This window comes from Mesoplodon bidens (genome assembly GCF_964165515.1).
Source record: "Mesoplodon bidens genome assembly, chromosome: 20".
Taxonomy (NCBI): Eukaryota; Metazoa; Chordata; class Mammalia; order Artiodactyla; family Ziphiidae; genus Mesoplodon; species Mesoplodon bidens.
Window position 1 is genome coordinate 20,351,967 of NC_138181.1, and position 71,458 is coordinate 20,423,424.

General features: G+C 47.5%; 1 protein-coding gene across 1 annotated transcript; it reads left to right on the forward strand.

Annotated features, from left to right (window-relative positions):
• The first annotated feature begins 7,216 nt into the window (after positions 1–7,216).
• PRAG1 (PEAK1 related, kinase-activating pseudokinase 1) lies at positions 7,217–55,669 on the forward strand. The gene is made up of 6 exons (XM_081221174.1): positions 7,217–7,334; positions 11,592–12,011; positions 14,507–16,338; positions 35,388–35,545; positions 46,726–47,465; positions 54,407–55,669. Exons 2-6 carry the CDS (start codon positions 11,682–11,684, stop codon positions 55,571–55,573), a joined length of 4,227 nt encoding a protein of 1,408 aa, XP_081077300.1. The 5' UTR covers positions 7,217–7,334; positions 11,592–11,681; the 3' UTR covers positions 55,574–55,669.
• Positions 55,670–71,458: the final 15,789 nt, after the last annotated feature.

The window sequence follows — 71,458 nt, forward strand, 5'->3', positions numbered from 1 at the left end:
AAGTTGTTCAATCATCATCACAATCTGGTTTTAGAACATTTTCATCATCTCAATAAGATCTCCCCATGTCCATTTACAGTTCATCCTCACTCCCCAACCCCTTTCCCACCTCCAGCCCTAGGCAACAACAGATCTACTTTCTGTCTCTGAAAAGTTGCCTTTTTTGGATATTTCTTTTTTTTTCTTTTTTTCTTTTAGGCTGCATTGGGTCTTTGTTGCTGCACACGGGCTTTCTCTAGTTGCGGCGGGCAGGGGCCACTCCTCGTTATGGTGCGTGGGCTTCTCATTGCAGTGGCTTCTCTTGTTGAGGAGCATGGGCTCTAGGCGTGCAGGCTTCAGTAGCTGTGACACGTGGGCTCAGTAGTTGTGGCTCGCAGGCTCTACGGCGCAGGCTCAGTAGTTGCGGCACACGGGCTTAGTTGCTCCACGGCATGTGGGATCTTCCCAGACTAGGGCTCAAACCCGTGTCCCCTGCATTGGCAGGTGGATTCTTAACCACTGTGCCACCAAGGAAGCCCCTGGATATTTCACAGAACTGGAATCATACATTAAGTTGTCTTTTGAGTCTGGCTTCTTTCACTTCGTACTTAGCATGATGTTTCTGAGGTCCATCTGTGTTGCCATGTGCATCACTATTTCATTCTTTTTTTATTATTGAACAGTATTATGTTATATGGATATATCACATATTGTTTATCCATTGACCAGTTGATGGACATTTGGGTTGTTTCCCTCTTTAACTATTATGAATAATGTTGTATGAACATTGGTATGCAAGTTGTTGTGTGGACATATTTTCATTTCTCTTGGGTAGATATCTGAGGGTGTAATTACTGGGCCATATGACAAGTTTACAGTTAACTTTTTAAGAAACTGTCAAACTGTCTTCCAAAGTGGCTGTGCCATCAGGAGGTTTGCCTGAGGGTAAGTAAACACATCTTTCAAATGGGTTTGTTTTTCCTTTGTGACCTTCCCAATGTAAAACATTCTGCTGCTTTTCAACTCTGACCCCAGCTCAGTCAGAAAGCCAAGCAGTGGGCGTGATGAATTAATTCGTCAAATAGTTCTCATTTTCACATCCTTAACTCACAGCTGAGTTCACATTAAAATCAAACAACCTTGAAAACTCAGAAGAAGTATTATGAAATGTTCTATGAGACCTTGGGCAAGTCACATTGGTCATCTAGGGCCTCAGGGCCCCCATCTGTCAGTGAAGGATTAGGCCAAGATGACTTCTAATGTCCATTAAGGGCATCTCTGGATGTGTCTGTGGACCCAGAACAATCCCTTGATGGGCTTTGAGATGCTTAATGCACACTGCCTGGGTGTGGAGGTAAAGAGTTTCTCAACCATGCAAATACAAACTCAGTTAAGGAACTGGGACTTTCCCCTAACCATGGACCTTAAAACTGGAGAAAGAGAGAGCTACAGATGAAAGAATGACCTTTTTCTTCCTCGGGCAGATTGAATGAAGGGACACTCTGACTTTCTTATTCCAGTGAACTGTCTGGCATTACATTCATGGTGGGCATTAATTAACATGCCTCTGGAGGTCATGTTCTCTTGAGTTGACTTTTGAAAAATATTGATCACCTGTCTAGAAGCAGTAGTGTATATCACTCATTGGAACATTTTTATTTTAGGACCTATATTAGTTTCCTAGGGCTGCTCTAACAAAGTACAGTCGTCCCTAGGTATCCGCAGGGGATTGGTTCCAGGAGTGCCCCGCATACCCAAATCCACAGATGCTCAAGTCCCTTATATAAAATGACGTAGTTCAATGAATACAGTCAGCCTCCTGTATCCTTGGGTTTCACATCCTTGGAGTCAACCAACTGTGGATCTAAAGCCTTAGAAACAGAGGGCTGGCTATACCAAAAACTGGGTGGCTCAAAACAACAGAAATTTATTGTCTCACAGTGCTGGAGGCTAGAGGTCCCAAATCAAGGTGTCACAGGGGCCAAGCTCTCTTTGACAGCTTCAGGGAAGAGTCCATCCTTGTGTCTTTCAGCTCCTGGTGTGCACTGGCAATCCTCGGCCTTCCTTGGCTAGTATATGCATCACTTTACCCACATGGCCTTTCTCTCATTGCGTCTTTACACTGTCCTCCCTCTGTGTGTCTGTCTCTGGGTCAAAATTTCCCCCTTTTATAAGGACACCAGTCATATTGGGTTAGGACCCACCCTAATGACCTTAGACTTGGTTACATCTGTAAAGACCCTACTTCCAAATAAGGTCACATCTGACCTTATTGGGGGTACTGGGGGTTAAGACTTCAGTATATCTTTTGGGGGATGGTGGTAGGGGAACACAAGTCAATCCATAACAGTAACATTTTGGAAAAAAATGAGGTTTGCAATAAGGTATCTGTCACTGAATACACATCTCACTGTAATTATATTATAAAAGGGGAGAAAAGTGTTTTCCTTCTTCAACACCTGACATCTGAGTTCTATGGCACTTGGGCACAAAGAAACGTCATAACAATCCTGAACCCTCGGCTTTCAGTCCCATGTGGGTTGAGATTCTGACATCTGCAGTTATTTAAATAATAGCTTTCAGTTTGGAGCGGGGAATCTGTTCAGTGCTTGGGATAAAATACTGTAAATTACTTAAATGGCTTATCCTGGGTAGCACTGCCTGGGACTAAAGACAGGGAAGAACGGGATGTTGGGAATGGTTTAAAAAAAAAAAAGTTGGGTCACAAGGATGTGATGCCATAACCACAGGACCAGGATTAACTGATCAGATTAAGTTTCCACACCTTTGAGAAGGAAGAGAGAATTGAGGGTTGGCAACTTAAAGAGCTGATTATCACTTGGAAGGAAAAAGAAAGAGGAGTGGGGCCGTGTATGCCTAGGAACCTTCACTGGCTGGCTGAGAATACCATCTTCTCACAGGACAGAGGGAACCCAGAAGGGCTCCTCACAGCAAATTTTCAGAAGACCTTTTTCCTTCTCTCCTTACCCTGGCAATCCCCTCCATGATGGCTCTGGGACTCCAGATGCCACCAAGGCAGGCCGGCACACACCCACGGCTTCCAGGAGTTTCATCCTCTCTCACCTGCCATCACCCTCCTCCCCTTGCTAAATCCGCCTTTTCCCGACTTGCATCCCTATCAAGCCTGCCTTTCCCATCCCATCTGTGCTCCCATTTGATCTACTTCTTCCATGGGGTCTGCTGGAGACACCTGCTGATATAAGCAAAGGAACTAAGAGTTTAAGCTGGTCTTGAGCACACCCCACCTCATGCAATTAGCAGAAACCTGGAATTCCCTTGACAATGCTTCCTCCATCCTCTCCAAGAGACCTCTCTTCACACTGCTCCGGATTACACAAGGTCTGGAAGAGAGCGCCTCTGTTTCATGGCCTTCTAGATCACCATGTCTCTCTTCGCCTCATCTCTGCTCCTTCCTCACCTACCCCTCCAAGCTCTTTCATTTTTCCTCTGGCTCCAGACACCACTCTGGCAGGAGAACTTCATTCACCAGATGGCTCCATACACTTCAGACTCCAGAGACCACAAACGAAATCCTCTGACTTCCTTATTTGTACTAATGACATCATCTTTCTACCAGTCTCTTGAAGCAGAAGTTCTGTTGGTTATCTTTGATGCCCTCCTCTCCCTCAGCAACAGCACTGACCTCAGAGTTCCTGTGCAGTTTAAGTGAGAGAAAGTACGTAAACCATGTAGCGCACAGGGCCTGACACAGAGGAAGCACCCCACCCTGTAAGCCAGGAGTATAGGTAAGATTTTACTGCTCACAGTGACCAGGAAGCATCCAGTTCCCATATCTCCCTCTTGATGTCTTTCAAAGCCATCCCTCCAACATCCATCCTTTCCATTCCCCCTGCTGTGTCCCTTATCAAGCCCTGACCCCCCATCTGGATCAGGATTAGAAACTCTAAGCCAGTCTCCTTGTCTCCAATTTCTTCTCCCAATTCCTAATCCACCTGAGATATAAGATCCAGATAGAGCAAATGAAAAACTAACTTGGAGAGCATCGTTCAGCTGATCAGAAATGTCAATCCTCTCCCGTTGGCTCACTTAGAAAGCAAGCCTTTCCTGTCCAGTGTCCCACGCCATTTCCAGGCTTGTCTCCAATAATCATGCTCCAGCCAGACTGGATAAGAAATCTCTCAAAAAGTCTTCTGCCTCGCCCACGTCCGTTCCTTTGAGGATACCACTCTCTCCTTCTGGAAAGTCCCCACTGTCCACCAATTATAATCCTTCTCATCCTACAAAGCCCCTTCCTCCCTGAAACCACTTGTGTTTTTGTCTCTTCCTCCTTTGAATCCTCACTGCTCCTAGCTTTTCTTCCTCTCATAGAGCTTTTATTCAGTCTTTTTTTCATCTTTCTTTTCCCCCCTATATTCCCTCATCCTGTGCTTCATAAGGAGAAGGCACTCGATAAATGTTTGTTGACTAAAATTGAACACCTCTCTATCATTTGAGGTCTCTTCTCCAGCTAGGGAGATACAGGCTTGGATTACTTTGGTCCAATCTTCATGCTAACTCCTCAAGTACCCCAGCTAGCATTAGTTTCTCTGTATAATTTAATCCTACCTTTTTGCCTTTCTAATTCCAAATTACTTTACCCTATTTACCTCAAAGCACCACCTGCCCCAGGCTTTGTCTTAATTTCCCCCAATTTAACTGCTCTCTTGTACAGAATGGTGCTCTAGGACTAAAACCCTGAAGGGAATCACTCTTCTTCGAGGTCTGATCTGTATCTGGGAAGCCAAGCCCTGCAGTTAAAAATGTCGTGAAAATGAACTGATAAGTGGATAGACGCAGAATGCTGTGTATACACAAATTGCACTGCATTGCAGGGTGAATTTTGGAAGTTCAAGCAAGAATTGTTTATTAAAATGCATGAGCTTACTGTAGCTTCACCGAGGAGATAACATACTTAACAGTCACTGGTGGAGCACTGCATAAGATAATGGGTATTTTGTGTGGATCTAAGCAACTCTTTTGAAGTATTTTTTTATTCCTTTCATTAGGCAAGATGAAGCCAGTTTTAAGGCCATGTCGCTGGCATTAAAAGATGCACTTTATATGTCAGCAACTACAGTATAATGCATTTACTTTGTGTGAGCGCAGCAAAACGCTTGAAAACCCAGTTATTTTGCAGAAGGACTGAATTAACCATTCAGTTGCTGTACCATGCCACAGAACCGCCAATCTTATACTATAACCTTTGCTTCTTATAATTACGTTCTTTAGCCTGTTAATATATTAAAGACAAATTAAGTAAAGAGAAGGAAAAATGTGGGAACGTGAGTGCCTCCTGTATGCTCCATTCTGCGGGGTGGGTGTCCCCACCAGGCTTTACAGAGGAAGAACGGAAATATCCCACCTGAATCATGGGAACTAGGAACTTGTCAAACATCCGGGTTTGCCCTCTTCCATTGTAACTGAATTGCATGCACCTCCTGATGTCATTTTTGTATTTCTCCAGCGACAACCACTTTGTCCCTACCTGCTTATCAACACCTTCCCCTCCTGGTCTCTCTGTAAATGAGTGGGATTGACCCTTCAGTTTTGTTGGATGATGATGGAGCCTAAACAGAGTTTTCCTTCCATGTTTGTTCAATTGGTTTCCCTTCACTTCGAGAAGAAAGATAAATAGAGCTGGACAACCAGTCCTATCGGAGGGCAGAGTGGCAGAGTGGAACTGCCCATCAGAAGGGTCAGACAGCTCTTGGTTCCAACTCCAGGACCACGACTTTTCAGCTGATGGGCCCTGGAAAATTATGTGGCCCTGTGCGCCCTGGTCTTCTTCTCTGTGAAATGGGGATGATGTCCCTCTCATGGGGTTGTTTGGCACAGGGTAGGTATTTAACCTACCTTCCTCCCTCTAAACCTTCTCCCCAGTTCTATTCATACTCAGGAGAAATCAGTGACACTGGAGCACAGGAAGTTTTTTTTTTCATATCCTTTCTAACTTTCTCTTTTTCTCACACAAAAACCAAACCTCAAATACATGTCTTCTCCCCACCCTCATCCCACCCCCCACTCCTGCTGTGTCACCGCCGGATCACTAAGAGAACGCAGGAACCTCAAGGAGAACCAGCCTTCCTGCTCTGAGCTGGGCGGAGGCTCACAGGTGCAGCGTGGGCTGCCTGGCGGAGGACTCCCGCTGGAGTTACTACACACTGCCTCTCTGGGGAGGAGGAAGGAGCAGAGAGAAGGCCACAGGTGTTTTTCTGGGGTCTTCGCGAATTCCCCCCAACCAGGCCGGCGTCAGGTAGGTGACCTTGGTGCGGGCTCCTTGAGGAAACACCCAGGTCAAGGTGCAAGCCCGTTGCAGGCAGCAGGAGAAAGGGAGGGGACTGACTGGGTCGTAGGCTGTCATACTCTCGGTTAAAAGATTTTTAGCCCGAGGACTATCTCGAACTCATTCTATCTCAGTGAATGAGTCACTTACTGGAAAAGGTGTAAATACAGGTGTAATACTGGCCTGCGGAACCCCTCACTGTCCCAGCGTGGAGGAAGACCAGCTCTTCCCACTCCAAATGTTGTATTCCTCTTTCAGAAAACTAAAGTTCAAGGGGGTTAAGCCATTTGCCTGAGGCCTCAGTCGAGGGACTGAGCAGGACCCAGAACCCGCTGTCAGGACTCCCAGTCCGGCTGGGTTGTGCGTCAGCCTCCTCCTACCTGCAAAAGACATGACTATCTCGGTGCCCACGCAGCTTTCGGAACGCGTCTCGGTCCTGACCTCATCATTCCCCTCCGGACCCCTCGCTTTCCTTCCCCCCACCCCGCCCCTCCAGCTCTGGGGCTGTACCCTCCACGCCTCTCTGGTCCTCTCAGGGTCTCGCAGAGCAGGTAGGATAAAGGGACGCAAGACAACTACATACCTAGGAGCACATCATGGGAAAAGGAAGGCTTTAGACACCGAAACTCGCCCCTGCAGAACCCCGCGGGCCCTCCTTGGAGAGGGGTGGAAAAGGGCGCTCGCTCGGGGGTCGGACGCCTCCAAGTCTCGGGCTGGGGGCGGAGCCTCCGTCGGGAGCGTGAGGGAGGGGCGGGGCGTGGATCTCCGGGAGGAATCAGGGGCCAGGGAGCGCGCCCGCCGGCGGGGGGCGCGGGGCGGCGGCAGGGACTCCGGAGGTGAGGCTGAGGCTGGGCGGGCGGCGCCACCGGAGGCGGAGGGGGCGGAGCTGCGCTCGCAGCTGCCACCCGGCCGCCGGGCCCAGGCAGACGACACCGCCCGCGGCCGGGCACGGACCGCGCGCTCGCACTCTCCAAACAATGCTCCGAGGCGCCCGGCGGGGCGGCTGGCGGCTCAGAGACCAGCGGCGAGGCCGGGGGAGCGCGGCCCCGAGGTGAGCCCGCGGCGCCTTCTCCAAAGCCTGCCTCTTTTTGTTTGGCAAACGTGGCCGCAGAGGGAAGCTCCGGGGGAGCGCGGCGGTTACCGAGCGGGCGACCCCAGTCGGCGTCCCCCGGGGTGACAGGCGGCCGCTGGGGGAGGGTGGGGCGTCCGGACCGCGTGCGCCCCTGGTTGCGCCCGAGGTGGAGGCGCCGGTCCCGGAGGACCGGGGAGCCGGAGGGGTGTTTTCGATTCATTCGAGAACCGCGCTCTTTCGAACGGGGAAACTTTCCTCCGAGTTCCGGCAAGGGAACCGACTGTTCTGCTGGTCTCGCTGGTCTGGCTGCTGGGTTTGGGGCAGGAGACCGGAGCGCTTTGGGGATTGCTATTGTGGAGACTGCCTTTCCGCGGCCGCAGGATTGTCAAAGTAGCAGAGAGGGAGAGATCGCCCGCGCGCCTCGGACCAGGCCCCCGGGGGTGATGCTTTGGGGCCCCAAGTTAGTAGTTGCCTCTTAGGCAGCCCCGAGTTGGATGCCAGCCTGGGGGTCTCCAAGGGGAACGAGACGATGCCTTCTTCTTGAGCCGTGGCAGAGCCCTCTGAAAGGCTACTGTGGGCACGTTGTCAACCTTTGCTTGTGCTACCGCTTCCCCAGCCGCACACACGCACACACACACACACTCTCACACACACTCACACACACTTAGAAAATAGAACCTCTTCACTGAGAATGGAGGCAGGGCCGACTCTGTATATTTCTCTCAGGTGAAGCTCAGCCAGCAAGCACATGGCTTTGCAGAGCCGATAGCAAAGCCCAAAGGTCTAGGAGGGAGGAGTTTTGCAAGGCGTCCAGCCCAGAGTCAGGTTGGGAAGGCCCTATAGATAGATCATTGGCCTGAACTGTCCTTAACAACCCCTTCCCCTTTTGAGCCGGAAAGTTGACAGGAAGCACTGGGAAATTGTGCGGTTATTTCGCTATCATGGGGTCTTGTGGAACGCGGGTATCTTCCTTACTGGTTTAGACTAATGGGTCTAACCCACAGAAACCACATTCCTACTGCTAAGATTAGATTACATTGCACTGGAGAAGGAAAAAAGAAAATGAAAAGTTGAGTGAATATCATGACTTACCCTCTGTGTGTGCGGGGGGAGGGGGAGGGGGGAGGTAAGGCTGTCACTTTCTCCTTTCTGCCGGGGCAACCTCTGTCAGTGGAGTGTTGAAATCTAGACAAACACTTTCATAAATAGTTCTCTTTTCTGGTGTTGCATTCATTTAATTGTAATATAGATAATTTTTTAGATGAATATTTTCTGGAATTCTGTCACTTCAGGGTAAGGTGTGAGCAACTTTCGATGCAAGTATGAGGGGCATTTTGAGCCCAAAGATTTCATTTTATGGATCTGGTCACCATTCTTCGGATTCTTTTTCCAGTGGGGTGGGTGTGTGTCTGACAGCTTCGATCTTGCACATTTTAGCCACAAATCTGGTGCAGAAGTTTGCAGAGGCAAAGATATTTTATCATGACTTGGATCAGAAAGAATGCTGAGATCTTTTTCTAATCTTACACCGCTGCCTCCCACTGAAATGGAGGAATTTGCATAATTCTGGGGGCTACCTCCCCTCGGAGGCAAGGAATGTGGGCTGGAAAGGTGCCATTCCCAGGCTGTGGAGAGCTGGCACCGGCAGGCAGGCAGGGCTCCTGCTTTGTGAGTGCCACTTGAGTTTTCCACCATCTTTTACTTAAAACAAATTGGATATAATTCCAAGCACAGAACCTCTCTAGACAGAGAGGATCCTTTCTGGCTTGATGTAGTGATAGATTCTGTTTGCTGTGACTGAGAAACCAGTTTTAACAGGATGTGTAGTGAGTCAGCGATGGAGAGAAGCTCAGGGCTTTATTCTGTTCTCGTCTTCATTCTTTTTTCCTGAAAAACCTCTCCAGTGTCTGAGCAGTTGTGTGGTAGAAGTTGTACTCACCGTCAGAGAATTTCAGAGCTGAGGATGGGAGCAAGGAGAGTGCTCATGAACTGCTGAGGGGTTCTGGAAGCTTCCCGAACGTTGGTAATCCAGAGCCTACCAAAAGTCCCAGGGCTGGAGTGGGCCATCTGCGGCACAGGAGGGGAACCTCCGGCACCAAGCAACCATGACAAGTGTGGGTCAGTTGCCTGTTGAGCAGGAGATGAGGCGTGGCTACCCCAAGTGGCTGCTTTGTGAATCTGTAGGATGCCCCCCCCCCGCCGCCCAGTCCTCAGATAGCCCAGCCCTGTGAGGAGCTGCAGGAAGGAGCCGAGCGCACACAGAACCAATTCCCAAGCTCTCTCCTTCCATCCCACCTGGGGTGTAGGAGCCTCTGCCTGCAGTAGAAGAGGGGGGCCAGGAACCCCGGGAAAGGACCTTCTCCTCACCTCGGGGCAGTGGTATGGAGATTTGCCTTACTGAACACCAGAGCACCTCCTCCACTTTTTCCTCTCCCCACAATCTAGCAGCAGAGCCTAGAGCTCTCCGTGGCCTGGGATCGTAGGAGAAAGAAAAATCCTTGTTCTCCTCTGCTTGTTGAAGCTTAGTGACCTCTTCTGGGAACTTGGCAGGGAATGAACCTGCTACTCGGGTGTAGCAGGAGGAGGAGAACCCAACTTGCAATCATCTTGATACATGAATCCTAACAATGGTCACAAACTAAAAGACAAATACTTGTCTTTTATTTCAGAGAGTTCATTTAGCTTAAAGATGATGTGGTGGGCTTCCTGGTTAACTTTGGAGGGAAAAGAGGCCAGTATAGCTTCAGCACTTGTTGAATAAGCACCCCTCTCTGTGAGTGTGGGAGACCAGAAAGAGAGCTCTTCCCACAGAGATTCTGGAATGATCTTTGGGGCTTCTGGCTCATTCCACCTGGTTAGTCCTGTTGACGGTATGGAGAGCATCAACCTCAGAGCCAGCTCTCATGGGAGGAAAGTGGAAAGCAGATCCCAGGGCCAAACCCTCCCTGTTTAATGAGAGTGTGTTCACTGTAGATTCTTCAGGACGATTTTCTCCTGAACACTCTCCTTCTGAGGAAGTCAGTTCATTTAAATGAGGAAAGAAGAGCCAAAGCAGCAAACAGATAATGGCGAGCAACTCAGTATAAAGAGTGAGGTGATGAGTGAGTTGATAATGAGGAGCTGGCAGCAAAGTTGGCTTCTTTTTCTAGAACCCCCGAACTCTCTGTGTCTGTGGCCAAGTCTTAGTTGATGTCGCTGCCTTTCTTTTCCCATCTGTAAAATGGGGATGACAGCTACCTGACGGATGTTATTCAGGTTAACTGGTTAAAATCTGCAACCCTTCGAGTTCCCCCTCGATGGTGAATTTACTGAGTGAATTCTGTGGTGTCAACTCTCAGCCTTCAGTTTTTACTGTCAGAGGCAACAAACTCTTTCAGCAAGCTCACTGCCTCCCCTTCAGGGACCTCGTAGGGAAAATAACTGTGATCATCTCTTCCTTCTGTTGTAGCCTAACCAGCCCTAGACCACAGGGCTGTTGTGACCATGAATCTCTCTTTCGGTTTCCCCCTGGCCCTGCAGCTCTGGCTGTATTGATCTCACTGAGCCCTGGATCGAATGAGGCATACTTCTAAGAAAGGGGGGCCGGGGAGGGCAAATTCCCAAGATGCCAGACCTCCCGACAAAGGTCCCTGGGGGGCAGGCCGGCACCCCACCTCCCCCCTCGCTCACCACTTCTGTCTCCATATCCTCCCAAGTAAGGGTTACAGTGCTGATTTCAGAGCCCAGGCCTGCCCCCCCGCCACACATGGTTCTTGGTTAAAACTTGTGGCTTATCTTCCAGAAGCCACGATTTTTATCTGCTGTCCTACTTGGTAGTTCTTGTTTCTCTGGGGCAGAGTCCCAGGCTCGAGACCCCTAGCAGCAGGGGAGGCATGGGTCAGCCACAAGCTTCTCATCGCCAGCCCTGTGTGGTTTCTTCCCGTTAACTGCCCCCAAACCTCCAAGAGCTCAGGAGTTTAGGGGACTGAAGTATCTTTTACACTCTCTACTCATGCAACAGAGCCGTGTTTAGCTTTTACAGCTTTTCTAAGGCCACACCGCTAGAAAGGGATTAAGAGCCTCGTGACAAATGGGTGAGGGCCTCAGAATAAATAGAATATTCCTCTTTACCTCTTTCTCCTCCTTCCCCCCTGCTCCCCACTCTGCTCCCCAGTCACGTCGCCAGACTCGAATTGATCATGCCCCCGTCCTCTGGCAGGGGAGATCTCTGATGAGGCAAGTGTTCTGCCTTTCCAGGAAGCCACCCTGTGAGCCCCATCCGCCTCCCCTGAGCCCACGCCAGGGAGCCAGGCGCAAGATGAACCAGCACCCCGCCCACTGCTCAAGATGCACCAGACCATCCCAGTGAACCCCGAGAGCCCGAAAATGTCTGCGTGCAGCGACTTTGTGGAGCACATCTGGAAGCCCGGGTCCTGCAAAAACTGCTTCTGCCTGCGCACCGACCACCAGCCGGCACCTGGCCGCCCCCAGCCCCGAGCCGGCAGCCTGCCCCCTCCGCCTCGCCTGCCCCCCAGGCCCGAGAGCGGCCATCCGGAAGATGAAGGCCTGAGCAGCTCGCCCTACTCCAAGCCCACCATTGCCGTGAAGCCCACCATGATGAGCTCCGACGCCTCCGATGGGTGGACAGAGGCTGGCGTGAGTGCCGACGTTGCGCAGGTGAGGCTGACTCAGCCCCGTGGTATTTTTGTGGTATTTTTACGAGGCTGCTCCTGTTGTAACACCGGTGACTGGCGGGAAGCCAAGGAGGGCTGTCCCAGCAGGACTCCTGCAGGGTGGCTTCCTGTTGGCTCACCCCAAAACTGCTCCTTCCCGACTACCGCCCCCTCTTTTCTCTCTGCCCTCCTTTCTCTCTGTCCCTTTAGGCTGAGAACCATCAATGCAGTCCCCCCAAGTTCATTTGAAGACTGTATCAGGGCACACCAGAATGAAGCTTTTTCTAAAAAGTTTAAAAAATTTTTTTAATTTAATGGATCATTTTAAATATATACAAAAGTAGCAAGAATTGCTTAACGAATCCCATGCATCCACCACCCTGCCGCATGAGCTTGAACAATCATCAACTCATGACCAGTCTTGTTCCGTCTCTACCCCTGCCCCGACATTCCCTTCCCCACCTAGGGTTTTAAAGCAAACCCCACATACTGCATCATGTCAGTACCTCTTTAAAAAATAAAGTCTTTATACAAAATATCATTATCACAGTGAAAAATGTCAGCAGTAATTCCGTAATGTCATCCAATTCCCAGACAGTGTTCATATTTCCAATTTGGAAGCTTGGGTTTTTCCAGCTTTGATCTAGGATTACTAAAGACAGTTACATCCTTAGAGATTAGACCATTCTGCTCACCCCCAGGTGACCCTGACCAAGGTGTGATTATTTAAAGGGCACATGGAGCCCGCTGCCTCTAGACATGTCTTCTGGGAATCTGCATTTCTGGGGCATATTCTAAAAACTTAACTAGTTTTCCTTAAAATATCATAGTGAGTGGGTCAGGAAGGGTGTGTGAGCGTGTGTGAAATCAGAGGTCAGTTTTAAATCAAGGGAGGCTTGACTAAGGTGAGCCATCTCCTGGGGCTGCATTCAGCTTCCTGTCCCCTTCAAAGCCGCTCCATTTTGCAGAAGCTGGTTACACCCATTCCCCAGGCCTTTCTCGATACCTTTGACCTTCACAGATGAAAACCAGGGACTCTTTCTGTTCTGAATCACCTTGGAAAGGAGCCAGAGGCCGACCCTGCCTTGAGGCTGCTTTAAAAGTGGGGACTAAAAAAAAAAAAAAAAAAAAAAAACCTCTCTTTGGGCTTCCCTGGTGGCGCACTGGTTGGGAGTCCGCCTGCCGATGCAGGGGACACGGGTTCGTGCCCCGGTCCGGGAGGATCCCACGTGCCGTGGAATGGCTGGGCCCGTGAGCCATGGCCGCTGGGCCTGTGCATCCGGAGCCTGTACTCTGCAACGGGAGAGGCCACAACAGTGAGAGGCCTGCGTACCGCAAAAAAAAAAAAAAAAAAAGTGGGGATAGGGGAGACTAGAGGGGAAGGAGGAGGGGACAGTGATTTCAGTGATGGGAATGACCACCCCACATCGCTGTCTCTAGCTCGACTAGTCCAGCCACTTATGCAACCTCGGCTGAGGTCACTGCCTGTAACTGGGAGAAAGAGCACGGCTCAGAGCGAAGCAAGGGAGCTGGGACCCAGCTCGGAAACCGGCCCTCACCCTGCTGCCCTCTGACCCCACCACCCACCCAAAGTGGTTTTTTTTTTCTTTTTTTTTTTTTTTTTTTTTTTGCAGTACGCGGCCTCTCACTGTTGTGGCCTCTCCCGTTGCGGAGCACAGACTCCGGACGCACAGTCTCAGCGGCCATGGCTCACGGGCCCAGCAGCTCCGCGGCACGCGGGATCCTCCCGGACCGGGGCACGAACCCGTGTCCCCTGCATCGGCAGGCGGACTCTTTTTTTGTTGTTGTTGTTGTTGTTGTTGTACGCGGGCCTCTCACTGTTGTGGCCTCTCCCGTTGCGGAGCACAGGCTCCGGACGCGCAGGCTCAGCGGCCATGGCTCACAGGCCCAGCCGCTCCACGGCATGTGGGATCTTCCCGGACCGGGGCACGAACCGGTGTCCCCTGCATCAGCAGGCGGACTCCCAACCACTGCGCCACCAGGGAAGCCCGGTAGGCGGACTCTTAACCACTGCGCCACCAGGGAAGCCCCCCAAAGTGTTTTTAAAATCTTTATGACTTTGTTTTCTTTGTGCTGTGACACTGTTATCAAAACACTAATGAACACAAAGCAAAAATTAAACAAAACCCCAAACTCTATTTCGAAGCCCTTGGGAGAACTTATCTCGTCCAGCAGTTTCGAGGGAGAAGGCAAAACGTTCTTCTTTGACGTTTTTTCCCCTCTACCTCTCAGACCTAAGCCAAAAGAATTACAGACGGGGGTGAGGAGTGCAGTGTACGGGAAGCCCCGTGGCTCCACGGGGCCCCAGCGATGACAAGAAGGCTGTGGGGAGGTCAGAGGGTAGGCGCGCTAGCCGCCTGCTTCACGGTGGCTTGGAAGACAGTTTACAGTGTCACGGCCCCGCCCTCTCACTTTCTCTCTCTTGCTTTTTTCTCTGACGAGGTCTAATGTAACTCTTTTAACCTTGGGGCTGTGTAGGTCATCTGGAGACGAGCCCCCGGCAAGCTCCCCCTCCCGAAGCAGGAAGATGTACCAGTGGTTTACCTGGGCAGCTTCCGAGGCGTCCAGAAGCCTGCTGGGCCCTTGGCCCCGGCAGACGGGGGGCACCCTCGCTGCCCCCCTGCCTATGCCATGGTCGGCCTGCACAGCCTAGAGCCCCGGGGGGAACGGAGTGTCGCCTTCCACCCAGTGAGCTTCCCCGATGAGAAGCTTGGACGAGAAGATAAACCCACGATTCCCTACCAAGAGCTGACCTCCCCTCAGGAGAGCTTCCGCCAGAAACTGGCTGCCTTTGCTGAGATGACCTCTGGCTGCCACAAGGGCCCCAGGCCCTACCCCTCTGCACAGCCCCTGCGGGAATCCCTGCCCTCGGAGGATGACAGCGACCAAAGGTGCTCTCCCTCAGGGGACAGCGAAGGGGGAGAATACTGCTCCATCCTGGACTGCTGCCCTGGGAGCCCAGGTGGTCAGGACGCCTCACAGGCCGAGGACTCCGGGCGCAGACAGGGCTGCAGGGACTGCTCGCCGGCCTGCTGGGAGCAGGGGATGTGCGCGAAGCCAACCGAGGAGGAGAGGCGGGCTTTGAGCTTCCCCAGGGAGTGCCGCAGCCAGGGCCCGACAGAGAACCCACCCCGCCTGGGCCCCAAGAAGCAGTCCCTCACCTCAGAGGCCGCCAGCTCCTCGGATGGCCTCTCCTGCGGGAGTGCCAGTAGCCGCGCCAGCAGCCCCTTGGTCCCCCAGCACGAGAGCGATTCCTGCTCCCTTATGAAGGCACCTGGGCCGGGGAAGCAGCAGGACTCTGGCTGCCACGGGGTGGCCTCCAGCAGGTGCCTGGGGCTGACTGGGGAGCCCCAGGCCCCAGCCCACCCCGGGGAGACTGCACAGCCTGAACCCATCTATGCTGAGAGCACCAAGAGGAAGAAGGCTATTCCAGTGCCTTCCAGGCCACAGGCCAAGGCAGAACAGGCGGCAGCTGCCCAGGGCCAGGGCCAGGTGAGGATGGCTAACACCTGGGCTCAGAAAACAGCGTCTGGCTGGAGCCAGGACAGGGAAGGCCCAGAGGTGGCCCCCCAGGTGGCGGCCACCATCACAGTCATGGCGGCCCACCCAGAAGAAGACCACCGGACAATCTACCTGAGCAGCCCCGACTCCTCGGTGGGGGTGCAGTGGCCTCGCGGGCCCCTGAGCCAGGCCCCTGAGGCAGGCGAAGGAGAGCCTTCGGCTGGGCAGGGGCTCAGCTCTAGGGAGAGCCGCCATCATGGTGCCAGTGAGAGCACACCCAAGGGGAGGCCTGCCATCCCTCCCAAGCTGTCCAAGAGTAGCCCCGGAGGGTCCCCGGTGTCCCCATCGGCCTCCCCCCAGTCCAACCTCAGCGAAGGCAACTCAGGTGTCACTGGGCCCCAGCCTCCATCCAGGGGCCCCGCTGACCCTGCTTCCTCCTGCCGGGCCAACGGTGTCCCTGCCAGCGACTCTGCCAGGGGCCCTCCGCCCGCCACTGCCACGTCAGCCTTGGACCAGAGGCGGCCCCGGTACCAGACCGGTGCCTGGAGCCGCCAGTGCCGGATAGAGGAAGAGGAGGAGGTGGAGCAGGACTTTCTGAGCCAAAGCTGGGGGAGAGAGGGGGACAGTGGCCCCACGGACCCATGCAATTCCTCCACCTGGCACCGCCCCCGCCCCACAGACGGCTCCTCTGGGCAGAAGAGCAAAGCCGGGACCGGGATGAGCAAATCAGCCTCGTTTGCCTTTGAGTTCCCCAAGGACAAAAGTGGAATCGAGGCATTCTCGCCTCCCCCGCCGCCTCCGAAGTCACGGTGAGTACAGTTGTGTGTGTGCGCGCGACTCCGGGGCTCATCTGGCAGGACCGAGGCCTCTTCCAGAAACCTTGGTCTTTGCCACCTGTACCGAAGCCACGAGGCCCAGGCTCAGAGTCCTAACTCCAGGCACCAGTGTCGGCCCAAAGGCCCTTGTGCCTTTGTGTAAATTTCTGTGACTTGGTGCTCAGCACACAAACCTACAAGCAGTGCCCTGCTTGGGATTGGCTATTCGGAAGGCATCTTTCCAAGAAGCACTGCCAAGCTGTCGCTCTCTCCTGGTGCCCGTCCTCTTATAATCTGGTACTCTTTTTTTCTCTCCATCCCTCTGAAGTGTCTTCAGCAGGCTTTTCCCCCCAAATCCTGAAATTCCCCGTTTATTTAAACATGGAAAAGAAGGCTCCAGGAGGCTATGCTACAGAATCTCAAGAGGCAAAGAGATGGGGAGGCCAAGGAGCAAGGGCTCCTAAATTGTGACCCTGATGGCCATTAGGCTTTGGAGCCAAAAGCAGAATAGTAGGAGGTGCTGCACATGGTTTGGAACCCTCAGATGTGGGTTTTTAAAGAAAAAAATATATATATAGTTTCATGGTAGCATGCTGAAACTCAAAGCTTTCTCCACTGCTTCACTGCTCTCAAAGGCCCGAGTTTAAAGTCCAGTCTAAAGTCCCTCTCAAAGGCCCGAGAAAAATAAATGCCTTTTTTAAGGTATTGAGTTGTGCATGGAATTCAAATTCTGGGGGGGTGAAAATGACTCTCTATTAGAGCAGAACTGATTCCCATCAGAGAAAGGAACAACCTGCTGCTTTTCAAAAGCTGACAGCCTTTCCGAACAGACTTTTCTTCAGTCGGGTCATCTCTGCTGGTTTTGTTTTAGCTCAAGTGCCTCCAGGTTGATGTCAGAAGCGGGGAGCTGACCTCAGGGGGAAGCGGCTGTGACACTTGACTTTGAACATCAAAGCATCACGGGCTGTGATGCGTCCTAGCATGGGCTTTTTCTGGGACCACTACTTTGTTCTGGTATTGAGTTGGGCACCTGCTGTGCGGAGTAGACAGCCATCCTCCAGATCCTCGGGTGACCGCAGACTCTTGGGCTACAGTTTTCACTCCCTAAATGAATGAGGCAGCTCAGAAGAGCTCCCATTTATATGGCACTTACTATGGGCCAGGCAGGGAGCTAAGAGACTTAGACATATTAACTCATCTGATGCTCAGAACAGCTCTAGGAAGTAGGAATTACCATCTACAGATGACGAAACAGAGATAGGAAGAGCTGAGTAACCTGCCAAGGTCACACGGCCATACTTGGCAGTCTGCTTCTAAAGTCTGTGCTTCTAAACACCTAGGGCACATCAGCCGGCTTAGGGAGCAGGCAGGGCATGCGGGTAAAACGTGGGCATTGTATCTGTCTGCCTCAGGCCTGGGAAGGTTGGTGGAAAGCACTGGCTTTGGAGTCAGAAAATCGAGTTCATGCTGTGCCTGTCTCACCTACAGGTTAAGTGATCTTACGCAAGCCACTCGCTGTGAACGAGCCTCCAAGTTATTGTCCAAAATGGGCTAATAATAACAATACATTTGTAGCACCTGTTGTTGAAAGGCTCAAGTGAGATGAGCAGAATCCAATGCAGAGATTAGTTATGTAGGCAAAAGCCGCCCCAAGCTGTCGACAGTGGCAGGGGCACACACACCCTGTAGGAATGGGCCTGGCCCGATCCCAGGAACACCACCTGGGCCTTGGGGAAGGAACTAAAACTTTCTCGGGTGAGAATCATAATGTTTGGAGAAACCCCGGTCACCCATTGTAACAATGTGACTCAGGTAGAATGTTCGTTAGCATCTGGGTTGATTGAGATCAAGTTTGGGGGCCAGTTTGTTATGACAAAACCACTGGATTATATACAACTTAAACCAGGTGGGAATCTCAGAGGTTCTAGGTGCCACCTCTTAAAAAAAAGTTTTTATTTTCAGAACTTTGGGGAGAAAAATCTAGGAAATAAAATTAGCGTAAGGGAACACAGAAAAAAGAAAAGAGCATCTGGTACCATTTAAAATAAATCAAACTAGTATATATATATTCATTTGAGGAAGATTTTTCAAGCATTACCAACATTCTCTTTTGAATCATCACATCTCTCCCATGAGGAGATAAGAGGGCAGGCTCAGGACCATAAATTGACTTTTATTTCGGGAACTCGGTACTGCACTTACTGAATTCCTTTGAGGGGAGTGTCAGGAACCCACAGCCTTCAAACCTAGCCGCATGATGGCACATCAGAGTATTGATGAGAATGAAGCCCACAGTTGATCCAGTACCGATACCAGCACCACATTGGTGACTATTGCAGGCTGATGTCAGTTTTCCAAGATGGAAAAATGCTGGAAGGTCTTTGAGTGACATCCCAGGTTAACTTAATTTCTTCACATGGGTCATCTGTTCAGTGGGTCCTGTTTCTAAGGATCAAGCTCACCTGTGAACAAAGATAACAGCTGTCACAATGTGTACTGTGTGCACTCACAGCTCTAGGGAAGGGGGCTGCTGCATGCAAGGCGGTGTTATCTTTACTAATGCTTACTTAAGCAGATCCACCTGCTTTCTTGGGCCATTATGGAAGAACAAAGAATCATTTGCTGACTTTCCTACGGTCCTGTTTTACAAAACTGACTCACTTGGAGGGAAAAAAAAATGGATGTTGAGAGTGGCTTGGCTTTCTTGTGGTCTTGTTTTGAATGGTTGGCAGTAGCTTATCTGTCTGTTTTGAGATATCATCCTCTGTAAACTCCATTAGGGTTCCTGAGGAAACCCTTGCTGCAATGCCATGTAGGACGAAGGCTCTCAATACTCATTTAGTGCCTGAAAGCCATTTAGAGGTGTTTAAGTATATGCCCAGCCCTCCTCCCGGGCAGATAAGGGTCCTGGGTCCTTCTTTACCTGCTGCTGCCAAGGCAACCTCCTACCTGTACAAGCTCACACCTACTCAGACTGACTGACCCCACTGAGTCTGGGTCACCCCTGCTCCAATGTAGAGCAGAGTTGGAAGGTGAGGGTCAACAAATACTGCTGGTTAGAAAATGAAAACCTGCAGGAAGGAAGTGTGGACTTCTTAGTTTAAATGTCACGTTCAAGACTTAAGGCAGTTTAATGAGAGCAGCCAGTGCCTGGGGGAGTAATTAAGATGCGAAAAAATCAAATTTATTTCTGCCTTTTATTTCCTTGTGGATGCAAACTGCGTTTTAAATGACTTATGGCTTTTGAGTGACAAGGTCAGTTGAGGGAAAATCATCTGATTAGTGCAGAACAGGCATTTCACAAAGAAACCCCAAATTAGGCTGGTAGACCTGAACTCAGAGGTGGAATTAGAGGACAACAGGTGACTGAGAAATAAGACAGGTTTATAGGGTTTTAGTTTCCAAATGGTCTGGCCCCAGGTGAGACTAATCAAAAGAAAGAAATGGGGCTTCCCTGGTGGCGCAGTGGTTGAGAGTCCGCCTGCCGATGCAGGGGACGCGGGTTCGTGCCCCGGTCCGGGAAGATCCCACATGCCGCGGAGCGGCTGGGCCCGTGAGCCATGGCCGCTGAGCCTGCGCGTCCGGAGCCTGTGCTCCACAACGGGAGAGGCCACAACAGTGAGAGGCCCGCATACCGCAAAAAAAAAAAAAAAAAAAAAGAAACTTTTCCCCAAGAAAGCCAGGGATGACTTTGTTTTAAAGTTATCACTCATGCTTATTGTAATTTTAACCCAATAGTACTAAGTTCTCCTCCTCCTCTGCAGGGATTCTGGGGGCAGAGACTGAGTCTGTCCTGGACTTCCGTTCATTCCTAATTCCCCTCCCTCCCTCCCTCCCACATGGCTTCTCAGCAGACAGGTGGTGATGGTGTCAAAGATGGAGGTCTTTTCTGCACACAGAAGTGGCCACGTTGCTATCCAGAGGAACCAAAACAACTTCATTGTGTGGTCTCTCAATCACACGATCTCTTAGCATGACCTTGAGGATGGGAGTCAGATGAGTGAGATGGGTCATTGTCTCTAGACCCCATATCCAATCTGATGAAACCTCCAAATGCTTTATTCTTGAAGCACTTTCTACTGTAGTGGATTACAATGGGATGGCAACAATTTACTAAGAAATCCCACAGTCTTCATGTACAACAGGTTTTTCTGGGTGGCATTCTGAAGATGACAGTTTGTATTAGAAAGCACTGTATGTGCTTCAAGAATCTTCTCTATGTTTGGCCTTTTTGACAAAACTGAAATAAGTCAGCTGGAGGTCGAGTCGGTCCAGGGGAGACTGAATACTGGGCATACTTCAGGGAGAGAAATTGCCCTCCACACGCCCCCCGCAACACACACACAGAGTTTGGCAAACAGAACAAAGCACATGTATCAACAATACAAGTTTATATCCTGCTCCATGCCAGAGGGAAATTACTAGCTGGCCTCTTCCCATGAGTTTGTGGGTAGAACCTGACATGGGACATCTAGTGATGCTGAAGCAGGGAGAAATCAAATTGATTCCCATCTTCCTATTCTGTAATTTTTTTTAAAAATCACTGATTTTCATATATATGAAATATTTACAATATTCTCTCCATTTTTGAGCAGGCATCCATGGTGAAGGTTAGGGATTAAAGATTCTTTATTTTATTCATCAGATATCTACTAATTGCCTACTTTCTGTTACACTTTGTGCAAGGTGCTAAAAAGCCAGTGACTGGGGTTCTGCCCCTTAAGGCCCCTGAGGGTTGAGTTGGTATGAATTAAATCAGCAGATGTGCAAAATGACCATGAAAGGTTCACTCCTGCTTTGATTGCTTTTGATGAGACTGTTTACCAGAGCATCTGGATTCTCACCAGATTCCTTGTTCTATTCAGTAAGGCCAAGGTAAGCTCAGCTTGGTGTCCAGGAGTAATGAAAAAATAGTCCTTCCTTTAAGGTCTTTTGACCTGATACAAGATCACACATAGTATAGCATATACATAACCATTTATTTAAAAAAAAAAATCCAGATGCTCCTTGAAGGTGAAAAGCATGCTTAACCATCTGTAATTCCAAAATATCCTGTTTGATGCCTGGCACGTGTAGATGCTCAAGAAATTTTTATTCAATAAACAGTAGTAGGCAGAGGCCATACCCTGTTTATTTCATTATGGCCAAAAGCACCTAACTTTATGTTTTGCACATGAAGAAATATTGAAAAAGGAACAAGTAGCATCATTAAATACTTGTATCAAAGTATCTTTCTGATACCCAGGTTTCGGATTGCCCCAGCGCTCTTTTCTTGCCTCTGTTTTGGCAGTTAACGCAGTGTCTTGAACGAAACTGGATTCATATTCATATCTCTCTGAAAGCTTGTAAACTCTTGGGAGTACAGGAACCATGTTTTATACATTTTTCTTTGACTTTCCCATAGGATACCTTGGGACATAGTAGGTATTCAATAAAGGATTATTGAATTAGGGGGAAAAAAGGCCACAGGGAACTACAGATCTTGGCCTTATTTTTCACTGGACACCCCATTATAATTCTGTGGCCAGCCTTGCTCAATAGAACATTGTCACCCTGAGTTAAAGAAACTGAAGTTAATAATTATTAATGCTTCAAGGTGGGCAAACACCATGAGGGCACAAAGCATCCTTTCATGGATTAATTACTCTCCAATGATTGTACATTTGCTCTTTTTTTTGTTTCTTTTTTTTTAAGCTGAGCAGGTGTGTGGAGCCCAGCCCTCTCTTGCCACAAGAATGTTCCTTTCAAGCAGTAATCACCTAAGGACTTTTTTTCCCCACCCATGAATTGCAAGGAATTCTAGGGTGTGGTTTAATTTCTCTGAGAATAGATTTTCCATGCTTTCCGAGCTGGGTTGGGAAACAAAAGCATGGGCCATATGATCAAGCCCCCTCTGCCCATCAAGTGATCAAAGGCACTTTGTTCCTAGAATAGCCAGCCTGCCTTTGAGGTGTGGAACTCACCAACTGGTGAGAAATTTTCTCTATTCGTAGTGCAAGAAATTTGTTGTTTGGCGATCATGAAAAGACTTGGGTTTCCCTCTATCAGGGTAGATAGACCAACTACAAAGAATCCTCAGCAGCCATTTCTGCAGCTAACACTTTTCAGAGTTTAAGACCAGAGTCTTCATCCTCTGTGCTAAAATCGCTCATTATTTCTTTCTATTGGCTTTTGGGCAGATCCCTAAAAATGCTAGGTAATAAGGGTGTTCGTGCAGTTCCCATACAGCTCTGTAAAATCCCCTGCTTCCACTAGCTTTTGTCTGATGCCCTGGACAGTTTATTCTCTGTACTTTTTTAACAGGCAGACTTATATAAACAAGTGTTCTCCGCTTCGGGCAAAGGGGAAGTTTCAGATTAAAGACTACTTTAAAAAAATCCTTCCCTTTTTACTCAGATATTTCACTCTCCAGTTAATTTTAGTACCTGTCACTATCAAATGATCCCCCTGACTTCCTGTCAGTTTGGTTTTTAGCCATTTCGTGCCCATTTATGCACGTGCTATAAAAACTTTTCCTAGAGTTTAAAACTTGTGTTTTAGGCCTATAATTGGCGGTGTGTGCACCGTATGTCCCTGAGTTGTAGAAACCCTCCAGAATGGCTCCTGACTTCAGGAGCTCTGTAGACAGTCAAAATGAGTGAAAATCCAGCCACCTTGGATAAAAACAAGAGTAGTTGAGATAAATTGATACATTAATTAGTAACAAGACCTTGACGATCAGGAAGAAAGGGAAGAAGAGTCCTTGGAATTTTAAAATCAGTCGTAGTGAGGAGGTCACTTAAAATAATCCTTATGGGCTTCCCTGGTGGCGCAGTGGTTGAGAGTCCGCCTGCTGATGTAGGGGACACGGGTTTGTGCCCCGGTCCGGGAAGATCCCACATGCCGCGGAGCGGCTGGACCCGTGAGCCATGGCCACTGAGCCTGCGCGTCCGGAGCCTGTGCTGCACAACGGGAGAGGCCACAACAGTGAGAGGCCCGCGTACCGCAAAAAATAATAATAATAATAATAATAATAATCCTTATGAATGTGTGCAGATCAAAAGGAGGGTTTTGTGACTGCATATTCTTGCACCACAAGTTAGGTTGCATCCTCCACACCAGCTGCAATCAGTTGGAGTACCAGTCTGGAGCTCCTCATGGAAAACAGTGAGGCCACGTGCCCACCCTGCAGGAGAGCTTGCCATCGTCCATCAGTACTGTCTGCAGGTTATACGAGGGGGGAGTGCAGACATGTGTGCCAGCTGCTTGCCAATCCAGCTTCAGAATCTAAAGTTTACCATTGGTGATGCAAAGTCATTGGTGGTCAATAACTGTTTCGTATACTAAATTTAAAAGTTCATACCTGGGAAGGGTGTGTGGTCTGTCCAGCCCACATGGCCCAAAGCAAAGAGTTTGCAGAAGATGGTTTTCCTCTCTGATTACAGCCTCAATTTCAGACTATTGTGCCAAAATGTTTGGTTTTCTCTTAATCAGTGACTGTGAATATTCTGTGAAGTTTAATGAGTGATTATGAATATTCCATGCATTTTGGGAAGTCTGTATTTTAGTAAACAACGGTTACCGTTAAGTCTAGTATCCAATATTTAAAGTATTATTTCTCCTTATAGACCTTAAATTTACATTTTCGGTCCTTAAATCTCGTTAAACAATGATTTTTCACTTAGCCTCACCCTCTTTGACTCATAGCACTGACTTTCTGTGTCCCAGATTGAGGGGTAAGGGGGTCGGGTTAGGAGGTATGTCAGAATCTTTTGGAGGAATAGTTTGAAATTGGAAATTAAATATTATAATATAAATTTAAATTTTTGAAATTGAAAACAAATTATTGTTTTCATAATTAATGTTACATATAATTTTTCCAAGTCTTTTTGACTGGTGGTAAGTTAGGCCATCTTTTTTTTAAATATAAATTTCTTTCTTTTATTTATTTCTTTTTGGCTGCGTTGGGTCTTCGTTGCTGTGCATGGGCTTCTCCCTAGTTGCAGTGAGCGGGGACTACTCTTCATTGCGGTGGCTTCTCTTGTTGCAGAGCACGGGCTCTAGGCGCGTGGGCTTCAGTAGTTGTGGCATGCGGGCTCAGTAGCTGTGGCTCGCGGGCTCTAGAATGCAGGCTCAGTAGTTGTGGTGCACGGGCTTAGCTGCTCCGTGGCATGTGGGGTCTTCCCGGACCAGGGCTCGAACCCGTGTCCCTGCATTAGCAGGTGGATTCTTAACCACTGCGCCACCAAGGAAGCCCAAGGCCATCTTTTTAATAAAAATATTCAACGTGAGGACAAAACGCATCTCCCTAGGTAAGAAAATAGAAGAAAACCGGGACAGGAATATTCGCTGATCTGTTATGTTTACTTGGTGACCTCCCTTCAAATCTCTCAAAATGCCTTCTCTATATTTGTGTTCTCTTGAAACAGGGAATTGTCTGTGCAGTAAATCCTAAATCCAGCCCCTTGATCCAGCTTCTTGGCCTACCTTAAATACTGGTCTGCGCTTCCTGTGAAAGCAGGGAAAGCTAATGAAAGACTCTTCCAACAGTGCAGAGTCTGAGACTTTCTTGATGTTGATAGTCATTTAATCACCAAGTATTGAGGACTTGGTGTAAGTGGAGCTAAAACGAATTACCCCGGACAATTAAGTATGAGAACACACTGTGTCCCCACGGTCTTCATTCCTGAGCCATGCCTTAGGGTAACACACACAGACCAATTAGGGGCATATACAGTGAAGATCTTTACAACATTGCTTATAGTAGCAGGGAGTTGGAGCAAACCCAGGTATTCATCTCTAGAGAAACAGAAAAGTAAAACGTGTGTGCGATGAAATACTTAATAGCAGCCTTGCTTTGGAGAATGGGAGGTCCAGTGAAAGGATGGCCAGGGAGCCGCAAGAGCATGCGTTAATTGTGGTCCCAGTCTGCACGGTTTTGTGCTTTCCTAGAGAAGCACTGGGCTGCCTAGTGAAGAGTGAGGATGTTTGGAGTCACCTAGTGTGATATTTTGATTTATAATAAGAAATCTACATTTGGTCTTCCTCCCCATTGCTGGCACAGAGCTCCTAAAACCCTTGGAATTTCCTAAGTGCTGAAAGCCATAAAGGTGTCTTTTATTATGTTAATGAGCTGACTTTTGGACCCCACCTAAGGATGAAGCCGGTTGCCAGGGGAACCGACCACGTGATTAGGGCCGTTATTTCAGTCTCACCCCCCACCACCACCTCCAGGGAGGGGAGAGGGACTGGTGGTTGAATCTGTCTCCAGTGGCTGATGATTTAAATAATTTAATCAGTCATGCATACGTAATGTAATGAAGCCTCCATAAAAACCCAAAAGGACAGGCTTCAGAGAGCTTCCAGGTTGGTGAAGCAAGTGGCACATGTTGGCCTGTGGGGCACTGGGAGAGGGCATGGCAGCTCCCCGCCCTTTCCCTATACCTTGGCCGAGGCATCTCTTCCATCTGGCTCTTCCTGAGTGATGTCCTTTTAAGTAAAATGTTTCTCTGTGTTCTGTGAGCTTCTGCAGCCAATTTGGAACCTCCAACCTGTCTAACCCTAGCCGGTCGTCTGCAACAGAGGGCGGTCTTGTGGGACTGAGCCCTTAACCCGTGGAACCCGATGCTATCTCTGGGTAGATAGTGTCAGAATTGAGTTGAATGGTAGAACACCCAGCTGGTGTCCGGGAATTGATGGTGTGGGGAGCACACCATCCCATGTTGGAATTGGGTGACCAGAACCCTTACCTGGGGTGGGGAGGGTTCATCTAAGTCTGTGGACAGGAGATGAAGCTGTTGGGGAGTAGGTAAGAGGGTGCTGATGAACTGACTCTCGGGAGTAGGAGAGGAACCTTGTCCTTATTAGGCAACAGGCTGGACCAGAGTGGAGAGTAGAGAAGTAGATCATCCTAGGAGCTTAGTTACAAATAGCCTGAATCTCCCAAGTCAGGAGGGTTGGAATGAAATCTAACATAAATACACACAGATTTCTTAAGCCCAATAGCTGGGCTCAGAAGCTGGGTCAACAAAGTGGACTTGAAGCATTTGCTGAGTCAAGAGAACGAGGGAAAGATCATTCTGAAAGCAGGGTTGCCAAAATCAGTAGTCTAGAAACAAAAAGATTCTGGCCAGGCAGAGATCATTGTGGATGGATTCCATCAGGAATAGGTCAGGACTAGAACAGCAGTGGTTCCCAGGTTGGTGAGCCACAGCTCAGTACTGTTTTAGTTCAGTCCATCACTGGAGTCTTCTGTGTGCTAGAGGGTGGGGAGGTGGTGTGAAGGGGGAAGGAATCATGGGAGGTTCTTTTTTTTACAGTGGGGGGCAGGCTAATATAATAAAAGAGGTTCTTCTGTTTCTAAATTTTTGTGTAATGGAGCTAAGCTACCTGGTCATCTGAAGACTATGTCAGCCCCTGAACCTGGGGCTACACTACAGTTTATCAAGCTCTTGAATATATAGATTGAAACTGAGGTCTGGTTGACAGACAAGTCAACTCTTCCCGGTTATTTCAGAATAATGCATGTCCTCCAAGAATCACCCTGATGAACTTTCTTTTTTGGGTCTCTTCAAAGTACCAAGAGAGTGAAATCTCTAGCCCATCCATTTTCTGCTTCTATCCAGGTAGCAGAAAGAATTACTGGGTTTGCTGGAGGCTGCTGAAGTCTTCTCTCTGTCTCTCTCCCCATCCATCCATCCATCCACCCACCCATCCACCCATCTTTCTGTATAACCAGTACCTTCTATGTACCTGGTGCTGTTTTTAGCGCTTTTTAAATATTAACTCATTGAATCTTCCTAACCACTCTCCTCCCCCACAATGAGGTAAGTAGTATTGTTATCTCCATTTTATGGACGGGAAGCTATAGCACAGAGAGATTAAGCGTCTTTTCCAAGGCACCCAGCCAGTAAGCAGTGGAGCAGGGACCCCAAACCCAGGCAGCGGAGCCCCAGTGTTCATGCTCTTAACTACATCAGTGGCCTTCCTGGGTGACTCTGAAATCCGTCTGGGAAGCTATTCAAATGCTTGCATTGCTGTTGTTCCCAAAGGCTCCAGAGGGTCCTTCCATGCTATGCTGGCCTGTGGGCAGGGCAGCTGGTGGGAGGGGCCCCTCTGTGGATTGCAGTTGTTCAGTCTTTACTTCCAGTGGTTATTCATCGTCTTCTTTCCCATCTGCCCCTGTGTGAACAGATGTAAGAGCTTCCACCTTGGCTTAACAGGCCAGGAGTTGAAGACTTATTGTTCTCAGGTGATGGGATTGGAGGTGCAAGTGTAGTGGACCAGGTGATGGGGTCCAGCCGCTGTGTTCTTCCATACTCTCTTACTTGCTCTCAACAGCTGGTCTCCCCATCCTCAGCCTTAGCTGAAACCTCCCCATGCTTGGTAGTTGCAAACATTTGCCCTTCTCACTCCTGCATCAGAACCTCCTTGGGGAAGGACACAGCCACGCAGACTTGCGGCCACAAATAAGAGACTGATTTTCCAAGACGGGAAAGGTCATCTTTTAAAAGCATTTGTGTCTCTCAATGCCAAAGTATATCTGTGTATAGTCAGGGCAAATGGCTCCAAATTTCCATTTGACCAATTTAAGCATTTTTATCCATTTTTTTTTTAATTTTTATTTTATTTTATTTTTTTTATTTTTTATCCATTTTTATACTAGCTAACTAGTAACCTAAAGATGTGTGTGTAGGTGCAGGCGTGCGTGCGTGCACAGGCGCGCTTACCACTATCTTTAAAAATAAGCATGGCTTTATTTCTATTTTTAAATGGTTTCCACTGAATGCAAAGCACATTCATTTTGGGGTTGAACCAAAGGCTTTTTCAGCTTGAAGAGCCCCCAGCAGTCACCAGTGCATTAACTGCAAATGCAAATTAACAGGTCTGCACCGTGGAGACCGTAAAGGTCATCTGACCCAAAATGAAACTGATTTCCTATCTTCATACATGCTAATAAATCAGCGGGGAAACCTGCCCCAGAGCAGACTGGATCCTTTAGTTCCTTCATTTGGCACTTAGACACTTGCAAAATAGCTCCCATAGCATCTTCATCAAAGAGCACTAAAGATAAAAACAATAAGAACCTTTCTGGCGTAGCTGTCTGCCTTTCTAGATTCCTCCCAGTTATTGAAACAGAGGCAGATAAACTTAATCAAGAAGTATTTAATAATTACTCTGTGTTCCAGCATGTCCTGACTATGACACAGATCCTCAAACAGTTTATAATTGTGGTGGCAACAAGCCTATTTCACATGAAACAGAATAATCTAACCAGGATTATAACCAAATCCTCAGTGATGTGAATCAGACTGTTTGGTGTGAGTTCCAGAGGGGAGAGACCAGTCAGAGAAGATTGAGATGGTTTAGGAAGGGTTTTTAGGTAAGTGATCCTGCTGCTAGGTCTTGGGGATGGAAAAGGTTTGAAGGGGAGAGAGAATGTTTTCCTCTGTGCCAAGGTGGGGAAAGGACAGGAATGCAGGGTGCTTTGCGGACAATAGGAGACTAGCCCCATTAGAGCAAAGTATATATGAGCATAAGTAATAGGTATTGATTAACCAAAATGGTGATAATTTTTTTCCAGACGAAAAACTAGGCATATGTTCTAATGTACAGACCGTGTGGGGAAATATTTGAAATAGGGACTGTCAAAGAAAATCCGGGGTGTGTGTTTCTGTCACCATAGAGGACCAGAGCTGATCTAGTATGGCTGCTGAGGTCAAGAATACTTACAAGAGCTCTGTGTACGGCTCTTCAGGGTTGGTCATCATTATGAGAGTAGAATTTTGGAAAGATTTTGAGTCAGGATGATCTGCCCCAAGGCTGCAGATCTTTTCGGAAGATGTGGCTTGAACCCTGTATATACTTTTTTAAAGGAGATTAATCAATATTTATCTACCAGGTTGTAGATAAATATGTTTTTTAATTAATTAATTTATTTATTTTGGGCTGCATTGGGTGTTCGTTGCTGTGTGCGGGCTTTTCTCTGGTTGTAGTGAGCAGGGGCTACTCTTCGTTGTGGTACGTGGGCTTCTCGTTGCGGTGGCTTCTCTTGTTGCGGAGCACGGTCTCTAGGCGCACGGGCTCAGTAGTTGTGGCGCACGGGCTCAGTAGCTGTGGCTCGCGGGCTCTAGAGCACAGGCTCAGTAGTTGTGGTGGACGAGCTTAGTTGCTCTGTGGCATATGGGATCTTCCCGGACCAGGGCTTGAACCCGTGTCCCCTGCATTGGCAGGCAGATTCTTAACCACTGTGCCACCAGGGAAGGGTTGTTGAAGCAGGGACGGTGTCACCTCTACTCACTCTTGTATGCACAAGACCTGACACAGTGCCCGGCACGGAGCAGGCAGTCAGTATTGGAAATCTGAGAGTCAGAAGAGACAGGATGGGGGATGCACTGCAGGTCCTACAGGCATAAGATAAATAAAAATGGGGTGCTCTTATTCACCAAGGAAACCCCGTGTTTTAGCTCAAATCATTGAATCATTTTGACTTTAGGATGTGGCCAAATAGTAGAGAATGAATAGGGTGAAACCGAGTGTATTTGAGAGGGTATTTGAATTGCTTCTAATGATGCAGACCAACAGGACAATTGGAGATTGAAAGCTGCAGGTCACAGAGGCAAAGCCGTCCCTATTTTCCTGTGCTTTTGCAGGAAGTGCATTTTATAGAAAAGTCAGAGAGGAACTGAGGGGAAACGGAGAGCTCTGAGCTGGTGAATTCACAGCAGTCTGACAGGGCACTCTCAGCCGCCTCTGAAGCTGGCCCTTCATCCTCAGGGCTGCTCCACGGGACCCCGCGGTCACTGGCACAGCCCATCCCCAGGCTCTGGGGGCCATGTGGATGATCACAGCACCGCAGGCTGGAGTCCGGGATGGTAAGAGGCTCTCATTCTTTGATTTAGGCATGACTTGATTTATTCGCATCTAAATCAGTCTGTTTTCACTTCTTGGTAATGTAAACAAGGTATATAGAGTTTTCTAACCTGTTTGTGCTTTCAGAGCTACCTACAAGGGCTTCTCCCAAAGGCTAAACTTAGCAGTGAACTTGACCAATCCAAAGACTGGGTGGTGTGATCGTGTACCAGGGTCTGGAGAGCTAGTCTAAAACTGCATGCTGGCATTATGTGACTTTTCATATCTTCTGCCCCAGAGGCAAAAAGTTTTCAACCAGATGGATGTGAACTAAACCAGAGTCGGCCGTGAGAATGAAAATTTGCCTCTGTCACACTTTAAGTTGTGCTGCCGTATGAGGATTCTAGCAGCCATGTGAAGTTCGAGATACAATCTCTGCCCCACACTGGGGTCCAGTATCCATTAAAAATTTCGGACATTCTGAAAACTCAGGGGATATTTTTAGACTCGGCTTTTTTCCTACAAATGAGGAAGTCTGGCAGATGGCTCTTCCGGCTGGATTATTATTATTTTTTGCAGCTTTCTACTAATACAGTATGGAGAAAACTCTGGCAAGGTTTCTTTCTCTAAGGACAATGGGGGGAAAAGCCATTCTGCAAACACCGGGCAGCAGCTGCAGGGCTCAGATCTCTAAGGACCTGTGCCACTGGCTGTGTATTTCACGCTGCTCTCCTGTGACTGTGTCTAATCAACGTGGGGAGGCAGGGAAGGAAGTCTGAGCAAGAGCAAGTCATTTATCACAGTGCGGAGCAAAGACATCTGTGTGGGCCGGGCTCTAACTGCAGCTGATAAGAGTGTTATTTGCCACCCAGAGAGGAAAGACTAGAGTATGTGGTTTTGGCCCCATGAAGCCACTTCCTTAAATCACGTGACATCAGAGTTCATCTTATAGATGGTTTGCACTGGTTTTATGAAAGGCAAATCAAACTATCATTAATGAGGGAAAAGTGCCTTTAAAAAAGAATAAATATAGTCTTGTTGCGCGTTGCTGAGTACATTCGGATTGGCCTTGGCCTTGCATCTGACAGAACAATCCATTAGGGCTCAGAAAAGTCACCTTCGGAATATTAAGCCTTTTGCAGGGATTCTTAAGAAATCTATTGCACACACAGACTGGAGATACAAAAACAATGTGATTGTCAGTCTGCTTTGATGGCCAGCTTCCCCTTTCATTTTCAAATCTGGCGTGTTTTTGTTCATTCAGTAATTAAAGTGGCAATTCTCTAAGACAGCAGATCATACAGGTTTCCAAGGTGGAAGATATTTGATGCAGTTCATACGACAGATTTAAGAGAAGGGGTCACCCCTTTCCTCCTTATTTACATCTAAGCATCCCAACTGCCTATTGGGTTTTAGTTACTGGGCGGGAACCTGGGCTTCTTGAGCTTTTTTGGTAGAGAAACAGTAGTAATATCCCCAGAAGCCATGGAAACATGAAAATTCCACTTGTGGCTTGGACTAAGATTGACCGTGCATTTGGAGGCTTCCCACTTCCACACACACACACACACACACACACACACACACGGAGAATTTATCCTGCAGCTACAGGAATAATCTGATTTTGTCTGCATTCACTTGGTGGACTTCAAAGCTATGACTTCTCATAGTGACTAGATGCAGAAAAATTAATGCCCACAGTCTCAGGCGAGTTGTTAGGACTGAGAAATAACTTTTTCCATCCATGAGGCTATTCTGTGGTGGAAACAATCCTCATAGAGCCTGTCTGTCCCATGGGGACTGATGGAAATCTCACTGGGTCATCTCTGTGTTCCTTGCCTTTCAGAGGCTCAGCAACAGGTCAACAGGAATGGCCATCCTGGACTCATTCAGGCCCTAGTGATTTTCTTTCCTTCTTTCTAGAAATGAACATTTCTATGTTCATTTTCAACTTATCAAGTATTTCAAGCATACAATGAAGTTCAAAGAATAATTTAACTCACTTTCATGTGTCCCCCTAAGATTTTTCAAATATTAACATTTTGTTACCTGTTTTGGATTTTTTTAAATAAAATATTGCAGGTACAGTGGAAGATCCCTCTCCATCCAATTTCCATTTCAATTTCCCCTTGCTACCCAGAGTCATCACTATCTTGAAGTTGATGAAGTTATTTCCATTTTACCACATATATGTAATATATAAAAAATACATAGCATCATTATGTGTTTTAAAATTGTATATAAATGGTATTACACTTTACATGAGCCTTTTGCAATCTACTTTTAATATTCAGCATTTTAAGAATAATTTTCATACTGGTACCTTAAAATCAAGTTTATTTACTTCTGAATGCTGTGTGGTATTCCATTACAAGACCATACCACAGTGTATCCATTCCTTTATTGATGGACATTGGACTGTTTATGATTTGGTTTTGCTGTTAGTAACACTGTGAACAGTCTTGTCCATGCATGAGTTTCTCTAGATCTGCACTGTACAGTGCAGTAGCCATTAGTTAAAATGTGGTGAGCCTAAATTGCAATGTGCTGTAAATATAAAATACATACCAGATTTTGAAGACTTAGAATGAAAAAATATATATAAAATATCTCATTAATAATGTTATATTCATTGCATGTTGAAATGACAATATTTTTATGCATTTTGTGAAATAAAATACATTATTAAAATTAATTTCATCTATAATTTGGCTACTAAAATTTTTTAAATTTTATATATATATACATGGATAGATATGTGACTTGCATTATACTTCTGTTGAATAAGGCTGCTCTATCAATAGATGAGGAGTCAGTAATCCACCACCCACAGGCCAGCCATCTATGTCTGTGAATAAAGTATTACTAGAAAACATACCCATTTGTTTACATATAATGGCTGCTTTCCTGCTACAACAGCAGGGTTGATACTTGCAACAGAGACTATATGATCTGTGAGCCTAAAATATTTACCATCTGGCCTTTAAGGAAAAGTTTGTCTATCCCTATTTAACCTTTTTTGAACCAGGTTTTTAAAATATATTTTAAAGAAATATATTTAATATTGTGATCCAACACACATACACACATGAAACAAAAATTCCACAAAACAAAGTTTCACGAATCCTCACTCTATATTTTCATATTTTTTTCTGGTCTGTTCTTATTAAAATAAACTGATAGTTGGTAAACTGCCTTGACTCATGAAATTGACCTGGCCATTCATTCACTACTAGTCATTTGAAAATCATTGTTCCCTTTGCATCTGGCACCTGCGCATTTTTCTTTCTTTTAATGCTTCACTGTTATACTAAATAATTGTATGTGTGCGTGCATATGTGTATCTGTGTATACTCATACATACACACATTTATGCATTTCTTAGTTTCACCTATTTCTATACATTTCATCTAGTGTTTTTCTGCACCAGCTCAGCAGCTATGGTGCTGGAATTTCTCCCTTGGCAGCTTTCTGAGCCTGAAAACCAAGAGACTCCAGGGGCCACTTTGAAGAGGGCAGCATAGTTGGATTGCCATAGATCTGGCTTTTTTCCTAGACTGAGGACTTGTCGTTATTCACAACTTCATATCTTGGCTTCATCTGCAAGAGCCATTATTGATGGATTTGATGAGGTAAAAATATTTTATGGGGCTTCCCTGGTGGCGCAGTGGTTGAGAGTCCGCCTGCCGATGCAGGGGACACGGGTTCGTGCCCCGGTCCGGGAAGATCCCACATGCCGCGGAGGCTGCGCGTCCGGAGCCTGTGCTCCGCAACGGGAGAGGCCACAACAGTGAGAGGCCAGCGTACTGCAAAAAAAAAAAAAAAAAAAAAAAATTTATGAAACTTTCTATGATTATATTTTGCCAGAGAGTAAAATAAAGATAATATACTGCCATAGCACTTCCAAAAGATTTGATATCCCTAGGGTCCCTACAGTGACATTGACATATAAAGAATACTATTAGTTTTAAGATTGCCATCACTGTCACACTTAGGTATAACAGCTTTAAAGCGTTTTTTAATCTGGTTCTAAGGGTTGGAGGTGGGGAGACAGACATGTTTCTAGGGAGCACGTTTCATGGGAGTGAACTTTCTCTAAACTTTTCCGTTAATGAGCAAGGGATTCCAGTGCCTGTGAGGACCAGTACAGGGCTGCGCAATATTGAACACAAAGAATAATCGATACGTTCTTGGCTGTCAGGTCATATGCATTAAATGAGGCAGTTCTGATGTCAAATCAATACTGTATTGTGTATTTCCTACAGCAGATATTGAGATATAGATCTGCCGTAGTGGGAGCAGGCATGTAATCAGGAAATATGAGTTCAGACAAATCTGGGTTACCACCAACAGGGAAAGGGCTGGATTGATTGTGGCCTGTCCCACTGCGTGGGGAAAATGTCAGGTCAGAGTGAATATTCATGTAGTCCTTGGAAAGAGGGAAAGAGAAATCAATAAGCTAAACCTTCTACTTAATAATGGAACTGTTTTCTCCAAGGCGAGTTCTTTTTTCTTGAACTTGGTATTCCTGTGCCTGATGTATCGGTCATGCTGTCTTAGAGATGCAACCAAAGATTTCACAGAAAGCCTAAGGGCAGATTCATTCCATAGTTCTGGAATAAGGGTTATGTTAACATGGTTCCATCTAAACATTGCACTAGATGTCTGGTTAAAATTGACCGTAAGTCCAAGGAATAAGCTAGACCCTTTGACCGTAAGTCCAAGGAATAAGCTAGACCCTTTGAAGCTATGTCAAGAGAGTACCAGGCACAAAAGAAATCTCTTGTTTTTGGTCTGAATTTGCAATTCCCCTGTCCTGTGATCTTGCAAAACCTACCCAATCTCTGTATATCTCTGTACATTGGCTTGTATGATAATTTTTCTTTGTAGAGATGTTACATAGGATATAGTAGATGACATAAATGTTTTGGCAGATGGGGCCAGAATATGAAGGCAGTTCCTCCCAAATCATGATTTTGGTGCCTTTCTAAATTTAATAGATTCACTTCTCCTTAACCATGCTTGAGAAATCTCCTGCCATTCATGTGCGTAAGGTTTCAGAAGAGTCCCTGTTCTCTCTTCCCCAAATCATTTTTTTAAAGCTTACTGGCACTGATCAGGCTTCAGGAGCATAGTAGGTTCATAATCCACCAGCTGGTTTTTTAATAGAAACCAAATTAATTACTTTTCTCATTTGTTTCTACATTTTCCAGGCACCTTTTAAAAATGAACAAGAGCAGCTCTGATTTGGAGAAGGTGAGCCAGGGCTCTGCTGAGAGCCTCAGCCCATCCTTCAGGGGCGTCCACGTCAGCTTCACCACGGGCTCCACGGACAGCCTGGCCTCCGACTCCAGGACCTGCAGCGACGGAGGTAACAGACTTGACCTTGATGGAGAGGCTTAGATTCCCTGAGTCTGGAAGGCCAGCCTGGGTTAACTGCCTAGATTCGGAAGGGCCGAGCTAGACCTACTGTCTTGGTCCCACTTTCCCTGTGAAGTAGACTCTACCAAGGAGCAGTTGACATTTATTCCCTATTGAATTTGTGACAAGGTGCCTCATCCCATAGCTCCCTCTCCAGTTACACACAGCGCATCCGCATGGCAGCAAGGTGGGAGGAGACTGAAGTCAGAAGCATATCGAAAGACTCCCAATTCCTTGGGTAATGAGACATCTGTGTATAGGTCTGCGTTCCATTTCTGTCCTCAGGATTAGTTTACAGAGGATTGGGTGCATGCCAGCCACAAATTCCCCCGCCTCCACCCTCTGTCTTTCTCATTCTTTCATGGGCACACACACATACACACATATATATGCACACACTTACTTGGACACATAGCAGGTGTTTACATAAGTGTGTGTTGAATTAAAGCATGCAGGCTTCATTAGACCACCATCCATCCCACTTTCTGGATTAAGCTCTAAGGCATAATGTGTGGCTAAGTCCTGACTGGGTATACAGTTGGCCCTTGGTATTCTCGGGCTCTGAATTCGCGGATTCAAAGAACTTCCAACCACTGTTGGTTAAATCCGCGGATGCAGACCGTGCGGTTACAGAGGGCCGACAGTACTCCGCCATTTTATATAAGGGACGTGAGCATCCACGGATTTTGGTAGCTGAAGTGATTCCTGGAACCAATTCCCCGCAGATAATGAAGGAAGTCTGTATTCCTAAAAAAAAGAACTCTTGCTTTCCTGTGGTTGTGATGGGTAGTATTAAAACCTTCACCCTTTAACACGTGTGTGTGTGTGTGTGTGTGTGTGTGTGTGTGTGTGTGTGTGTGTGTGTGTGTGTGTGTGTGTGTGTGTGTGTGTGTGTGTGTGTGTGTGTGTGTGTGTGTGTGTGTGTGTGTGTGTGTGTGTGTGTGTGTGTGTGTGTGTGTGTGTGTGTGTGTGTGTGTGTGTGTGTGTGTGTGTGTGTGTGTCCGTCCGTCCCCTCCTGCATTTCTCATTGACTTGCCCTAGCATGTTAGGTTTGGACATGCGCTAGCATGACTCTCTTTCTCAGTCCTAAGGAAGTATTTCTTCTCAGTAGGCACTTGTGGAGTAGAGGGTTCCATTGTGAATTTACTGTCACCAACATTTTTCTATCTAAAAGATTAGCGCTGCTAAGACAAAAGCATATGTTGTACGTCAGCCTGTAGTGTGTTCTGATGGGAAACTTCTGACAGCTCTGACTTCAAAACAGGAAATATCTTAGCCTTGATTTGGGTGGGACGTGGCAAAAGAGGATTTTCTTTCTCTGCAGATTTTCCTGGGTTTCTCTCTTTTTCCTTTTCCCATTCCATTCAAAAGGCACCTTATTCCATCGAAGGCTGGGCTGGGCACGTGAACCATTAGTCCCTGTGCTGCAGCCCTGACCTGCTCTCTTGGGATTGTGAGCAATTCTCAGGGAGGGGTCTTTCATCCTCCACTTGCCAGCTGGTGTTGGTGAGAACTGGACTTAATTGCCCCAGCACTTGGCTTCTCAGAACCAGCAGATCATGATGTTTGCTCTCAGGGCTCTTACGGTCTAGCCAGGAAGGTAAGATTAAAATACATGACATATGGGTGGATGGATTAAGCTAGGAAATTGGGCTGCTCAGAACAGGAGTGCTTATGAAAGCTTCCAGAGAGAGAGAAATCAATGAGTGCTGATGTAGGGTTCAGGGAATGTTTGTTTTTTTTTGTTTTTTTTTTCCTTTGGGCCTCGCCTGAGGCATGCGGGATCTTAGTTCCCTGACCAGGGATTGAACCTGCACCCCCTGCAGTGGAAGCATGGAGTCTTAACCACTCCACTGCCAAGCAAATCCCAGAGAAGGCTTTTTAAGGACATGGGACTTCAGCTCTTGTCTCCAGAGTGGTTAAAATTGAGAAGGTAGAGGGAGGAGGAGGGGTCTTTGCAGGTTAAGGAAGCAATTCAAGAGGAGAGAAGGCACAGGTTAGTGGTGCACATGGGGAAAGGGTCAGACCAGCCCGACGCACTTCAGTGGAAGCAGATGAGGGGCAGTGGGACATGAGGTGGTGGGAGGCTGGGGGCTGGATTGTACAAAGCTCTCAAAACCAGTTTGTGGAGTTTGGAAATAGGGAGCCACATGAGGGTTTATGAGTACAATGGTGACACCTAACTCTCATTTTCGAATTAAAATGAATATATTTTCTTGTACACCTGACACTGAGATAACATTGTAAATCAACTGTACTTCAGTTTTTAAAAAAGAACATATTTTCATGGTTAGTCCTTTATCACGAACGAGTTATTCAGTGGAAATGCACCTCGAAATTTAGATTCCTAGATCAACAAAAAGGCGTATGCCTTCTTTTGTTTTTTTGCGGTACACGGGCCTCTCACTGCTGTGGCCTCTCCCGTTGCGGAGCACAGGCTCCGGACGCGCAGGCTCAGCGGCCATGGCTCACGGGCCCAGCTGCTCCGCGGCATGTGGCATCTTCCCGGACCGGGACACGAACCTGTGTCCCCTGCATTGGCAGGCGGACTCTCAACCACTGCGCCACCAGGGAAGCCCGGTTTATACCTTCTTACCAGACCCTGGCTCCTGAGAGCAAACCAATTTCTATCTGCTGCTCCTACTTATGGCTCTGTACCCAGAACCATGCTTTGAAACTGGCAAGAGACCACAGGCATTCTCTTGCTCTCTTTTTTTCCTTTTCTGTGTCTCTTAAACATTAAGCTGGAGAATATCCAGAACCGTAGGTCATGAAATGTAAGAAACCCTTCATTCAGCCGCTCATCATTAGCCAAGACAGCTGGCTTTAATCTATTACTGAACAATTAGCTTTCCATCCTGTGAATCCTTACTCACTTTTACCTCATAGCTGAAATACTGACCCATCGTGCCTTTTGTTACTATTTGGCATCTAACGCCAAAGCTGAGAGAGGGAATCCAAATAGGAGAGATAGAGTTAGTTCAAGAATGTAACGTCCACCTCTTTAATATTATATATTAAGTCAAAAGAGACCATTCAACTATACATTGATTTTTGTCAGTAAGACTTCAGTAATGAAAACAATGCATTTCGTGGACTGTGTGCGTCTGTGGTATGGGTGGGCCTGGGTGAGTTGAGGACAAGTCATTCCAGGGCATAGCATAGTAGTAGTTTGTGTAAACTTCTTGGAAGCTCATCAGGGTTAATGGCGAAAATTAGTTTTCTACCATTCAGGTTTTGTGGTCCCCCAAAATATAGTTTTAAATTTTATAAGTAAAATAAACGTAATCGAAAGCTATAACTTGGTTGCATTTTAAAAACGAGTGTGTCTAAACTTTACGTTGACAAAATATTTTATATCAATGTTAATGTCAGCTCTTTGTGCTTGTATCGCATTCCATACTCCTCCAGGCACATCTGTTATCCCATTTGTCCATGTGGGCAGTTCCATTGAACAGTGGGTCAACTCAGTGAAAGGAAAAATCCATCTCAGCAGTTGTCGGGTTTATGCTTGGTTGGGGAGGGACAAACTGCATGTATTACGACAGATCCATGAACGCTGCCAAGGGGAAGGTCCTCTGTAGTGGATGGATGGATGGGCGTGGGGGGAATGATCAGCAGAAATGGTCACCAGAAGACTCTTGTGCTTTTAAATGGTTACTTTAAAATATGCAGACCTCATAATTGCATTAAGATCATTTTCCCTCTTGATTTAGGATAACATTACAACTCAGTTCCACAGCTAAACAAACATCATAGATGCCAGGTTCCCCTCTTCCCAAAGGAGATGAGTGCTGTGTTGAACTGGAAATATGGGCAGAAGTGACAGATGAGAGGTCTAAATAACTATACAGTTAGTGAATATACTTATAAACTCCCATGAAGCTATGCACCAAGGCAGTGTTTGTGTTCTGGTTTTTTTGTAACTGGCAAACCAGAAACACAGAAAGTTAATTAAATATCTTGAGAGTAGCCAGCTTGTGTTTCTCAACAATAATGCCAAGAAGATTTTTGAAATATAGACATTAATTCAATCATTGGTTTGATAGATATTTGTTGAATACGAACTATGGGCTGGATACAGTTTTAGGTGCTGATGGCAGATGGCAGTAAGTGCTATGGGGAAAAGTCAGCCAGGAAGGGGCCAGGGAAGGGTGGGAGCACCTGTCAAGGGGAGATAGTAAGTCCACAAGGACGTCCGTCAGAATGAGTGACAGCCTGACCCTCACTGAGCCCTTGCTCACCCACTCAGGCTGTTACCTGAGACTCTAAGAAGAAATAGTATTTCTAAAAGAGTCATGTACCACAGTGTTCACTGCAGCTCTATTTACAATAGCCAGGACATGGAAGCAACCTAAGTGTCCATCGACAGATGACTGGATAAAGAAGATGTGGCACATATATACAATGGAATATTACTCAGCCATGAAAAGAAACGAAATTGAGTTATTTGTAGTGAGGTGGATGGACCTAGAGTCTGTCATACAGAGGAAAGTAAGAAAGAGAAAAACAAATACCATATGCTAACATATGCTAACACACATATATATATGGAATCTAAAAAAGAATCTGAAGAACCTAAGGGCAGGACAGGAATGCAGACGTAGTGAATGGACCTGAAGACATGGGGAGGGGGGAGGATAAGCTGGGACGAAGTGAGAGAGTGGCATGGACATATATACACTACCAAATGTAAAATAGATAGCTAGTGGGAAACAGCCGGATAGCACAGGGAGATCAGCTCGGTGCTTTGTGACCGCCTAGAGGGGTGGGATAGGGAGGGTGGGAGGGAGAACACAAGAGGGAGGAGATATGGGGATATAGGTATATGTATAGCTGATTCACTTTGTTATAAAGCAGAAACTAACACACCATTGTAAAGCAATTATACTCCAGTAAAGATGTTAAAAAAAAAAAAAAAGAAGAAGAAGAAATAGTATTTTTAAAAAGTTGGTCCTGGGAGTTCCCTGGTGGCCTAGTGGTTAGGATTCCAGGCTTTCATTGCCGTGGCCCAGATTCAATCCCTGGTCAAGGGACTGAGATCCCACAAGCCGCACATCGCAGCCCAAAAAAAAAAAAAAAAGAAAAAGAAAAAAGAAAGGTGGTCCTGAAAAAGGCATCTAAAACTCTCTAGCCAAAAATAGTGTGCTTTCTGACAATTAAGCAGGCTTGTAGAGCGCTTGATCCTAAATTGATGGGTTCAGTCTAATATATTACACTGATGTTTTGCTCTAACACAGTATACCCTCCCATCCCCCATGGAGGGAGGCTGAGTCACCGGTTCTATTCTGGGAGATGTGCTACTGAAGGATGGAGAAGTTATCCTAAAGGAAAAACTACGCATTTTTAAGATTGTCTGTGGCCTGAGCCCTCACGATATCACTCAAGTGAAGCTTCATTTTAGTTTGAGCTCTTCCCTTTAAACTAAATTTTTTTTAAATATATTATTACTTCAATAAAGTCAATACATGTCTATGATAAAAATCCAAACAATGGAGAAAGATATAAAGTTAAAAGTCCGAGTCTTCAGACTCCCAGCTCCCCCCGCATTTGGAACATTTTTTTCTATATCATCCCAGAAATTCTTATCCATATTTTAAATATCATAAACTTCAGTTCTACACATTTTTGTACTTAATGTATCTTGAAGTCCTTCAAATCAGAACCTCTAGGTCTACCTCATTTTTTTCATACTGTATATTTGTTTCATTGTATAAATTGGTTAAACCCTTCTCTTGTCAATGCATGTTTAGGTTACTTTCATTACAAGTCTGCAGGAAGATCCTGTGACGTACACCAAGATAATTTGGCGAGCATATCTGTAAGATAAAGTACTAGAAGTAGAATCGATATGTCAAAATGTACATGCATTTTTAAACAGATGTTACCAAATTAACCTCTAAAAATGTCAGTTTATGCTTCTGTCAACAGCGTGTGAAAGTGCCTTGAACTAACTTTTAATTTTACTGTTAATTTGGAAGAAAACCCATAATGATTTTGTTATAACAGGGGAAAGATCATGATTCTGGAGCCACACATGGGCTGTAGACATGCAATATTTTCCACGAGCCTGTTTTCCAAACTGAGACGGTGCTTCTCCTTTTTTGCATGTCAATTGCCTACCCATCTGGATCACTGTTTCTTGGGATGATGAAGTGGTCTGGAGAGACTTCTCACAAATGCCACATTTTCCATCCAATTGTAAAATGCTAATACTATGCTTCCATTTTCAGACCACGTTTACCTTCTTGAAAAAGCAAAGGTTCCTCTTGAAGGAATGCTATGTGCCTCCCTTTAAAAAAAAAATTAGAGTTTATTCTGACCAAATTTTCCTTTGGAGGAAAAAAATACTCTCTGTGAGGCTAGAACATCCCCTCTGCCGCCACTCTTCACGTCTTCTGGGGGTGGGAAGAGGGGTTTTGGCCAAAACCTGTAAGACTGCCTCTTCCTGTGTGACCCTGGCCTATAAAGATAGCTTTAGTTTTCTCACCTTGAACGTGAAGAGGTTGAAACAGGCCACAGGGTGTGGGCGAGGTTTTCTCCATCTGCTTTGTTCCCTCTGCCTTGCATTTTGTAGGTGCTGAAGAAATACTGAGTGAATGAATGGATTAATCTATACAGCCGTTTCCAGCCAAATCTCTTATCCTCATTTTTAAAAACGATCCACAGAACACTCGGTGTTTCGAACAAAAGAAAATTCAATTTGCTTTCCTTTACTTTAAGTTGGAGAATCATCAGACACCGAAGCTGAAGTTTGGAGCTGGGGGACTCTTAGCTGGGACCCTGCCCTCTGTCCCCACATTTGTTCTGGCCCAGCTGCCGTCAGGAGGCAGCCGGGCGCCAAGCAAGCCACACGGGCTCATTTGTACGGTTCAAAACTGGACTGACCGCTTCCTCCTGAAGCCCAGCTCTCATTTTGGCTATAGAGAACAGTGAATGTACCTATTACAACCCAGCCAGAAGAGAGGACTCTATAATCAGAAAACCTCACAGTGCTGGGTTTGAACTTTTGGCCTGCATTTCTGCGTAGGAGTTAAGCCTTTTCTTCCCCACCGTTGAAATCCTGATTTCTCTTCTCTGCTTTATAAATATAATGGCACCAAACTAGTACACTTTCCTCTCCATCGTTGTAAGGTCCCACCCAGTGCACCGTACGTGATGTGTAGTTTTTTCCTAGAAACACTTTCTCTTCTCTGAAACACAGGCGCTAAGGAGATGCAGAGGTGTTCTTCTCTATAGCCGGCTGCAGGCTTGATATGCAGAATTGGAAATTGGAAGGAAAACTTAGGAAATGGGATTTGTAGCTCTCTGGCCCAATTAGGACTCAAAGTCATTAAAAAAAAAAAAAAAACTACCAATGATGTAACTATGATGTAGGCAGACTTCCCAGCAAAGTATTTTCCATTCATATCCTTTTTACACCCTTAATTGTAAGCCAGAATTTGGAAACAGGGAGATCTAACACCGGCATAGAGCCGGGATATATTTGACTTCGTCTCATGCACCCTTGGATCTGAGTCCTGAGAACATGGGCTGTTGGCCAAAGTTTTTAACGATTTTTTTAGGCACGTTTTTCTGAACCAGTGGTTTGCCTGTGAATTTTGAGACCGTTTTAGGTGTCAAGGCATATTTGTTCCCTCTTCTTTCTGGCTCTTCTGAATGCAGAGGGTGGCAGCTGCTGCAAACAGTAAGAATCTAGCCTCTGGGGGGCCCACAGCTGTGTTTGTGAGGAGGTGCCCCATGCAAGAGCCAGGAAAACGACAGACCCAGAGCGGGTCTTCTGGGGTGCTCTCTGGTCCCGCAGAAGACAGCTAACCGCTTGTCTCATGCTGGAGAAATCGGTTTCATCGAGAAGGGCTACACGTAGACATCCCCCTCCAAATATTAACAGCCAAGAATATTAACAGCTGAGATGTTATATGGTCCTGGGGTGCCTGGGGGCGATCCGAGTGAATTATGGTCTTTTTGCCTGGTGCGGGTCCACATCTGGAGAATGGTCAGAAGATGGTGTACCTGTTACCCAAGTAGGAGATTTTTTTTTAATGCAAAAATCACAATATGTATATGTAATGCCCAGATATACAGAGGAAGTGCACATTTCAGATGAGCCTCACTTCACCAGATGAGGTCTGTGTAATGCAGTCCTTTACAACCTCTGGTGAAGTGCGTGGCTAGGAGCCTTCCTACCCAGTGCCATCCTCTGATTACTGTATGCTTTAGCTGGTGATTGTTGGGTGAGAAACACCTAACATCTAAGAAATAAAGAAAAATGAACCAGTCCACATGCTAATCCCTGAAGCCGCGCCTCCTAATACCCATTACTCCTGCCCCGATTTAGCTAAGTGGTTTTGGGATATAGATCTGATCAAAGCCACACACTCACAGTTCCCACAAGAAAGCAAGAGAACACACACAGGGCAAAGGAGAAAATCCCTTCCTTCCAACTGCCTGAACACACGCGTTATTTTCTGTGCTAAACCACAACCTCTTGGTTTTCTTTGGTAATCTAGGGAATGAGAAGTGTTACCGATTTTTTTTTTTTTTTTTTTTAAGATTCCTGCTATCCTTAAAGATTGAAAAGTTTTCCAGCGGCAGCTTGTGGGAACTAGAGATAGAGGAACAGTGGAAGCAAGATAACCATCTGCCTAGAGGTATTTTATTTCAGGGGCAGCTTTGAGACAAAATGCACATGAGGAGTTGTTGAAAATGGAGAGAATGGCTGAAATTATAGACTATTAGTGCTGGAAGGAGCCTTCGCAGGGATGCAATCTGGTCAGTTTTTTTGTTTGTTTGTTTGTTTTTGTGGTACGCGGGCCTCACCGCTGTGGCCTCTCCCGTTGCGGAGCACAGGCTCCAGACGCGCAGGCTCAGTGGCCATGGCTCACGGGCCCAGCCGCTCTGCGGCATGTGGGATCCTCCCAGACCGGGGCACGAACCCGTGTCCCCTGCATCGGCAGGCAGACCCTCAAGCACTGCGCCACCAGGGAAGCCTCCCAATCAGTTTTTAAATGAGGAAATTCAGCCGAGTAAGATTGACAGCTTACATCAGGGTTCATCCCGCTGTGCGCCCTCAGATCAGACGAGAGGCAGAAAGGGATGTGTTGAAAGCGTCAAGGAGGGCTGTAGGGGGAAGCCCAGGAAGACAAACCAAATAAGGGGGTGGGAATAAGCATAAGGCTTAAGGAGGGGACTAGCTATTGAAACTGATTTGTCAAAAACCTCCCCGGCCGGTTGGACGGGGGACCCAGGAGTCCTGACCATAGGCAGGCTATCCCTGTCTGGACAGGGAGACTGGAGGCGCTGAGTAAAGTGTTGACCGGGATTCTGATCACCTCTGCCTGCCCCCTCCCCAACCCTTATCTTCTGCGTGTTGATAATGCATCTCTTTGCACAAACCTGGTTCCCAGCTCCTGTGTTCAATTAGCTGCCTTTACCAACTCTGTCCTCCTGGGGGCTTTGCGCTGGAGCTTGTACCGTGCAGGAGACCCCTGCTGTCACTTACTGATGCTGGTCAGTGGGGCTGAGGCACAGACATCGGCACCTGAGGACATGGTCATCCACCTGGCTCCCTCCTGCCTGTGGAGCACCCCCAAGTAAGGAGGCCCCCGTGCTGATGGGAGAGGCTTGGTGCCCGCCCATTCTGTCCCCCTTTGGCTGGAGAAAGCAGAGAGGGACTCAAGCAGAGACAGCTGTTACCTGTTCAGAAGCAGCCCTGCAAAAGCCATGTGCCTCTGAGTGAAGTGACACAAAGCTAACAGACAGTTTGCTTCCTTTGGGGCCTTTCTCCACTTGCCTCCGGCCTCTGTATTTGTTGTGCGTCTTGCATCTTGGTCGTCCTGCTAAGGTGGGAGGGGGTCCAGAGAGGCACTATGTGCCCCGCCCTTAGGCTACATGCACAGTCAACTAAATGAGGGGCAGACATCATAACTGCATATTTCCTTGAATCTGAGACCCATGTTTCTTTCACATTTTAACCTTCAAGATAATAGGATGTATTTTATAATGTATGGATACAGTTAATGTTTTTTTTTAATCCCCTTAAAAGCTGTTATTAAAATATTGGGTACATCTTTGAGTCCGTTCTTAGAATGAAAGAAATGAGTATTATTTTCAATTGGCCCTTTCTTGTCTCTGATGTCAGTACCTTTTCTTATATATTTTTTACCTGAACTCTTGTTTCATTGTGAACTCTCCATTTCATACATTGATATAAAGAGTAAGTCCAATCTTCGCTCTTGTCTCACCGTCTGTGACATTTCTGAAGGTCCCCATGCTCTGCGGAGGCCTGAGGCAGTGATGGAACTTTCCCCAAATCACATCAATATCCACATGCACCTCTGGGAACTGTGGGGCCTGGGAACCACTCACTTTCCCTTGAGATCTGTTTCTTCTTATGAAATCACATTCTCTGCCTTCTGAAATGTCTGTGGGCCTGCACTGTCCCCAGGCCATCAGGGCATTTGTCAAAACTCAGAGAATTACACACTAAAAAGGAGGAATTATACTGTAGCTAAATTGTACCCTCTATAAACTGACTTTTTAAAAAAATCGAGCCAAGCCACACATGTTCAAGTTTGTTGGTGCTGTTGTAACATTGTTTGCAAAATATTAGAAGCAACCTAAGTGTCCATGCACGGGGGACCAGTTAAATAAATTATGGTACTTGCATATGATGATACAGTATGGGATAGCTTTTAAAAAGAATTAGGTAGACCTGAACATCATCTGATGTAGAATGTCTCCAAGCCATAGTGGCAAGTGAAGAAAAGGAATACTGCAATCAGTGGGCACGGTTTGCTCTCCTTTGTGTAAGTGTGTGTGTGTGTATGTGTGTGTTTGGGTTGTTTGGCAGATCTCCAGAAGGATGCATGGGAAATTGCCAGCCATATTTCCTCTGAAGAGAGGGACTGGGCGCTCAGGAACAGGATAGGAGGAAGACTTCATTGGCATTGTACACCTTTTTTTGCATTTTGAGTTGTGTTCATTGTGCATATGTTGTCTCTTCAAGAAATAGATAAAAACAAAATAAAATAGATTGCTTTGATGGAAAGAAAAAAAAAAAGGCCCACAGGACCCTGGAACTGAGTGGCCTGGGCCCCCGGTCTGATGGTTTCTGTTTCTCTTTTTCAGGTCCATCATCTGAGCTGACTCACTCGCCCACCAGCAGCGGGAAGGAGCTCTTCAGCCCTGTCCCCTTCCCTTCGGGCTCCACTGAGGATGTGTCCCCCGGTGGCCCCGTGCAGCCCCCGCCTCTCCCCCAGAAGAAGCTAGTGAGCCGGGCGGCCTCTTCCCCGGATGGCTTCTTCTGGACCCAAGGCTCCCCCAAGCCAAGAACAGCAGGTCCCAAGCTGAACCTCAGCCACTCGGAAACCAACGTCTGTGTCCATGACGAGCCCCACTTCAGCTACTCCTCAGGCCTCGGCAGCCGCCACCAGCACATCTTCTCTGCTTCTGAGCCTCTGGAGAAAACGTTCAAAGACAATGGCCCCTGGGGCCCAGCGCCAGGGCTGGCGGACAGCCAGAGCCTGCAGGGCAAAGGGGTCTCCTCGGCTGCGGCCTCCCAGCTGAGCGTGTCCAGCCAGGCCTCGGCGGGCAGCGCCCAGCTGCAGCTCCACAGCCTCCTGAGCAGCATCAGCAGCAAGGAGGGCACCTACACCAAGCTGGGAGGGCTCTACGCCCAGTCCTTGGTCCGCCTTGTGGCCAGGTGTGAGGACCTCTTCATGGGCGGCCAGAAAAAGGGGCTGCACTTCAGCGAGAATAACTGGTCCCTGTTCAAGCTGGCCTGTAACAAGCCCTGCTGCGACTCGGGGGATGCCATTTATTACTGTGCCACCTGCTCCGAGGACCCCGGCAGCACCTACGCTGTGAAAGTAGGTACCAACCCCTCCTCCCATTCCACAGTGCCGCCAGCCGGTCCTGGCTGAGGGGGGCAGCGCTATGGCTGGGGAAGTCATTTCCCCTCAGCCGGCTCCCGGAGGAGGGTAGTTTCCAAAAAATGCTCGGTGGGCTTCCCTGGTGGCGCAGTGGTTGAGAGTCCGCCTGCCAATGCAGGAGACGCGGGTTCGTGCCCCGGTCCGGGAAGATCCCACGTGCCGCGGAGCGGCTGGGCCCGTGAGCCATGGCCGCTGGGCCTGCGCGTCCGGAGCCTGTGCTCCGCAACGGGAGAGGCCACAACAGTGAGAGGCCCGCGTACCGCAAAAAAAACAAAAAAAAAATGCTCGGTGATCTCACTCTCTGCCTGGCCCAGGACGTGGTGCGATGTGATTTGTACAATGAATAGAAGGTTCATTCTGTGCATTCAGGAACGAACCTACATGATCGAGTTGGATTAAGACAGTTGCCTTTTAATGTAATGGAGAGTTCATTCATTTATTCAGCAGGTTTCTATTGGATGCCTACTATGAGCCAGGTATTTTGTAAAGATCTGAGTATATAGAGGTGAACATATGGTTCCCGTGGAGCTTATAATCTAATACGGGAGATAGGCAATTAAGGCATAGTTCTTAAAATAGAGCCAGAAGGAGAGTTAGACCCAAGCATCATCTTGAACAGTAACAGTAATATTATTGATAGAGCAGTCAGTGTACAACTAGACTCTTGGATGGGTGTGTTAACTACACGACCTCAAATCCTCACAGGGTAGGTAGGTGTTACAGGTGGGGAATCTGAGGCTCAAAATGATTAAGTAATCTGCCCACAGCTGGCAGGTGGCTAAGATGGATTTGAAGTCTTCTTTGTCTTATCTCAAAGCCTATGCTACCACCCTGTCAGTTAAGAAGTTCTGGGAAGTTAAGGGACTAGTCCAAAGTAACATAGCTCTTTAATCATTGGCCCTGGATCAGGGCTGTTGCTAGCACGCCCCATTGCTCTTTTGGGCACAGCTCTGAGTAAGCTGGTGGAGCTGTCTGAATCCATCTGGCCCCTCTGGTGGCCCCTTTTCTCATTTTCTTTTGGCGTCCCTTGAGTACCTGGTGGTCTGTGGTCCTTCTATAAATGCAGGCTTTTGTGAGGAGTGAGAAGGGAACCCTGAACTCTTTTCTGCCACCACCTGCCCCAAGAGGTTCTTTTATTTCTAATTAGAAAAAATGCAAACAGTGAACTAACATGAAATGGTCTTGGCGGGGTAGCTTCCTTCTTACCAGTAAGATTTTTTTTAATACTATGATTATTAGCCAAGGAAAATTGCAGTGAATTTTACTGTGAGATTTTTCTTTTAAAAAATTGGTGACACCACCATAAAATATAGATTGGGAACCCCTGATTTATTTGTTCAAGGGGCTCTGTATAATTACTCGCTGCCTTCTTGCAAAAAAAACTAGGCAGAAAGGTAGCTATTAGGAGGATCCAGTTCATTGTCAGAAATCAAGGCCCCAAAAGACTAGATAGATTTTTGAACTTCATTGCCTCTTTATATCTGAACTCAGTAGCTACTCTCTTGTTGAGCTACCCTTCCTGGTCACCCCCCCAACCACAATTAAAAGAAAAAGAAACAACCCCAGCGTTTCCCTTCCTATTAGGAGGGTGCTGTATCCAGTAAAGGAAGAGTGAGTAGACCCTCCAGAGAGCTGGACGTGGTCAGCCTGGTCATCGCTGGTGGCCCAGAGCCAGGGGTCTGTATCCATGCAATGAAAGGGATGGAAATTTGAGCCCCTTGAAAGTCAAGGGGATGGAGGTGCCTTTAGGAAGTTCTTTGCTTCTGACAACCTAGTGGACCTGAGAAAGGGATCTGTGAATAAGGTCTCTGCTTCCACCCTGAACATTTCCTGTGTTCAAGTGCATGTGTTACTCTCCCCCGTCTCCTTGGGCTGGACCTGGGCGGCTCCTTCACTGTCAAGAGACAGCTGACTTCTCCATTTTGAGGAGGAAAGAGCCTGGTGGGACAGGCTTAATCCCTCTTGCCCATGGGGTAGAAAGTGATATGGCCCAGGGGGCCACCTGGTGCAAGATCTGCCGCTGGATCAGAACCTCCGGGCAAAGGGGTTTGGTTTTTATATCCATGATGGTGATGTGCAACTTGGATTCTAGGACCTCCTGTAACAATGTAGAATTAGCCAGTTCTCCGAAGAACAGTGCAGAAAATTCAGCATTTCCAGAGGATGTTAAAAGGCAGCATCGTTCATTGCATTCGAAATGTAAACCATAAGGAAGCCAGTGATAGACCTTGGTCCTCTTAAGGAAGAGAGTCCCCGGGGTCTCCTCTTTGATTTTGCTGGAGCCTTGGCAGCTCAGGGACTGTCTCTGTAATGTGTGAAAAGGAAATCTGGAGAAGAGCTTCCAGTATTCAGAGTCTGGGGAACAACAATATCTATTTGCAAATGTGCCTGGCCTGGTGGGGAGGGGAGGGGGCGGGGCATGGAGCATCCTTCCACACTGCTGTTCCACTTCATTAGTGCTGATCCTAGATGGAATACAGTCATCTGAATCAGCTGAATCCCCAGGAGTGGGGAGCGGGGCTCCTTCCCGCACCGCCTGGCTGTGGCTGAGCTCATTTCATCCATGCCTGGGAAGCAGGAGCTTCAGTTGCAGGCTCGCACCTGCTCGGGCTGATGCTTGTCCCTGTGTTTTGTCGGCTTGGCACCCTGTAGCCACGAGGAGGTGAAGCCAGCTTGTGTAGCCCAGCTCCACGAGTGTGAGGAGGGAAAAAAAGCCTTAGTTGTGTGTGCTTTCGAAGCTGTTTCATGCCTCAGTCAGCCAGAACTCCGGTAATTAGGGACCTGTGCTAAGCAGGCTGGGCTTTTTTTATTTAACAGACGTGACTTAGCCCAGATTTTCAACCACGAGTCAGGCCGTGGCACCAAAGTTTAAAGTGAGACTTGGCTCAGTGAAACGTTTGAAATTTGAGCTGAACCAAAGGCCTTTGTGAAGGTCTTGAGCCAGAACTCAAGCACAGACTCCCTGAAAATGAACTTGGGGGGGGGCGGTGAGGGGAGATGGGGTGGAAAAGAAGCCGTCCCCTCCCTTCGCCCCCTCCTCTCCCCTCACCTCTAATCTGACACTGTAGAATGATCTTGGCGGCCCCGCCCAGGGCTGCCCCTCTGGATAACACACGCTCTGTCCTTTGTTCGAGGCAGTGAGGAAGCTGCAGGTCTTGCCAGAGGGACCAGCTCACTGATTCTGAAATGCATCCAGGCCACTTGTCATTCACTCTCCTCTTTCATTTGCACCTCTGTGCGAAGTGCCTGGAGCTCCCGAGGAGAGTGTTTGCCGGGCCCAGGCCTTTGATACCCTGGAGAAAGGGGATCCTTGGAAACACATCCCAGGCCCCGGCAGCTGCACCTTCTGGGTTTGTACAGCCAGCCAGCTCTGGAATTGCCCAGCACCACCACACGGCTACAGCCGGACCCGCAAGGGCAGTCACCATAGCAACCTCTCCCAGTGGGTGCTCGCCTGGGCAGTGTGTTGAAAGCCACACCTGTGTTGTATCCTTTAATGCTCCCAGTGGCCCTGTGAAGAGGGACACTGCCCCTGAGATACAGAGGAGAAACACACTTGGAGATAAATACCATTGATCTTCTGTATTCGTGGATTCTGCGTTTGTGAATTCGATGCTGAAACTTACTTGTAACCCCACATCAATGCTTGGAGGAATTTGGAGTTCATTACTGAACTGGCACACAGTGGGCGGGGGCGGAAATCCGGGTCATCCGACTTGCAAATCTTCAGCTGAGGTGGCACAAGGGGACCCTCCGCCTTCTTGTTTCAGCTCTTATACTGTACACAGGTGTACTTTTTGTGTCTATTTAGTGCCTCATCGTCATACTTTTGTGCTTTTCGTTGGTGATTTCGCTCTTTAAAATGGCCACGCTGAGTGCTGAAGTCCTGTCTCGTGTTCCTAAGGTCAGGAAGGCTGTGATGCACCTTTGAGAGGGTGTTAGATCAGCTTACTTCAGGCATGAGTTACACTGCTGTTGGCTGTCAGTGTTAGTGGATCCGCAGTATCTATGAATAAGGCGTCTTTAAACAGAAACACACACAGTATACAGCAAGGTTACATATTGATAAGTTGGTGAACATCTTGTGACCAGAGGCTTGCAAGAACTTCACATTGTATTTCCCCAGGAGCAGTGGTTCAGCATTCATGCATTCAGTGTTTGTGGCTACTTAATAGAACATAATGACCACAAATAACAAGAATCAAGGGAAAGTTGCCAATGTTTGCAGAGTTTATATTTAAACTAAGGTCCTTTTCACTCCAAAGCCCATACTTTTCACCTTTAGAACACTTCTTAGCTGTATAATCTAGGGCAAATAATTTAACCTCTTGAAGTCTCAGTTTCCTCCTCTGTAGTAGCATCTACCTCATTGAGTTGTTCAATGAGATTTAACGAGACACTACGTGACAAAATGCTTTGTAGGCATGGTGCAAGAGTTCGGTATGTATATGTTGTAGTTGAGAAGCCCTCACTGGAGGGGATGACATCAATATCCATGGATGGCACAGCAGATGGGTCCATACACAGGGGTTGATATTTATATGTAAAACTGTTTTTTGAGGACCCCTCCCAAATTTCCTTTAGTGTAATAGTGTTCCAGAAGACTGCCATTTAAAAACTGAATACAGGGCTTCCCCAGTGGCGCAGTGGTTAAGAATCCGCCTGCCAGTGCAGGGGACACGGGTTCGATCCCTGGCCCGGGAAGATCCCACATGCCTCGGAGCAACTAAGCCCGTGCACCACAACTACTGAGCCTGCGCTCTGGAGCCTGTGCTCTGCAACGAGAGGCCACAACAATGAGAGACCCGCTTGCTGCAATGAAGAGTAGCCCCTGCTTGCCTCAACTAGAGAGAGCCCATGTGCAGCAATGGGGACCCAACACAGCCAAAAATAAAAACTGAATATAGCCGGGTGTGCTCAGATAAGAAAGAGCCTGCAGCAGTGCCTTTTAGGCATGCATTCTGAAATCACTTTTGTTAGTAATAGGAAGCACTGTCTGGGATAAAATGTACTTCCCTTTTATTTCTATTCTACTTCTCTAATAGAGGGATCAATAAATTAATGTGTTCTCTCCCCCCAACCCTCCAATTATCTTTTTAAAAGTTTTCTCAGAAGCAGAGCTCTTTTATGCCAGGTTTTATGCTGAGCTTTGTAGAGCTGCAATATAAATAAATCTCTTTGAAAAGGTACTTGCAACAGAACTTCTAAAAATGTCACCTGTAAGCATTGTGGTGCTCCATAAACACTGCTGTACTCATCTGAGTGCAGCCATGCAGCACCCCAAAGGGTTATTTTGGGATTGTTTGCAGAATGATATTTTATAGATGGAGGCGAAATGCCTTTCTTCTTAGGATTATGCACTCACTGATCCTTACCTTTCTACAAAGTACGGCTGGGGTTGCATCATCTCCTTTTGAGAGGGGCACCCACAGACCATATACCGTCCCTTTCAGTGTAATTAGAGGGATATTGAGACCTGACAGGGGGCCATTGTGTCTGGCTCAAGACTCTTCAGTTGTGTGGCCACCAGATGAGGGTTCCTGTTGCTCAGGATCCTTAGGTGGCAGTCGCTGTCGTTAGTACAAGAAGATGTAGAAGAGGTGGGAAAGACACTGGGAATTCCCCAAAGGAGCTTGAGATCATCCGTCTGTTTATTCCCACCTCTGGTTCAGAGGGTGCCTTTGGGCCCTCTGGGTTCCCTATTCTCTGGAGAGCTTTCTGTTTTCTTTCAGCTGCTCTGACTCACCCTTGTAGGAAAAGCTCGTGGCTTCCACTTAGCGGCTCCACTGAAATCAGCCCAACAGGTTGTGCCAGCTGGTAGGCATGGCATATGTACCTGGATCTAGAAACTAGGGCAGCCTAAGAGAATTTGACCAAGTCCTAGAGGTTTAGGGCCTGCATCTGCCCCCAAGGTTCCCCAAGAAGGGAACATCCCAGGAGTCGAACACATCTATTATAAGGTAGCTGCCAATTCAGGTGTGAGGGCTGGGGAGTGAGGCTGACTGCCTGTGTAAGCTCTTATCTGGCTTCCTGAGAATTTGTCCAGCCTACACTGTGGGCATGGGGACGTCTTCCTACCAAGGGAACCCGCTCTTGCTGGGTTGTATGATAATTTTAGGTTTAAGTTATTAAGAAATTGCCAAACTGTATTCCAAAGTGGTGGTACCATTTTACATTCCACCAGCTATAAGTGAGAGTTCCCATTTCTCCACATCCTCATAGACACTTGCTATTATCATTTTATTATAGCTGTTCTGGTGGGCCTCACCTGGTCTCTCATTGTGGTTTTGACTTGCATTTCCCTTATGATTCATGATGTTGAACATCTTTTCATGTGTTTATGGCCAATTATATATTTCTTTGGTGAAATGCCTGTTAATATCTTTTGCCCACCTTTTGATTGGGTAATTTATCTTATTACTGCATTGCAAGAATTTTTGGTAAATTCTGGATAGAAATCATTTTCCTGGATATGTGTTTTGCAAATATTTCCTCCCACTCTATTACTTGTCTTTGCATTTTCTTAGTATCTTTTGAAGCATACAAGTTTTGAGTTTCGGTAAGGTCAAGTTTGTCCCTTTTTTTCTCTTATGGACCATGCTTTTGGTGTGGTATCTGAGAAATCCTTGCTCAACCTAAGGTCTCAAAGATTCTGTCCTGTGTTTTCTTCAAAAGTGTGTATGGTTTGGCTCTCACATCTATGTCTCTCCATTTTGACCTAGGTCTCTGGGATCCATTTTGAGTTAAACTGTGTGTACGGTGTGAGCTATGGGTTTAAGTTCACCGTTTTGCATGTGGATATCTAAATGTCCCAACACCAGTTGCTGAACCGAATGATGGCTCTGGCTCTTTGACCTCACTGCCCCTTTCCCCCGCAGATCTGCAAAACCCCTGAGCCCAAAGCAGCCTCATACTGCAGCCCTTCCGTGCCCGTGCACTTCAACATCCAGCAGGACTGCGGCCACTTTGTCGCCTCGGTGCCCTCCAGCATGCTCACCTCTCCCGATGCGCCCAAGGACCCCCTGTCTGCCCTGCCTTCACATCCCCCCGCCCAGGAGCAGGACTGTGTGGTGGTCATCACCCGAGAGGTACCCCACCAGACCGCCTCGGACTTTGTGCAAGACTCAGCCACCAGCCACCAGTCTGAGCCCGAGGTTTACGAGCGGCGCGTGTGCTTCCTGCTTCTGCAGCTGTGCAACGGGCTGGAGCACCTGAAGGAGCACGGGATCATCCACCGGGACCTGTGCCTGGAGAACCTGCTGCTGGTGCACTGCGCCCCGCAGGCCTCCCCGGACCCCTCCTCCGCCACCTCCTGGGGCCCTCCCACCGCCGTACCCCCTGCCCCTGCCGCTACCCCCTCCTCTTGCCCCTCTGCTGCCCTCCCAGCCGGCGTCACCCCCACCCCTCCGGCTGGCCCCGCCTGTCAGGGAGGGCCCGGCGAGAAGCACCTGCCCCGACTCATCATCAGCAACTTCCTGAAGGCCAAGCAGAAGCCGGGCGGTACCGCCAACCTGCAGCAGAAAAAGAGCCAGGCCCGCCTGGCCCCAGAGATTGTGTCTGCCTCCCAGTACCGCAAGTTCGACGAGTTCCAAACGGGCATCCTCATTTACGAGCTGCTCCACCAGCCCAACCCGTTCGAAGTGCGGGCCCAGCTGCGGGAGCAGGACTACCGGCAAGAGGACCTGCCCCCACTGCCCGCGCTGTCCCTCTACTCGCCGGGCCTGCAGCGGCTCGCGCACCTGCTGCTGCAGGCCGACCCCATCAAGCGCATCCGCATCGGCGAGGCCAAGCGCGTGCTGCAGTGCCTTCTGTGGGGACCCCGGCGGGAGCTGGTGGAGCAGCCGGGCACCTCGGAGGAGGCGCTGTGCGCCACGCTCAGCAACTGGATCGACATGAAGCGGGCTCTGATGATGATGAAGTTCGCCGAGAAGGCGGTGGACCGCCGGCGCGGGGTGGAGCTGGAGGACTGGCTCTGCTGCCAGTATCTGGCGTCGGCGGAGCCCAGAGCTCTCTTACAGTCGCTGAAGCTCCTGCAGCTTCTGTGAGGCAGCCCCCGGCCGCCGTGCTGCCCCCAGCCCGGCCCTGCCTTGCCTTGGAAACATCTGTGTCTCCTGGGAAATGGTACAAATGACTGTTGTACTTGGATGTAATATATATATATATATGTATATATATATATATATATATATATACATACATATATATATACATATATATATATACACGTAAGATATAAATACAAAAGACTGAGGATGTCACTGCCCACCCTGGTCTGGCCTCCTCTCCTCCCCTAGTCTTGAAGTTTTCCCCTACAATTGTGTACATTTCTAGCTTATTGCAAGGTCCTGAGGACAGTGTGGCCAGCAGAGTGAAGCCTGGACTCTGGTCTCACTACCCCATTATGGGCTCTCTTTACCCTCTTGTCAAGTGGCTATTTAAAAAAAAAAAAAAAACCTCCATTTTTAATTAAAATTTTCGGTTGACTCATGAGTAAAGAAAGCTCTTTTATCCTCAAGTGCACAAGTGTGTTAATACCTTTGGTGGGTAAAATTGTTTTTAAGCCCCTGAAGCAGTGGCTTCAAGGCCACCTGAACTGTCCTCTATCTTACACTTCTCGTAAGATAGAGCAATAGGCTGCAAGGGTCCCAGGCATGCAGAGACCAGTTAATCTTCCCTACTTGTCTCCCCACCTAACAAGTCTCTTAGGAAGAATTCAGACACAGCTGGTGTGATCCCAGAATTTCAGAATTTAATCCCACTGCTTGAAATCCATTTCCAGTTTGCTAAAGCTGGTTGTCATTTGTATCAGAAGCCTGGCTCAAAGCAGAAGCCACCCCAGATGGTTCAAATGACAAGACCTTAACGGGACCACTTACAGAGTCGTGGACAGGGTTAAGAGAAAAGCTAAGGATGATGAGGCAAAAGCAAGGGCAGGAATGGGGAGGATTCACTCAACCTGTTTCCCACCTGTCATCCCTAGGCCAAGACCAGTGAGATGCCAGACAGCAAGGGGACCTGGGTAATACAGTCTGCAGGATTGGCCTCCCTGGGCAGGGTCGAGAAGAATGGATGGAGGGCTAGGTGGAAAACAGCCCACTGTTACTGCTGTCCTAGGTAAGGACAGGGCAAGAATAGAACTCCAGTGTTCCCACTTTCAGACTGCTAGTCCCCCTGCTGTTCTAAGCTCCTTTGGCTTTCCATTTTCAAAAACTCATTCAAAATACTTCTAAAATACTCAAAATTAGGAAGCAGCGGATCTTTCCTCCTCAAAACTGGACTCACAAGAAGTCACTAAATAACTCATTTGAAGGGAAACAGCCCAAGACCCTTGTATTTCTACCTAAAGAGTAATCTTCCAACTTGTGAACTAATTTCTCACACCTTGTTAACAACTATGGACAATTTTAAAACAAATGCAAAGATCTTAATGAATGTCCTAGAAATCTAGGAATGTGGCTAGCAACCAGGATGGGGAAATCTCCCAGGTCACCTTCTGCATATTAATTTCACTCCTTTTACAAGCCTTCCAGCCTGGGACTCCAGGTAAACACACCTATACTTCCAAGCATCTGAGGTGAAACCTGGGGCTTCGGGGCACATTTGTCATTTCAACTTCTGCTTGAGCATTGAGGGAAGAAGTGGCTAAAACCAGCTTCCAACTATGTTTGTACAAGAGAAAGAGTTTTGAACATGGAAATCATAATTCTCCATAGGACCTGTCTGTTTCAGGGGGTATTATTTTGTCAGTTGTTTCTTTCTGGGAATTTTCCAGGCAAACCCTCTGCCTTCGATTTGCTGTCTTTTGCTTTCTTATTCTTTCTCACTCCAAATAAATAAACAATGGAGAGGGAGGAAACAAATATTCTGCCGGGGAATGCAGCGCTATTTGGAAATAAAAGTCTCAAGAGGCACATTTTAAACCTCTGAATTAATTGCACCTTTTTTATATGCCACCCACTTCAGGAAAAAAAAAAACGACTGAGATGGTAGAAAAGGTTTTAGGAACCAAAATGAACCCAAAAATAAAGGTGGAAAGAAAAGGAACTATAGCAATAAATTCTAATTGAGAAGAATGATAACGATCAAACATAAAACTTACTTCTGAGCTGTCCACCAACCTAGAAAAGTAGAAAACAACCAGTTGCAGAATTCGTGTAATTTTAGGAAACTGTTCATTGAGAGGAACAAACATTTCCCGGGTGCTTGCTTTTGAAGGGACTTTGCCAAGGATTTCCTTGTTTGAAGGCATGGAATAATGTTCCCAGTAGCACATAAACAAAATAACATTTTTCTAGATAGGGCAATTTCTTCTATCCACAGTTGGTGAAATCCAAGTGTGGAGTGTTCAGGCCTCGTTTCATCAAGGTGGTTCTGCAGGGCACTGGCCACCCACTCATCCCCATGGATCCACCTCTTCCGTGAACGGTAAGTCACGTGGCTACAAATATTAGCTTTGGCAAACAGCTTCATTCACACAAAATTCAGGGGCTTGATATAACTCTTTTTTTGTTACCCCAAAATACACCTGAGATGCATGGCTTTACCTCACAGAAGGTTCAAGCACCGAATGGATTAAGTCCAGAAACAAAAGTTTCTTCCACGGACTGAGGTTCAGAAATAAGCAGGGACCTTTATATGATGACAGTGTTGTAACATCTGGCTATTTCATAGTTCTGTTATCTGTGAGTTCATCTCCTTTTTTTCTTGGCTTTAGACCCAACTACTGGTATTTAAATCTCCAGGTTTTTTTCCCTCCAACTCTAGTCGCCCCCATATCCTTTCCACATTGTAATTTGGGTTGTTAACGGGCCTTTCCCTTTCTCATGCCAAGATGTGGAATCGTTCTCTTTCCTGTAGGCGTTACGAAGCAGGCATCTAAATTATTATATCCTTGCCAGAAGCAAGATAAGCACTTCAGAGTTGATTTATTTATCAAAAGACATGGCTCAGATCTAAAAAGACAGGGCTCTGGGGAGCTGTAGTTATCACTGTGTGACACATCCTGGTTTTCAAAGGCTTGGGGCTGGAAAAAGCTCTTTTGTGTTGCACACATGTACACAAAACAGTTATGAAGATTTTGAAGAGGGAAGACACACGTTACTTTAATGACTTCTCTGAAATGTGTTCTTTAAATATACAGCCAATAAAGGAAGCAGCCCTTTCCCACTCTGATGAATGTCTATAAATCTTTGAAGATCTAAGGATAAGCTCATTAAATCTCATTAAAATAGTAGATTTATAACGTAAAATCTGCTTGGCATATTTAATAGAGAGTGAGGTAAATGGAATTGATTTATTAGAAACCAAAATTTAAACCAACTGCTGTCATTGCTAAAAATAAAAGACAAGAATAAAACATCTAGGGTAAGTTCTATGGGACAAAAGTCTTGACAAATTAGTCTTTCCTTCTCTTTTCCAATGCTAATTATGTGGTTAATGACAGTCAAGGAAACCTACTCCGGGCAAGAGATGTCTTTGGATAACCTGTGCCCTGGAAAGGAGGTCATCTTAAGGAAAAGAGTCCAAATTAACCCGAACACAATATCATTGATGGAGGGGGAACTGGGGATGGGCCAGAACTTCCATGGTCAGTTTGCAACCTTACTGGATTCTGGGTATTCAGTCTTCTCTGATCTGCATGTTTCCTCCTGGGACTTGACTACATCCATCCCAACTTCCTGGAGTGGCGGAAGCAAAGTCAAGTTTACTTGGGGTTTTTCTGCATGCCAGCAAGCCAACTTGGTATTGGGCTATCCCAGTAGGACTCGAACATGTACACTTATCACATATTGTGAATGCTGGATTCAAATCTTTCCAGATCTTTTACCAGAAGTGATTATAGCTATTTCCTACAAAAACACTGTCCTGAACACCGGTTGTGGTTAGACTACCAAAACATTTATGTATGGTATTGGGACCTAAAAGTCATTCTTCAGACTCCTGACTTGATGCCCTATCAGAGCTAATCAGGCATGGAGACAGGTTAAGGGGACTGAGCATGGCAACTGAACTCTTCATCTAAGGGAGGAAGAGAAAGCAGGAAATGAGAAGACAAGATTCAGAGACAAACCACCTGTTTTATCACTTGCCTGGATGCAGCCCGGAGGACTTCCCACAACCCCCAAAAAGGTATTCTTGTGTCTTAGTCCAGTAGGGCTGCTATAACAAAATGCCATAAAGGGTGGCTTATGACAACATAAATTTATTTCTCATAGTTCTAGAAGCTGGTAAGTCCAAGATCAAGGTGCCAGCGGATTCAGTTCTGGTAATACCACACTCCCTAGGCCATATTTTCACTGTATCGTCACGTGGCAGAAAGGGCAAGGGAGTTCTCTGGGGTCTCTTTTATAAGACCACTAATGCCATTCATGAAGGCCCCAACCTCATGACCTTATCACCACCCAAAAGCCCCACCACCTAATACCATCACACTGGGAATTGAGTTTCAATGTATGAATTTTGGGAGGAGAGGGGGGTACACAAACATTCAGTCCACAACATCACTCTTGTCAAGACCTTCACTGGGATCATATGGACACTCTTCTGTTCTCAAAGAGCTCCAGCCATGTGGAAACTATAGAACTCTAGATTGTGTAGATTTCAATTGCCAAGTTTATAGCAGTTTCCTTTAAAAGAAAGACTTGGGACTTCCCTGGTGGCGCCGTGGTTAAGAATCCGTCTGCCAATGCAGGGGACATGGGTTCCATCCCTGCTCTGGGAAGATCCCGCATGCTGCGCAGCAACTAAGTTCGTGTACCACAACTACTGAGCCTGCACTCTAGAGCCTGCGAGCCACAACTACTGAGCCCACGTGCTGCAGCTACTGAAGCCCACGCACTCTAGAGCCTGTGCTCCACAACAAGAGAATCCCGCTCACTGCAATGAAGAGTAGCCCCTGCTTGCCGCAACTAGAGAAAGCCTGCGCACAGCAATGAAGACCCAACACAGCCAAAGATAATAAATAAATATAAATAAATAAATTTATTTTTAAAAATTGTGCCCTTTATTTATGTCCTTTCTTTACTGACCATTCCCATCACCATGATGATGGAAACAATTTTTGGTTTTCCTAAAGGAGTGACAGAGATCGCCTCTCCCCTACCCCTCAGTCTTATTGGCTTTATTTATTTTGAGAATGTAAAACATAACATGGAAATAAAAGCCCAAACTATTCAAAAAAAATATACTCAGAGAAGTATCACCCCCCCATCTCCTGTCGCCATCCCTCCATCGTTTCCACCCTGCTCCCACCCATCCTCACTGATTTCTTCTTTATCCTTCCTGTGTGCCGTGAACCAAATGAGCAGCGGCAAATATATTTCTTTTGTCTCACACAAATGTTAGTAGACTGGAGATGCAAGAGCACTTTGCTTTTCTCAGCGGTGTGTCAACAGAAGCTTTCGTTTTGTTTTTTTTTTTTTTTTGCGGTACGCGGGCCTCTCACTGTTGTGGCCTCTCCCGTTGTGGAGCACAGGCTCCAGACGCTCAGGCCCAGCGGCCACGGCTCACGGGCCCAGCCACTCCGTGGCATGTGGGATCTTCCCGGACCGAGGCACGAACCCGTGTCCCCTGCATCGGCAGGCGGACTCTCAACCACTGCGCCACCAGGGAAGCCCAACAGAAGCTTTCTTAAAGCGAGGAAGCAACTTGATCTCTCACTTGATTCAGAGAATTGACAGGGTTTCATCGCCTTCGACCCAGGTGTTAAAAACATCATGTGCACAGCCTGAAGAGTATTCATCCACCAAAGTTTTAAAGATCCCTTAACAACCCATTTCATTGCCACGGAGAGGTATGGACTGTTTTTCCTCCCAGATAGAAATCCTGAGGTTTGCCCCAAACCGCAGTCAGCATTGACAGCAGACCCCTGAGTTTAATGATGAATTTTATCCTTGACCCTCACTCCTCTCTGGAGTGGCACTGCTGGTTCTTGCACTTGAAACCCAGCACTTCTCTGATAAGCTCTGCCTTGAGCCCATACCGCAAAGTCGACCTGCTGACCATGGCCAGGTCACAGAGGAAAACATCCACAATGATCTTCCAGAAAGAGCGTTCAAAGAGGGAAAAGACTGTGCTACTCTGCGGCTTGGCTTTTCTGTGGCTTTTCCCTGACTGTAGACAGTGCCATGTAAGCAACAAGAACTCCACTAATGGAAATTGTTTATGGAACTTAGAGTTAACTCTTCAACAAAAGGAGCCTGATGCTGTTGGTCTTGGCTGAGCTCAGCATGAGTCATGCACTGTTTCAAGTACCTGACTGACTGTGGACAGAATGAAGGGGCTCGCTGGCTGTTCTGCCCAGTGGAACAGCTCCACATGGAAACAGGGACTGGGGGAGAGAAGTGGGGGTGGTGAGTGTGCGGGCCATGCTTCCAGCGCAGAAGGCACACAAGGGCACAGAGCAGAGAGAGCCTTCTCGGCCAGTGCCGACTCTATCCCCGCAGCTGGAGCTGGCAGCCTCCTCCCAGCTATGAATCACACATTTGATTGCAGCCCTCAGCCTGCAGACAGCCCCGAGCCAGCTGCTGGGCCCTGCCTGATCGTTGGGCAGCCCCCTTTGTTTCAACTCTGGAAAGGCAGCAGCCAATCGGAGAAAGCATTGGAATGAAGAAAACCAAGGGCATTGTGACATGGGGATTGATGTCCTTTGGGTAGGATAACCATTGCTGAACAATGCCCAGCTCACATGTGCTCCTACAAAGGAGCTTTCTCTGGGAGCAGTTTGCTGAAGAGTCAGGATTATCACCTTCCAGGGCACAAACCCTGGAAAGGTCTGGAACTTCTCCTCTGTGGTACCTCTAACATTACCATGAAGGGAAAGAAAGGCTGTCGGAGAGAGACACTTAATATCCCTGGAATGATTCTGTTAAGAGCATGTCACAAACCCTGGGAATGCTACCGCGGAACTCTGTTTGCTGTCAGTGTGTCTGTAAGTGGACACCCCAATGTTTAGTGAACAGAAACTGGCCATGTACTCCAGGTTCTTTGTCCAGCTTTCACTCACACACCCCTGTGGTCTGAGCACCGAGAAAGGAATGCCTTCATCTGGGCAACGTTTCATTCGTGAACTCCCTGGGTTGTATAAACAGAAGTTTCTAGTTTGGTGTCTAATGAAAATATTGGAAAACTATGAATGACATAATAATAGTCTCCTTGTTTACCTGATTTCTCTGTTCCAAAAGACTTCAAGTCCTGGTGTTTGAAATATCATTTTACCTCTGTAGAACATTTCTCTGTTGTATGTAGGAATCAAGACAGGAAATCTACATTTTAGGAGGATTGGCTGCGTTGGGTCTTCGTTGCTGTGCGTGGGCTTGCTCTAGTTGCGGCAGGCAGGGGCTACTCTTTGTTGCAGTGCGCGGGCTTCTCATTGCGGTGGCTTCTCTGGCTGCGGAGCATGGGCTCTAGGCACGCGGGCTTCAGTAGTTGTGGCATGTAGGCTCAGTAGTTGTGGCACGTGGGCTCTAGAGCACAGGCTTAGTAGTTGTGGCGCACGGGCTTAGTTGCTCCGCGGCATGTGGGATCTTCCCGGACCAGGGCTTGAACCCGTGTCCCCTGCATTGGCAGGTGGATTCTTAACCACTGCGCCACCAGGGAAGTCCCTCCTGGGTCACTCTTGAACAGCTACTCTTGACTCACTCCTGGCTCACTCATGGAGAGGCGGGTCCTGTTTTTTTATCTCATTGTAATAAAAGTGGCGATGGAGTATACAGAAACCCCCACTCACTGCAACTAGAGCAAGCCTGCGCGCAGCAACGAAGACCCAACACAACCAAAAATAAATAAATAAAACAAATTTAAAAGTTAAATTCAAAGGAACATTTTACAATTTCTCTGGCACATCATGCCAACACTGTCTGTCCCTCTAAAATGTGTAGGAATGAGGTGGGTAGTAACAGATGCACACAAGTTTTATTAACACCATTTTCAATTGAATTACCTTATATGCACTCCCAGAGTGATGATGCCCCGCTCCGTGGTACCCAGAGGAAGACATTCTCTTTCCTCAGACCCTCTGCTCAGCCCTGACAGGTTGCCAAGCTGCCACACCGCTGTGCTGAGGCCTCGGGGGGTGAGGGGCCTGTGACGGGCACGTAGGGGATGTCCCAGGCAGGTACTCACATTGAAACTGCTGTGACTCCACAGTCACTCTCCTGAGGTGTCTCCCTACCTCGGGCTTGTCACCCTGGCGCCCAGCTCCAGGCAGGACAGCTGGACAGAGAGAGCAGTGTGGTTTCTTTGCCAGATGGCTCCAAACACCAAATTCCATTTTCTGCCCCGAACTGAGGCTCCCTGGGCAGAAAGGGAGCAAGAGTTTTCACACTTCTCAAGCTGCTTATTTTTCACTCTGCATTGGGAGATTTTTCTCCTTAAGGCTGAGTCTGAGTGTCATTGAGATGCCAGCTTGGTGGTACATAGGGTTTCTAATGAGGCTGTCCCAATATCCCCAGCACTGAACCTCTGAAATGGGGCTCAGGGCTGAAAGGCTGGATATGCGTCACCTTAGTTACTTGAAATAGAGAATCTCACGTGACTTCCTCTATATGAGGTGCATTTTTCTTCAATGCTTAGGTAAAATGTAGGATGAAATTTAATGAGAATCACCTGAATTCATAAGTTTACAAATCATTTAAATGTTTATCAGTTATTTTTAAGGAATACTGTTGAGAAAAAATTTCCATTAGGTAGTGCTCTGGGTTTCCCGAAATTCGGACCAGCTTTAAGACGCAATTCTATTTCCTGGCAATGGCCCAACGGTGCCTTCCCTTTGAGCTGCTTCTCAGAGTGATGTTCTTACAGCAGGAATTCAGTTTTCCAAAATAATTTCTCAGTCTTTCTGGCATAAAGGCTCCATGAACCTAGCCCAGTGTCCCTGACAGCCACACTTGGTGGAGTTCAGACCTATGCCTGGTTTCTGTCCATTTCTGGTCAGAAAGGTCTGTGAGCTCAATCCTCAGCAGATTATTTCATCAGCCTTAATAAAGGCATGTCAGGGCTCTGGCAGGAAGAATCTGGTTTCAGAAGCAACTTTCCTTTGAAAGTGCCAGGGTAACCGCTTCTACCCAAACCCATGAGGATCGCATTGCAGGAAGCAAAAATATGATATAGCACGGCATCTTGGCAGACAAGCTTCTTTCCTCTCCCCCCCAAAGCCTCCAAACAAATAGCTCTCTGGGGGAGTGATGTCTACATCAAAAGCTGCTTGTCGCTCAGTGGGCCTCCCAGATGGGGAAGTGTTTGCTTTAGCTGAGAATGACTATATTCTCTGCATCCGGAGTCAGGGGTGACTGCAACGGACTCTTTCTGGCTGTAGCCGGGTGGATTTGTGGGTGCCATGCCTTTCCCCCAGCTCCCATCATCCAGAAAGGGCGGAGGAAGTTAAGACAATACAAGGGCCCTGACAAGAACTGAAAGTCTCCAAAGTGGGCAGAGGCTGCCGCGTGTGCCATAAAGATCATAAAAACTTTTTTAAGCTTCTATCTGAGTTGATAATATCCAGCTCTTGGTAAAATCTGGCATCTTGCAGGATGCTGAAATTAGATTTTTTTTTTTAATAACACCGGAGAGGTACAAACATTTCCAACTCCTATTTAACTCACTCTTGCATCCATAGATTTCCTCAGGAAATTTGTCTGCATTAAAAAAAGTCAGTGAGGGCTTCCCTGGTGGCGCAGTGGTTGAGAGTCCGCCTGCCGATGCAGAGGACACGGGTTCGTGCCCGGGTCTGGGAAGATCCCACATGCCGCGGAGCGGCTGGGCCCGTGAGCCATGGCCGCTGAACCTGCGCGTCCAGAGCCTGTGCTCCACAATAGTGAGAGGTCTGCATACTGCAAAAAAAAAAAAAAAAAAAAAAAAAAAGTCAGTGAGGGAATTCCCTGGAGGTCCAGTGATTAGGACTCCATGTTTCCACTGCAGGGGGCATGGGTTCGATCCCTGGTTGGGGAACTAAGATCCCTGGCTGGAGAACTAAGATCCTGCTTGGCCAAAAAAAAAAAAAAAGTCAATGAAACATGTGACATGCCACAATCCTAGGGTGAGAAGTCATGTTTTCTCTCTATCAATCACTGAGCTGTAATGCAATCACTGTTGGATGCCCTGAGCCCTCAGTAATGTCCTCAAGTCATTGCTTTTTTGATTGATAGAAATGTGTAGCACTGTTCAGCAACTAAGAGCTATGCTAATCTCAGAAAGTTTCCCTAAGTCGCTTTTACACCCAGGTGAGAACCCCCCACTCACTTGTCCAGCATCCTTGTAAGGAACAGGGTAGCCATATGGGAAAAAAACAGAGATCAATGACATGACCATGTCCTGTGACTTTTATCCATGAGACTCATAGACACAAAGACAGGATTATGGGCTTAGGATGGGGATAGTCAGGGCTTGAAAAAAGTTATGTTCATTTTCTTAGAGCATTCTAAGGGCTGGAATTTGGATAATTTTCACAAAATTGTATAGCACTTTGTTTGCACACACACACACCTCTTTCAAACACATCTTTTTAAATCAGTAGTTTCTGGGCACCTTGTCTCACCAATTCTTGTTCAAATCCTTCAGGGAAAATGACTTTATCCTTTACATCTTTGACATCCTTCAGAACGTGACCCATGGGCCAGCAGCATCTGTATCCCTGGGAATTTGCTAGAAATGTAGAATCTCAGGGTCTACCCAGGACCTACTGAATCAGAAGCTGCATTTTAACAAGATCCCCATGTGACTTGTTTGCACATTAAAGTTTGGGAAGTGCTGCTGTACTCCTTTTAGTTCTCTAGATCCCCAGGCTATAAGCAAAATACTCAATTATCATACAAATGCTTTACTTTTAAAAAACTTTATTTAGATATAATTCACATACTATACAATTCACCCATTTATAGTGTACAGTTCAATAGCTTTCAGTAAATTCAGAATTTTGCATCCATCACCACAATCAGTTTTAGAACATTTTTATTATTCCATAAAGACACCGCCACCTTAGCCATCCCTTCTCAAGAGCCCATTCCTCCCAGGCCCGGACAACTCCGGAGCTACTTTCTGTCTTTATACTTGCAGTTTCTTAAAGCCTGGTTAAAACTACAGCTTTCCTTTTTCCGTCTCTCAAACACGACCTCACTATTAGTAATCACTTATAAATATGTTTATTTTTTATAATCAGTCCATTTAAAATCTTTTGGGGAAAAATTTAGCCCAGGGGTTACCTTAGAAGATAATCTGTGATGTCTTTTCCAGTTCTGTGGTTCTCCAGAGGCTACTTCCCTTTAAATAAACAAATGATGACTGAGTCTGTTTTGTAAGCAGTGAAGGTTTCCGCCCTTTCACAGATGTCAGGAACTTTCTTATTAATGCAGGCCCAGCATGGTACCTGGACATTTAGCCTGGGAATTCAGGGATTTATTTTTCCTGTCAAGTTTTAACTGTGACTCTTCATTTAGACAGTCTGGCAGTATGTTGGGGTTTGTCTCCTTGGACAGTTGGCTCACTCCAACCAAAAAGGGGACTGAGCATGACTGTTGCCTTTAAACACCAGCCAGACCCAGCTGAGGACCGTGTACAAAGGACAAGCCATCCTGGCTCACTGGGCGACTCTAATCAGAGGGACACTGATGAGAAGTAGTATTAGAATCTGGCTGTTTTGACTGGAGCCCTCTCTGTGGTCCGTGGTCCTGGGGTAGCATCTGAGTCGTTCTTTTCTGTGCTTTGTAAGTGCTCTGAAGGCCTTGTTTTGGGGCAAAATGAGGAGGTACGTGATTAGCTGTTAATAGATACAACTATTCTTTTAACTTATGATTAAAGCTATTAAAATATATGAATGGTTAAGATCTTCTACTGCCACTATTAGCAATTACAGTCACTAAAGCAGAGCCTCTATCCTGTTCTCTTTCTTACCATCATTCCTTCGGAGTATTTATCCTCAGTCTTTGTGTTGAGCTGAAGCACTTCTCCAAGAGGTTAAGGCTTTCTCAAGGTGGCTGAATGGCTCACTGTAGCAGAGACTCTTTGGAACGTTAACATTCATTTTCTCCTGACACTGAGTCCCTCTACACTACCCATTGGTTCTTTCTTTTTTTTTTTTTTTTTGCGGTATGCGGGCCTCTCACTGCTGTGGCCTCTCCCGTTGCGGAGCACAGGCTCCGGACGCGCAGGCTCAGCGGCCATGGCTCACGGGCCCAGCCGCTCCGCGGCACGTGGGATCCTCCCAGACTGGGGCACGAACCCGCGTCCCCTGCATCGGCAGGCGGACTCTCAACCACTGCGCCACCAGGGAAGCCCTGGTTCTTTCTTCTTTCCTCGTCTCACATGATCTTTCTCTCTCACCCGCTTTGGCTTTTTCTTGATTTCCACCTTCCATTAGTGGGGAGACATTGACACTTGTTAAAATACTGCCCCGAGAGTTCCCCCTCCCATAAGAATTTCTCAGCTGACCCACCCAACCTGTCTAGGTGGTCAGCCCTCAGGGGACACCATTCATTTCCCTTCTGAGTCTGCCCACCTTCCCAGGCAGAACTCAGACCCGAAACCTTAACCCAGTAGTTAAAACTCAGAGAGGAATGTCTCCACCTGGTCTCCGCACCTGGTCTCTCCCAGGTGCTCCAAATCCTGCTTTGGGATGACTGAACACTAGTGATTTTTTTTTACTATAATGCCACCACGTCTAAGTGCTTATGCTCCTTCTGTGTCTTTTGGGGGATGGCAAGACATACAATTAACTCCATTTCAAAAAAGAAGGGAGCTGGAGGGCATCAAAGTCACCACATCATCTGGTTACACAGGACTCAGTGAAGGCCTAAACCTTTAGCTTTCTTTGGAAGTTTCATCTGAATCAGATCTCATTATGTCCTTTGGGCCAATCTACATTTTTCCATGGCCCCTCTGAGGGCTCCGTTTTCATGCCTGAACTGGAATTTTCCACACGGACTCCTGAAGATGGAGAAGAAACTCCCCCAGGCGGCCCCCACCCCTGTTTCCGCACGGCCATCTTTGCCTCCTGGTGTCCTTTCCGGCCTGGCTGAAGGGAAGGGTCCCTTGGCAGCCTCTCTGCACCACACGGGTGCCTGCGACCGAGAAGATGTCTTCTTGTTCCACAAATGATCCCTGTGGAGCAGAAGCCCTGAGGCCCAGCTTCTCCCCTTCCTGGTCCGGGGACGCTCAGAGAAAGCTCGGTCTCGCGGCTCTGCACAGAATCTCCCTCCGTGGGCTTCCCTGGTGGCGCAGTGGTTGAGAGTCCGCCTGCCGATGCAGGGGACACGGGTTTGTGCCCCGGTCCGGGAAGATCCCACATGCCGCGGAGCAGCTGGGCCCGAGAGCCATGGCCGCTGAGCCTGCGCGTCCGGAGCCTGTGCGCCGCAACGGGAGAGGCCACAACGGTGAGGCCCGTGTACCGCAAAAAAAAAAAAAAAAAATCTCCCTCCGTGTGGACGGGCCAAGGCCTCTGGGAAGGCGTGACCTGCCCGGTTCCCAGGAAAGTGGGCTCCTCGCAGAAAGAGGGGGTGAAGGGCTCACAGGCCGCTCAGGAAGCAGCGCCCTGGGTGCCCCGGCAGTGGGCGAGGCCGGGGCTGCCGCTGAGGTCAGGCCGATGGAATGCTCTGGAACACCCTCCCGGTCAGAGCAAGAGGTGAGTCAGAGGGATCCAGACGCCGAGACTTAGAGGCGAGCAAGTCTGCACACCGAGCGCCAAGGAAAGGAGGAAGCTGGGCGGCCCTCCTCCCCCGCCAGGTCCCTCGCTCTGCTCTGGGCCCCGGGGTGCGGGCAGGGGACTCAGCACAGGTTTCTTCCACCGAGTTCCACACTCCCTCCTCTTGGAACAGACTGAACGTTTGGTTGCTCCTTGGATGGGTTTGCTCTTCTGGGCTCCTTGGCAAGGAGTGGGAGGAAGCCGCTTGCCTCTACCTGCCACGTCCACGGGGAGGGAAGACGCCGTTCTGTTGAGGACAAGGCGAGGCTGTGCCTTGTCCCCCGCACATAGCAGGCCATCAATGACGTTCGCTCCCTGGGCTGAGAAGTGGGAGGTCTGCTCTTGCACCTCTTTCCAGAAGTGTCTCCCATCAAACACTTGCAGGGGCCCATTTTCTCAACAGAATGGACTGGAACTCAAGACAATTAACTCACAGATTCAGAAATGGTACCCATGGGCTCAGCGCTTCCTAAGATGGGATCTAGCAGCTGAGAGAGGACGGCAGAGGCCTAATTGCAGCACCCGGCCTGTGACTTTAAAACAAGTATTTTTCACAGAGGTGCCACAGGCCTGAGACAGGACCCCGCCTTGAACTTGAGACCTCGGACCAGGGTGAGGCTGGGGGGCCCGAAGCCTGGAGCTGAAGCAAGTAGGCTGCTTACAACACTGAGCTGGGGGCCCCCAGTTCTGAAGGGCTCTAAAGTCACCGCCGTGAAGGACGGCGCCCAGAGACAGGGAAAGAAGCGGCACGTGGCTGGCGAGGTCAGCTGGTGCCCAGCTCTCCGTGCTCACAGCACTTTACGTGCTCCATTCTCAGGCTCCCTCACCCTCCTGGGAGTGGCCAATTGCAGAGTCAGGAAGGGGTGAATGGGGAGCCGTGAACTTGACCTCAGTCATGTCCAGCCCTGGGGGTGAGGTGTAGCAGCCCCAGCTGAACTAGCCAGGTAGACAGAGGTTGGCAGGGTACAGCTGGGTCAAGTGCCTCATTCACAGAAGGAAGGATATTGAATTCTTCCTAACAATTTCTTGTTCCCCCTGTTCTCCCTTACTTATTACCATCTGGCAATATTTTACTATCCTGTACTTACAGGGAGTTTTCGGACAATCTCACCTCTTAGCAACTTTTCTCCTCTCTCCTCCCTCTGCTGTCATTCAGTCTGTCATGTAATCACCATTGGTTTGGTTTGGTTACCGGGTGCCAGGCCCTTTAGCAGGCCTGTAGATAAAAAGTCCCAGCCTTCCAAGGGCTCACTTTCAAATTGGAGAAATAAGCCCAGTTCATCATGAAGACCTCAGTAAGTTCTGTGCTGGTGGCAACAGGAGGAAGGGTTGGGACAAACGGTCAGGGCCCCTGTCAGGGAGATGGGGGGAGGGGAAGGCTTCTCGGAGGCTAGTTAGGACCATGCTGCGAGCTGGGTCTTGAGAGGTGGAGGATGGTTTTCCCCAAGAAGGAAATGGTGCTCATTCTGAGAAGAAGGAAGGGATGCACAAAGGCCTGGGATTTGAGAAGCATGTCACGTTGGGTGAGTGATCGCAGCTGAGGGCACCATGAGCTGGCTGAAGTGACAGGGGACCGGGTGAGTGGGGGCAGGAGGGACTTCCATTTCTTGATTCTCCATCAAGCCTTGAAAGGCTCATACAGTCCCTGAATTGGGAGGAGGCTGTGGGGAGCAAGGGGCACCTTCCTCTCATTCCCCCTCATCCTCTCCGCCTCTGGGATAATTTATTCATACATCCCCCTCTTCTGGATCCTGCCTCACTTGTCACAAATCTGGCTTATCCTTGATTTGACTCTTAAGCACCACCTACCCTTCCATTTTTGCCTAGGAAGAGATGGAAAAGCTGAATGAGATTAGCCAGTAAATGAATGAGAAATCAACCACATCAGGAATCCTAGCAAAAGCGCTAAACAAAAGCAGGAAGGATATTTCAAAGGAAAATCCTCACATTGGAAGTAGGGAGACAAAAATAAAAAAGAGAAAGGGAAAAACAAACTTAGGTCACCTGTGAAAACCATTCAGTTAGCTAATGAAAGACAGGATATGACAAAATGAATTACAATAAGCTAGGAAAATAATCACAGCCAACACTTAAATAGCAGTCATTCTATAAGCCCTTTCTTAAGCATGAAACATTTATTAACTCATTTAAGCCTCACGGAAACCCTATGAAATGAATACTATTATTATCCCCACTTTACAGATGGGGAGACTGAAGCACAAAGAAGTAAAGGAACTGAAGAAGTAAAGAACGGCTACAT

Coding starts and splice junctions, on each gene's coding strand:
- PRAG1 (XM_081221174.1), top strand. CDS start 11,682: ATGCACCAGACCATCCCAGTGAACCCCGAGAGCCCGAAAATGTCTGCG. Junction 35,546..46,725: donor CAGGACCTGCAGCGACGGAG/GTAACAGACTTG, acceptor TCTCTTTTTCAG/GTCCATCATCTGAGCTGACT. Junction 47,466..54,406: donor GCAGCACCTACGCTGTGAAA/GTAGGTACCAAC, acceptor TTTCCCCCGCAG/ATCTGCAAAACCCCTGAGCC.